The sequence below is a fragment of the Phyllostomus hastatus genome, unplaced genomic scaffold (genome assembly GCF_019186645.2).
Source record: "Phyllostomus hastatus isolate PE091 unplaced genomic scaffold, TTU_PhHast_1.1 phas_scaffold_585, whole genome shotgun sequence".
Taxonomy (NCBI): domain Eukaryota; kingdom Metazoa; phylum Chordata; class Mammalia; order Chiroptera; family Phyllostomidae; genus Phyllostomus; species Phyllostomus hastatus.
In genome coordinates this window covers 26807644-26877443 of record NW_025334037.1, presented here as the reverse complement: position 1 = coordinate 26877443, position 69800 = coordinate 26807644, and the positions used below count along the sequence as shown (strand labels likewise).

Below are 69800 nucleotides of genomic sequence, written 5' to 3'. Positions count from 1 at the left end.
CACTGGCCCTCGGAGGCAGGTTTGATTTTTACCCTAGTTCTAGAGGTGAGGCCCAAGGAGATCAAGGCCCTTGCCCAGGGCGGCCCAGCTGGCAAGTGGAGCCTGTCTGTGCATTAGGGTCTATCTGGCTTGGTGTCTGCAGCCAGCACTGCTTCCACAAGGCAGAACCGCCTCTGGCTCGGGGGAGAGAGGGCAGTCTGAGTGTGACTGTCCCAGGGGATGGCCCCTCCCCCACCCAGGATATGTCATATTCTCAGGGGCAGCCAAGGGTGAAGGGTAAGCGGGGCCTGGGGTGGGGTGGGACCAGAGAGGGTGACGTCACCCCCAACTCTTAGTAATGATTTGGCACAGCCTGCAGCTCCCACCTTGGGAGGGAGAGGATGGAGGAGGGGCAGTGCTGGAGCCAGAAGCTAGGAAGCTGCCAAGTCAGTGATCAGGAGTGGGCCCTGTGCCAGGAGCACCCAGGGGCCAGGCCTCCTGGAGAGAGGCCTCTGGCAGAGGAGAGACATTTTCAGAGACCCGGGAGGGGACTCTAGAAATCAGCGTCCATGTCAGATTGAGCCTGAGTGATTGAAGGCTGTCTGTCTGTCTGTCTGCATAACTAGCAAGGCCAGTGGCCAGCTGTCCCCTGACTGATGCTGGACTGTCTGACGGCCTGTTTCTTTTCTTCGCTGGTTGGTGGACCATGTGATTTACGTGACTGACACTTGGAGGCGGCAGCAGGGATGGCCCAAACCTCTGTCCACTTCTATGGGACCTTTCGCTAACCTCTCACAGGTGACTAATGCCACGCCTTCTGAACAACCACGATCAGGGGGAAGGAAGGGAGGAAATGAACAGCTACAGATGGCCAGGTGCCAGAGGGACAAAGCTGAATCTGACAAGGGCCTGCTTTGAAGGAGCTCACATCCTCGGACGGGGGGGCAGGTTCACACCTGTGATGAGGGAAACCGGTGCCTTGGACGAGCAAGACTGATGGGCTGAAGGTGGAAAGCAACTTCATGCTTGTCTCCTGGCGTCCATTGCTGGTTCATCCTCAGAAGCAAGTTCTTTCCCCGTTCCTGGGTGAGAACTATGGCAGTCCCACACGTGTTCTGACCTCTGGGAGGTGACAGAAATTCTTAGGTCACTTCAAGTTGCAAACACAGAGTCAGGTTAACAACTAAAAGCGTCTAGTCCCAAGTGATAGGCACGGCTCTGAGCTCGGTTTAGAGCCAATACCTCCGCCCTTGCTCGCCTCTGCAGGCGGGGAGCCGGAGAAGGGGCTCAGACCTTCCTTCACCCCCGCGCACGTCCTTGCTCCTTGCCCCCTCCCCTCATCCTGCCATTTGCAGTTCCTGAGGCTGCCAGGGCCTAGAGAAGGAGGGGAGGAAGGAAGAAAAGCCTTTATTCTGTAGTTCTACTGTGAGCTGGCCGCTGCTCCCAGGGCCCTTCACAGAGTAGGACTGCACTGGAGACCCTCAGGCCTCCTCCCCAACCGGCAACATTCCGCCGTATGTCCTACAACACGGCCCATGTGCCTCCTTCATGTGACTGTTCCCCAATCCTTTGGCTTCCCAGGGCCACGAAGACCGTTCATTATTCCCCGAATGTATTAGACCACATGGCCCCGATGACGATGTATATGACGAAGATGGTGATGGCGATGCTCTGTGTCTTGTGAAACCTCTCACAGACGGGGCCTGTGTTTGGACCACAGAACACGTATGTGTGTCCTGTGCTCTGACCAGCACTGGGGTCCTGACCCACCCACCCCCTCTTAGACACGCCTCCTTCCCCTCACCCCTGGCAGGTAGCAGCCCTTTCCTGACCCCATTTGATTCTCCTGGTGAAGCCAACTATGCCCGGGCCACTGTGTGTCTGACCCACGAGAGACACATGCACCTGTCCTCTCCCAGTCCACGGGGCAGCCCCTGGCCAAGCCGCAGTGAGGGGCGGGAGCTCCCACCTTAACCCCCCTGTAAGGATGGAAATCCCAGCACCCCCACATCTCACTCCAGAGAAGTCCTTTTACAATGTCTCCTTCCTCTTCTGTAGCCGCCTGACCCTTTAATACCCTCAACATGGCGTGTCATCAACCAGTTCTCGACCCAGGGTTCCCTGTGGCTCTCCTTCCATCGTGAACCCTTGCATCCCCAATCACGCCCCTTGTCCAGGGTCCCCGAGCTAGTACATGGGGCTTCGCCATACTCAGTTGCCCATGCTGGAACCTGGGAGCTTTTTCTGGCCCCTGCTCTGTAACCCCAGTCAGCCCCTTTGCTCTGCGGAGTCATCCATCTCGGGGTGACCAGCTCATCCCGTTTGCCCAGGACTCTCCAGGTTTGAGCACTGACAGTCCCACAGCCTGGGGAGTCCCTCAGTCCCAGGCAGAGCTGGACTGCTGGTCCCCCACTCAGTCTCCCCTGCAGCACCTGGTCCGAGTCCAGGCGCCTCTGACTCAGACAGCTGGTCTCCCTGTCCCAACGCAGGCCCTCCAACCCATTCTCCACGCAGCCACCGGGGTGATTCTTCAAGGGTGCAGGGATGACCATGTCCCTCTGACACCCCCCATCCTCCCTTGGTCCTCACTCACCTTTTTCTCCCTCCCCTCTCCCCTGTCCCCAGCTCTGCACCCCCTGCCCAGCCAGTTCCTTGGAGGACCATCTCCCACCTCTAGGCCTTAGTGTCCCTCGCCTTCTCTCCCCTCCAGGGCCTGGCTAGTATGGCTCATTTTCACAAAACCCTGGACAGTCAAGGGTGGCTCTGTCTCCTGCACTCAGATCCCTCCTATCTCCCTAAACAGCCTCAACTCTGAGAACAGGAGCAGGTCGGAGCAGGCCTTGTCCTGCCTGCAGCTCTCTTAGGGCTGTCGGTGAGTTTCATCTGACCCCGGATCGCAGGGATGACGTGCATGTGGGCATGCAGAAACCGGCTGCATGCAGGCACCATGCTAGGCCCTCAGGGTACAGTGGTGAAGCATCAGCGCCCCTGTGTGCATTCAGGAGCCCTGGGGTGCCTGTGGGGACACACACACACACACACACACACACACACACACATACACACACATGGGCACAGAGACCCACAGACTCGGGCCTGAACAAAGACCTCAGCTTGCAGTGGCTTTCTGGGGGGCTGGCCTTCATACGGCCCAAGACCGTGGCCCACACCTAACAGTAACATCTCCCTCCCACTGACTTTGCACTTTTTTAAATGCCGGTGGTCTCCTCACCTTCCCCAGGTTCCCAGATACAGTCCACGTGCCTTCCCCGAACTCTAGTCCTGATGTGCACCATATAACGCTCTCCGGCCATCTCTCCTCTGGACCGAGATAGAAATGTGAGGTTGGGGAACCAACCTCCTCTCCCTCTCCCAGCCCGTCAGAGCCAGGGGGGACTCCTCCACTCGAGCCCCCATTGGGCTAGTCACAGGCCGAGGCTTTTCTGAGTGGGCTTCCTTTAGAAAGTGCTGCCCCCCACCCCACTACCCCCCAGGCAGGGCAGATGGAGGACTTCACTCTCCGGTGTTCCCCAAGGACGATGATGCACAGGAGCCCGTGGAGCTGCAGCCATCCTGCTCTGTCTTCCAGGTGTGGCCACTACAGAGGGAGCCGGGGCCCCACCCTTCTGGGCCACCTCCCACCCTCCCCTCTGCACTCCCAGTCCTCCAGGCTGGCCCCAGCGCCATCTCCTTCAGGAAGCCTTCCAGGCTCCCCTGCCCCTGCCTTTTCCCTCAGGCAGCAGGGCACTCCTGACCCCAACCCTCTGGGATATGTTAGTGCTGTATCTGCTCCCCTCTTCTGCTAATTTGGTCTCTGACAGCTTTGCTCTAAGCCAGCATTTCCCAAGCTTCCCATGTATCAGAATCAACAGAAGTGCTTATTGAAGCACAGATTCTCAGAGCCCTCTACCTGCAAGGAACCAGGTCCCCCACGGGTGGGCCCAGGAGTCTAGATTTCTAAGAAGAGGCTCAGTGATTGCCAAACACAGCAAGCATGGGGCGCTGCTAGGGGGACCGCGGCCTAAGTTCTTTTCTGCATCACCTTATTTCATTGTGGCACTCCTTCATATTCATTCATTCACTCACTCACTCACTCATTCATTCACCCATTCACCCACGAAACACACATTGAATGCCTTTAAAGGGTCAGGCATTGGGCTCCAAGCTGGGAGGCAGGGCCAGGAACGAGCCAGAAGCCCTCCCTGCCCTCAAGGAACTTGGAGTTCAGCAGAAGGGACACAAACCCTGCCAGGGTGACAGTGACTGCCAGGAGAGCCCCGATGGGGAGAAGGGTGCCTGCAACCAGGCGCCGACCGAGAGCTTGCTCCCCGTCGGGCAGGGGCTCTGAGCCTGCCCATGTGCTACTCTGTTTGGTCCTTGCAATGCCCCTGCGAGGTTGGGACTGTCCTTGTGTCCATCTTTGAGAGGAAGAACTAAGAGGCTAGCCCATTTGCTGATGATCACGTAGCTCGGGAAGGCAGAGTCTGGATTTGAACCCATGGGCCATGCGTGGTCCCCCAGGAGGTGGTGCTGAAGGAAAGGGCCGTGGGAGGGCACAGCAAAGCCGCCGATATCGTCACGGGCATGGTCAGGGAAGCTCCCTGAAGGTTGACCTGAAGGGGAGCAAGGTTAGGCAGGAGAAGAACAGAGGGAGATTTTTCCAGGGGCCGGAGGAGCAGGACTCATTTCTGAGCCGGATGTCACAGCAGAGGAGTTCCAGGCACCACCAGAGCTCAGAGCTATCGACTTAAGACATCAGGCAAGCTCGCCTGGGGGAGCGACCTGCCCGGCAGCTGCTGCATCTGGCGAGGCACCGGCACCATCCAGGCGTCGGTAAATATCTCCTTCCCCCAGGCAGCCAGCTGCCGTGTGGCTGAGCCAGGGTGGGATTCAAATGCCCTGGGGCCACCCACTCACCAGCTGTGTGACCATGGGTAAGCTATTTAACCTCGCTAACATTAGAAAGTTAGAATGAGGATGATGCTAAGAATTCTCAGATCTTTGTGTTGTTTCGGGGAATAGTTAAGGTAACAGGTACAGAGGGCTGGCCCAAAACATCAGTTTCTAGTGTCTGTGGGATGTGGCTCTGAGAGTTCTCTCCAACCTGAAGACCAGGAGACGGAGCGCCAGAGCTGTGGAGTGACTCGTCTAAGGTTTCTCAGCCCCAGGGCAGGCATTTTGCGGCACCCAGAGGAGGTGTCCCAGAGGAGGGCAGCCACGTGTGGCGTGGTTGTGGGACACATGTTCCCCCCACGGCCTAGACAACCCCCAGGCCTTGTCACCCCTCACCTGGGTACCTCTCCTGCTCTCACGGACACAGCTGCTGGATGGAGCTCCTGGGCCGTGGAAATGCCTCTCGCAGCTAGATTCTGATCGGCCAGGATGGGGCCCGCTGCCCGGCTGGAGGAGGCAGCTTCAGCAGGGGCTGGACTCTGGGAACTTAAAGGAGCTCTGTGGCTGTGACCCCCAGCTCCCACCCCAGGAGTGTGATCACCGCTCTGGGAGGAAGAGACAGCCTGGATGGACCCAAACTCCCCATTCGTGAACAGTTCGGCCAGGGGCCTGGCAGTGGAAGATGGCTGTGGTCCAGCAGCTAGCAGAGGGGGGGCGGGGAGGGTGGGTGGGGGTGAACGGGGGCTGTGACTTGTCAGCCATGGACACTGGGGCGCAGGATGGAGCCGGAGGTTCCCTCTGCCCCTCCAGCCCACGCCGCCCCTCCTCGGCCGGCTGCTGCTGCTGCTCCCGGCATAGCCCGGCACCTGAGCGTCACGGAGGCAGGGAGCTGAGCAGCTCTTGGACTTGGGGAACGCTTTCCACCCACCCACTCCCCTTTCTTTCTCCCTCAGCCTCCCAGCCACTTACCTATCACACACAGAACCCCGGGGGAATTTCAAAATCTCCTTTTAAAAAACCACAGCTGTGGTAACAGAGAAAGAAGAGGCCCTGCCTGAATTCAGCCAAACCTGGAACGGAACTCAGTCCTGACCGCTTACTCGTTGGGTGGCCCCAGGGTGGTCAGTGCACACCTCTGGGGCCTCAGTTTCCCCATTCGTACAGAGGGGATGACCCTAACCACCCTGCTGTTTCCGGCAGGATTGCATTTGCTGAGCGAGGGGCTGGCGCATGAGAGGGATCCAGGAAATGTCACAAAAGAAAAACCACTATGGAAACGGGCACAGGACAAGCCCCCAATAAATATTCTCTGATGAGCTAGGAGGTGGAATATAAAAAATGAAAAGTGATCTCAACATCTGTGCCTTTATCTTTCTTTCTAAAAGCACTTGGGAATTGGAGGCACGGGCTGGGGTGAGATACGGCACGGTTCTCGGGGCAGGGAAGAGGCTGAGAACATTCTTAATGACGTCAGCTCCTGTGCACAGAATACATTACACTCCCTCAAGCTCTTGCTGACATTGAGGCTTGTCTGGGAAGGAGATTTAGAACCGAGTCCACGAAGACAGACTCTGGGTTCCAGTCTGGTCTCCGCCTCGCTCTGGCAGGCAACCTCAGACGAGGCCTGTGTCCCCTCCAAGCCTCGGTTGTGTGTGAGGCGAAGGTCCGAGTACCAGCTCTCAGAGCTGCCAGGAGGGTTAAACGAGGTGACCTCCGTCGAGAGCTCAGACCTGGGGCTGGTGCACAGCAGGCCCTCTGCAGCTGAATGCTGTCGTTATTGCTATCTAAGGTCATCATTGTATCGGCTACTGCCGTGTCATAACTGCTCCCAATTTTAGGGACTTAAAACAACCACCATTTATTTGGCTCACAATTCGGTGTGTCCAAAATATAGGTTGGACCCTGGCTGGTGTAGCTCAGTGGATTGAGCGTGGGTTGCGAACCAAAGCATCGCAGGTTCGATTCCCAGTCAGGGCACATGCCTGGGTTGCAGGCCACGGCCCCCAGCAACTGCACATTGGTGTTTCTTTCTCTCCCTCCCTTCCCTCTCTAAAAATAAATAAATAAATAAAATCTTTAAAAAAATATATATAGGTTGGGCTCAGCTGGGTGGTTCTTGCCTCCCAGCCTTTTGCACGTGGTTGGCCGCAGGTGAGCTGGGTGGCTCTGCTTTCGAGGTGAGCTGGCTACGGGCTGGGGCGATGAGGTGACTGGGCTCTTGCCTCTGACCCTCCAGCAGACGAACCGGGGCTTCGTCCTGTGGAAGAGGCAGGGTTTTGAGACGGAGAGAGAGAGAGAGTGGTAGGGCACAAAACCTCCTGAGGCTCAGGCTCAAAACTGGCCCGCTGTCCCCTCCCCCACATTCTTTTGGCCACAGCAAGCCACAAGGCCAGCGAAGGTTCAGGGGGGAGGTGGCTACACTGTCACCTGGCAGAGGGCATTGGTGTGGGAAGGGGGACCCCTTGACCCTTTCTGCAAACAGCCGACCACAATGCAGCTAATCAGGGCACACGGGGGACAGGAACCGGGTTTCTGCAATTCCCAGAGCCGTGTCCCCACCTCAGCTTCCTGTGGCACCAGCAGCAAAGCTCATCGCTCCCCCGGGGGGCCTCGCTGCTCCGTTCTCCACCCCTGAGCAGGGCCCGGTTGCCACCTTCAAATCCATTTCCCCTTAGGAGACGGGGACCAGACTCCCCACAGAGCCAGCCCCAGGCACCCCACTTGTGGAGTCATGGGAACCTGAGGACCCACCCCCCCCCGGGCCTCCCCTCCAGGGCAGCCCAGCTGTCCACTGAATAATTCATCAAACTCTCCCAGCGAGGCATTCCACTTCCCCTGCCTCCAAGAAAAGGTTCTCCTACCTGCATTGAATCTACAGAAGGCCATGTGCGTTCCCTCTGGGGGTGGGAGGTGCCTGGTCTTCACTTCTGTTCACATTCTGGTTGATTCCTGTGCATCCTCTCTGGGCCAGTCAGCCTCCTGGTGGAGTGGCAGCCCCACAGTGTCCCAGGTAATGACACCAGGTGACAAAGGCCAGTCTGGGGCAGGCTTCTTCCACCTTTGGTGCATTTGCTGGTGGGCGGAGGCAGGGACTTATCATCCGGCCGGACACAGGGTGCATTACCTGGGTCACGCTTGTTCCCTGTGTCACCCCTCTGGACTGTCAGTTCCATGACATCGGTGACTTCAATCACACCCTGAGCCCCCAGGTCCTTCCCCAGAGCCTGGCATGGCGTGCGTGCCCTGCAGTTATGGCACAGATTGATGGCGAAACGTCATACTGGATTGAGCTGAGCCTCCTCGGAGGGGCCCCCCCGCCTCTATCCCTTCTCAGAACCACCGGCCTTCATTCCGATTGGCCTGAGGCCCAGTGGAGAGGGTGCCGGCCACAGAGCCACAGGCCCTGGGGGCCAGTCCCACCTTCTCCACTTTCCATGTGACCATAGACACAGGGTGGTCATGGTCACCACCCTGGTTACCTCAGGTTTGCTGCCTGGGGAAGGGCCTCTCTCCTTCTGTCCTGCCAGGTCCCAGGGCAAGCACACCTCTTGGCCCTTAAGGCCCTGAGTCTCCACTAGGACCAAGAGGATTGATTGGCTGCTGGGATCCAGGGTCGAGGTCACCCTGGAAGCCCCAAACTGGCCTCACCCAGGTGTGCAACGCAGGGGCAGAGGCTGGACCCCTTAGCTCCTGTCAGCTGCCACCGGCTCCCCTTCCCACCCCACAGCTTCCCAGGAGGCTGCCAGGGCCTGTCCAGCCCCCAGCCCTCCATCCTCCGCCCCGCCCCTCCGGCCCCTCTGCACTTCCAGCGGTTCCTGCCGGCCCCCGCCCCGCCCCCACATCCTGCAGGAAGCCCATCTCGGTCCCCAGAGGGTGCTGCTGGAAGCATCTGAGGTAACGGTAGGGGGCAGGGTGAGGGGCTTGGCTCTGGGCCTGACGTTGTCCCCGCCCAGGAGGCAGGTGCTGGGGAAATGACTTCAGAGGGGTCAGCTGGGAGTGGGGGTGAGCGGCACCTTCCCCAGCAGCCAGGAGGCTCCCATTCCTTCCTGCCCCAGTCCCAGCCTCTGGACCTGGCCTGGAGGCACCGACGTTCCCCAGCCCATGTGTTCCCGTCCAGGGTGGGCCCGTGCTGTGGGGTGAGGGGGTCCCACTGAAGCTGGGGAGCCATTCCGGGGACTGGTGGCAGTGGGAAGCAGCTCGTCACCTCATTTAATTCCCACAGTAACACTGGGAGGGAGCACGTGTTGCCCCATTTCACAGATGAGACTAAGAGAGGTGAAGTCGCTCTGCCAGTCACTGTTCTGATTTTATTGGGCTTCGGCTGGGAAGGACTTTGCCGGGAGAATGGCTCACTGTGCGGAGTGCGGCTGGGGGCGCGGGGGCTGAGCGATGAGTGACAAGCGACGAGCGCTTCCACCCTCTATCCTGTTTGTTCACCCGACGTTCATTATTCCGCTTCCTTCCACAGGATGCCCGAGGCCTTGGACGGGCCCCAGGGCTCCCTCAGCAACACTCTGCATGGGCCGTGCTGCCAGCGGTGGGCTTGGGTGCGGGCGTGTGCTGTTTGTGCACATGTGTCTCTTGGATAGGTGTGTACAGATGAGTGTGCAAGGCTCCCTGCATTCACGAGCATACAGGTGACCTGTAGGCTTCACTGCTGTGCTCTCAAGAGCCCAGGACACGGAGTGGCAGATGGTAGTGGGTGTCCACTGGGTATTCGTGGAATGAGTGAGTGAATGAATGAATGAATGAATGAAGGAACGAATGAACAAACCTTGGCCCTCAGGTTCCAAAGACCCTGGGGTGTAGCCAGATATCTGCCCTGAGGCCGCTTGGCAACTTAGGTCTCTGTCCCCCTTCAGGGGAAGGAGGTGGCAGTGTCCTGGCCTGGGAGATGCCCTGGTGGCAGAATACTAGTGTCATGCGTCGCCCCCTCACTGCCGCTGCACTTCAGCCTGGGGGACCTGCTCACCTGGAAGGCCCTGGGGCAGAGCTGGAGGGGCTGTGCTGGGAAACAGGCAGGGGTGAGATCGGTGGCCGGGGTGCTCTGCTAGCACAGGCCTGGAACATTCTAGGTGGCAGACATTTGACCTTTTCTGCCTACTCCTGGCCACCACAGCTTCGTCTGGGAGGAGAAGAGCTGGCGTCCCTCACCCCTGTAAATGGACTGAGCTCTCAGGGGGCTCAAGCCCGCATGTGCACATACGTGCACGCACACTGGACTGACGTTCAGCGGTGTCCACCGATACAGCCGTGCCGATCACTGAAGTGCTTCTCCGCTGATCAACTGCTGGCCCCCTGGGTCAACCCCTAGGTGGCCCCTGCCAATCCACACACAGAAGGCCCCTATTCCACCTCAGGTCTGGCTTTCATTCCCATTGGTCAGCGTCCGTGCCAGACAGCAGCCCCCAATTCTAGCTTCCGGGACTCTTCCTGGGTGCCGACATTGGCTCCCCAAGGGAGCGGAGAGCAAGCTGGTGTCCCCCTATGCTTCCTGCCTGGCCTCAGGGAGCACTACCCAGGGGGGCCCTTGCTTCCTCTGCCTACTGGTTCAGCGGCCAGGCCAGTGCGGGGCTCCTGTGCCTGTCTTCTGAACAGCACGGCCCTCAGCGTGGGTGTAGGTGGGAGGGGTGGCAGCCTGGGGGTGGCCTTTCTCCCACAGCAGATCTGGTAGCGGCTCCGCTGATGCAGCAGCTCGGGGAGGGAGGCAAGAAGGACAGAAGCCCCAGGCAGGCTCCAGACGAATGACCAGCTCTCCGAGCCAGCTCAGGATTTAGAGAAGGCAGACTCTGTTCCCTCCACACGGAGCTGCAGCCTGAAGTGGGGTCCTCTCCAGGAGGGAGGGCTAAGGGGCCCAGCAGGTCAGTGCTTAGTGACCAGATTTTGCCAAAGCTGAGGCCATGGTCTTGCTGGTGGTGAAAACTAGGCTCTCCCACGGGGTCTCGAGGAAAGCACTCCGAAGACCCATGCACCGGAGACTGTGGTGTGGCAAGGTGGCTTATCCATGGGGAAATAGAGGCTGCCCCCCCGGGTTTCCAGTGGAGGCCTCCCCTGTGTCCCATCTCTGTCTGTCCTGCCACGGAAGAAGCCCAACCGTGTCCTCAACAAGGCCAGAACAAGAGCCAGGTCCAGGGTCTCCGCTTCGTGTTAAAGCTCAGTCCTTTGGAGCCCACGCCATCTGCCGTGGGCCCTGGTAGCTGCCAGGCCCACGTGGTAGTGTCCTCCTGGGTGAGAGCATGAGCAAATGAACAGGGTGAGTCAGGGAGAGAGTGAGAGAGTGAGAGAGTGCAAGCACACACTTCTTTGTCTCCCTGGGGTTATATTAGCTTGAGTTTGGGTCAGACCAGGTGTTTTTTTCAAAAGAACCAAGCAACTTCCTAAGCTTTTGTGGGGTTTTTGATGGGCCCACCCCCTAGTTAGACTGACAGGCCTCTATGATTGAACCCTCCCCCTGCGCCCCCCAACAATTCCGTGTGGAAGGGGGGAAGCGAGGGGTGTTAGTCCCCTGGTGGAGCAACCACGCTCCCCTGGGGTGTGAAAGCGTAGCTTCCTGGTGAGCAGGCGGGCTCCTGCTCCCCCGTTCACCAAGCCCAATGTCTCATGCCCTCTGCTCCCCTTTGATTCATACTCACCAACTGCCCTCAGTGACTCTCCCCACACAGCACACCCCTGGGGCTGCCCGGGGAGTCTGGGCAGCGGCAGGCATGGGGCGTCTTCAGAGTCGGGTCCCTGCGGAGCCAGTCCTCGCGCTGGCTCTGTCCGGCTGTTTGGCCCTGGGCCCCGCCAGCCAAGGTGGCCCTGTCAGAGAAGGCAGGCTGGGGGGTTTAGCCTGCCCCCCTTGGTAACCTGCATTTTTGGTCTTCTCAGATGTATCTTGCAAACAGTTTTGAGCCCACCCCCACTTTGGGGCCTGGGGCCACACAGGAAGACGGAGGTAGATTCCAGCCTGGGTCCCCTGCTCCAAATGACAAAGCATTTACAAAAAGCCATCCTAAGACACTCCCTGTACCTTCAGGTGAAGCCGGGAGGGGGTCCCACCATGAGGGCACAGCCCTGCCTGTGAGGATGGGCCACATAGGGCCTTTGATACTGTTCTCTCCTCCCCCCACCCCCCTGAGAGGGAGGTGGCCAAGGCCACGGAACGGACCTACAGCAGATCCCTCTCAGCTGGTCCCATTTAACTTAGAGGTCAGCAGGTGGCCAGGACAGGGTTGTCTCAGGTCTACCTTCTCAGGATGCCCAGCCCACGCCCCAGAGCCCCAGAGCCCCAGACACTAGCGCCTGTCCCACTCAGACTTCATGTTCCATTCTTGGCCAGCTAACACCTGCTACTGTTCTTTGGGGAGGGGCTCTCAGTTTCCCAGACCATCCCAGCACCCCCATTCTTCCCACCTCCCAGGCCTAGGGGACAGGGAGAAGAAACAAATATGGGGGACAAAGAGCCCCCAGTTTCTCTGTGCTTATCTGATTGCTGACCCCACCCTGGGCGTCATCGCCAACTCCAGGGGCGTGATGGCCTGGGCAGGACCCCCTACCTGGTGCACCCAAGCCCCCCTCATGGCTACTTCTACCCAGGTGTCATGTTTGGGGCTCCCACCCACAGGGTGGCTGAAGGGCAATTAGACCGCACCCTCTGACAGCCCAGCCTCTCCTGCGCCCTGCACCCTAGGGCCCTGTGCTCCTAAGTCCATGCCCTCTGCAGACCCTTGCCCTCTGTTCGACTCCCACGTCCTCCACTGCCGTGGTCTCAGCAGAGATGGGAAAGAGGTCTGCTCAGCTGGGGGCACTATGAGGTGGGCCTAGCCGAGGGCAGCCATGACTCGCTCTGGTTCAGGGGTCTTGGGGGCCAGGCACCTTGCTGAGGGCTCTACATCCTCTGCATCCCCTGAGCCTCGCACAACCGTGCCAACACCCCAGTGTTCAGATGAGGAAAGGGAGGCTCCAAGAGGTGAAGGGGTTTGTCAGAGGCCACTTGGCTACAAAACACCAAGCCTCCGGTGGAAGTCAGGTCTCTCTGACCCACAACCTGCGCCCTTCTCAGGGGAGAGGGGACGGGCAGCCGTGCCCCACCCAAACCCAGCGATGTGGAATTGCTGCCCATGCACAGAGGGGCCCCTGAGCGAAGTCAGACCCCCCCCCCCACAGCTCCTAGTCCAGCTGTAGCCCCAGATTCTCCTTGTCTGCCACCAGGTGGCTAGGCTGTGGCTCCCAGCTCCTCTTGCCGATGAACAATGTTGAGGACATTATTTAGCCTCTTGTCTTCATTGTTCTCTCTCTACAGTGGGGATCACGATGAACGTGCACCTTACAGGACTGTAGGGAGCAGATAGGTTAGCTCACGTCAGTGGGCCTAGCACAGAGCAGGTGCCACCTGCGCACCGCTGCGCGGAGAACTGTCGCCCCACTGGTTCACGTGCATGCACTTGGTCTCTCTGGCTCCTCCTTGGCAGGGGCAAAACTGGTGTCCTCAGTGCCAATAACCAGCACGAGGTCAGACCCACAGCAGGCTCTTTCACGTCTTTGCTTCAGTCGTGAGCAGCCCTCCAGGTCTGCGTGTCTGAGGGTGGTCTGGAATTCTGGATGGTCGCCAGCCACATTCGTCCCAGTAGCTAGGCACGAGGAAACCTCAGGGAACGAGAGCTGTGCAACTGACAAAAGTATCTTTTTTGCTTTGACCACCGGGGAGCTCAGAGGTAAAATGATAGACGGGGTGAGCGAAAGTAGGCATGCAGCTGCGAGTGCACGGAACACAGTTTATCCCTGTATTCTTAATTACTTAATTATTATATTGTACAAACAACAGTAGGCCTACTTTTGCCCACCCCTGTCTCGTTGAAACAATAAGAGCTCAAGGATGGCAGCTGCTCTCATCTTGCACTCCAGCCTGACTGATGGGGAGTACGGGGGTGAGAAGGATTCCGAGGCTGCGGGGAGTGCTATCAGCCCTAGGAATGGCCAGGAGGCATCGGGGCCAAGAAGATGAGACGATCGATTAGCGATGTCTGCCGTGGGCGCGACAGGGGAGCGCACACTATGCGCATGGTACGCATTTGCCATCACCAGGCTGGGCACTGCAGCTACGTGCTTATTTCATCCAAGTCCACACTTCCTCATGCAATTTATATTTTCTCTGTTATGTTGTATATTTTATGACCTTCCTTTGTGGAATGAGGTGGGTTATACATCAAATAAGCTGACGGGCTTCACTTGCAGCCCTCAGCCCTCTTTGCATGATGAGTGCTCCAGGGAGGGTCCCTCGCGGCGGCAGAGCTCCCACAGGGCTCAAGGCTCCTTCAGCCGCCAGTGCGGTGCCTGGCCCCTCCCACAGGCCTGAAAGTGAGTTGGCCCTGGATTTCAGCCACAGAAAGCTTCTTGCAAGAAATGAATCAAGAGTCAGATCAAGAGTTAGACTGTCACTAAGGTGTGCCCCCTACATCCTTGCTGAGGACCCTCACCCCCACCTCTCTCTTTGGGGTACGTCTGGCTCCATCTCATCAGGGAGGACTGAGAATCTAAAGTAATGAGATTTATCATCACCTCAGAGGGCGGCTAACAATGCAGATTCCTCGTCCCCAGCTCGAACTGCTGCGCCAGAATTCCTGGGCCCTGGAGTCTGCCTTTTTCACCAGTGTTCCCGCCGGAACGAGAGACCACAAGCCAGGGGTTGGCGAGGCCCCTGGAGACACCAGAACAGCCCTGGGCTCCTGGGCTGGAGCAGCAGCACCACCTGGTGGATTCTTCTGGAACACCTCCCTTCCGTAGCCCTCCATGCCCTGCTGTAGGAAGGCAAGTCCCCATACCCCACCTCTTCCTCCTCCTCCGGAGCCTCAAGAAGTCAGAGAGGAGGACACTGGGGGGAGGGAGGAAAGGTGCGTCCTACTCGGGCTTCTCCCCCGCCTTCCACGCGTAAAGCAGCTGCCCAGGCAGATCACCTCCTCTGGGCTTCCGAGGCTGAGCACGGGGTGTGCGGGGCTCACCCTCTGTGACCAGTAGGAGCTTCCTTTAAAGTCCCACACTGCATCTTTGAAGTCCCTGAGTTCTGCACACCTTACTCCTTCACAGTTCTTTAATGTGAAAGTGATTCCTTCCTTCGTCGAAAACAGATGCTCTAGAAAGAACCCAGTCTTCCCCCGAGGCTTCGTCGTGCACCTGTACCCGGGGCTCAGAGGCAGGAACCTAGAGGTACAATCTATGCTCGTTTCAATATACAGATCAAACTCCAGCCACGTCGGCAGCCAGGCAGGGAGACTGGAATGGGGCGTCACACACTCCTCAGGCACCAGGCTGGAGAGGAGGCCAGAGATGCTGAGAAAGGGTCCCTGCCCTTGGGGACAGCCGTGAGGTGCCTGCCGTTCCTCCCTGCGGACCCAGCCGTTCTGTTCACCCTCTCTCTCCCCTCCGGTCCTCCTGCAGCTCGAGAAGCAGCACCCCCAAGTCAGGCTAGGTTGTTACAAATCGTCTTTAATAGTCAGTCTTCATATCTTGAGTATGCTTTACAGGACCATGCATGGAGCCCCTTCCCACTCCCCTACAAAGCGCAGCCTCACACACCCACTTCCCGGGAGGCAGAGGACAAGGGAAAGCATCCTTCCCGCTTCCCTGGACGGCTCAGGGGCCAGAGGACACAGGGTCAGCTCTGCGCCACACCCCGAGGACTCGCCCGATTCCCTAAGCAGCCCAGAGCCGGGCTAAGCCCTGCTGGGCTGAGCTCATCCGAGTCATGCTCCCAGGACATGGCCCAGGCGGATCTGAGCTGCCTGGGCGGGGCGGGGCCAGGCCTGGGGCAGGGGTGCTGCCCCTAACATCAGGTGAAGCCCACCCTCTCCCACAGCCTTTCATGAAAATGTGAAAGTCAAAGGTCTAAGCATCGTAGTGGAAAAAAAGTTGACCCACGCAGTGGGCAGTCCCCTGACAGCCCAGAGTACCTTATCTACATCCCCCCATTTTTAATACACTCTCCCCCATACAATATATACATCCCCAGAGGCAGGTAGAGACCCAGCCCACCTGTGCAGAGATGCTGCAGGGGTGTTTTCTCCGAGCTGCTCGGAGAACCCCGGTGGGCAGTGAGCGGAGGAGCCACAGAATAGCCGGGCTCAAGGCCGGAGGCGGAAAGGCAGGGAGTGGGGCCCAGGCCCCAGAAGACCCCTCATTTCCAGCCAGCACAGAGCACAGCATGGGCAAGGGGCCTTGGCAGTGAGTTGGAAGGCAGGCCTGGGGGAGCGAGCCAGGGAGACGCCAAGCTCCCCCAGGGAGAGCCCTGAGGTGGGGGGACGGGCAGGGAGGTGGGGACAGCAGCTGCCTCAGTACTTGGGGACCTTGCTGTAGTCTTCGGAATGGATGTGCCGGCACAGGCAGATGGACAGGAGCATCCCCAGGAGCTGTGGAGGGAGAGGGCGAGAGTCAGAGGGGGCGGGGCTGCCCAGTCCCCACGAGACCCCAGCTCAGCACACAGGGACCGAGAGGAGCCTCAGCCACAGCCTCCCCACCAGCCTGTGATTCAGGCGGGGGGTGGGGGGGCCAGAGAGGGTGCATGCTTTGCCACACTGTGACGGGGTCCAGAACTTGGGGTGCTCCAGAATATAGGAGAATAGGCCAGGCTGGGGGAGGGACACATGGAGCAGGGCCATTGAGAGTTATTTTGCCAGCCAGCTTCATACCTGATATGCAAAAATGGTTATTTTGTATATCAATAACAGCAGACTGGTCTTCCAGCCAGAGTGGAGCCGGAAGGCATGCGTAACTTGGACCCATGATGTACCTGGGAGGCAGCTCCCCCTGGTTACAGTGCCCGTGTGAGAGCTTGGAGACGGTTCACTCCACGCCCCGGGGCCATGCCTGCCAGGACTTACTATGGCAGCCCAGAAAGGCAGAAAAATGCGGGAGTACTGGCAGGTGTAGCCGATTGTGGGAGGAGTCGGAAATGGGGTGCGGAGGAGGCTCCAGGCTGGGATTTAAACTTAAGGCAGGCCGCCAGGAGGGACGGGGAACAATGTGAGACCAAGCGGGAAGGAAAGGGGCAAAAGGACTCTTGCTGGTGGGCCACGAGGAGGTGCCACGGGGCTCTGGACTAAGAACTGGAGATGGCCCGGTGACACAGCCGATGGTGCGGGGGACCATGGGAGACCTGCCCAGCCCAGCACAGATGACTGAGAGGAACCGGGAGGAGTGAGCTATAAACTTCTGCTCTTTTTCTCTGGAGGACGGCACTTCTGATCGGCACGTTCTGGGACTGGCCTGACTGGGCAAAGGCGGGAATTAAGGGCTGTGTGTGTTTGTGGGTGTTTTTCAGGGACTTTGGGGTTTGAACAGCGACATTCTGCCATTACCCTAACCCTGTATAACTTTTGAATAAAAAGTTCCTTTCCTCTTTACCAGACTCTGGCCTTGAGAGCCACCATTCCTAAGGGCGGCGGGCAAAGGACCCACAGTGATGGAAGGACCCTGGGGGAGGGGCCTTGATTCGATGACAGTGTCTGGGCCCCCTCCACCCCCCTACGGGTTCCATTCGGTAACAATGGGGCCTCTGGAAGCTGATGGCCTCAGCCTCCGCCAGGACACCCACAGAGCAGGGACAGTCCGGGGGGGACAGAGCACGGAGAGGGCCACGGGGAGGGGACACAGACCTCAATGAAAGCGATGCCCACACACACGCCCAGGATGATGCCCAGGTTGTCCTGCAGCCACGCCTGCACCTTCTGCATGCAGCCCTGCAGGGGAGAACAGAGCCAAGTTGGCCGGAGTCCCGCCACCTCCCCCTGCCCCCAGCACGCAGAACCACCAGGAAGGGCCACTGTCTGCCCAGAGGGCTCTGCGTAAAGAGAGTTTCTTCAGCAGATAAGTTAATGAGTATGTAACAGAGGTCCAAATGGCGAGGGAACAAGTGGGTCAAAAGCAGGAAGAGCAGGTGGACAGAGGGAGCGGGAGCCCAGGGGAGCCGGGGTGGCTGGGGCACCTGAACCTGCGGGGGTCCCCGAGCCCAGCCCCTGGCCCCACAGCCCCCTACATACATCCTGATACACAGGCCAGTCGCCGGGATTGTTGCCACTCTGGGTCATGTTGCCGCTGGGATGCTCGCAGAAGCCGTTACTCATCATGAGGTGGCTGCTGTTGTTGTTGTCGTCCTTGATCTCGCAGGAGCAGGGGTAGGTGACGGTGGTGCGGTTCATGAGCTCAGCGTTTTCCGTCCAGTTGTAGGGGCTGGCCCAGCCACAGCACTTGCCCTGGACCGAGAGGGGACAGGCTGCTCAGGCCCCGTGCCCACGCAGGCAGGCTGCCCCTCCTGGCAGAGGTGGGGCCTCCCCGGAAGGAGGCTCAGAGCTGCCACTTGCAGGCCTCCCTGGTCCCAGCCACACTGCTGGGATCCGAGTTTAGGTCTCACTGAGGCTTCCGTGAGCCACAAAGGGCTTAAAGGGGCTTCAGGAAATACGTACCACAAACTACTAAACAGTCGGAAGGAAACATCAGGACCAGCAAAAACATAAAGCAAAACAGGAGAAAAGTTCAAGTTGAAAGGCAGAACACAGGTGTGGGGACAAATAGGAGGGCAGATAACCTCTGGTTAAGAGCGTGGGGTCTGGAGTCAGGATACTGGGTTCAAATCCCAGCTCTGCCCCCTAGCAGCCGCTCAGCTTTGGTCAAAGTACTGACCTCAGTTTCCTTATCTGCAAAATGGGGTAACAAGATTTCTATCTCCCAAGGGCTGTTACAGGGACCAAATGGCTGAGGCAGGTGGAGCACCCAGCACAGGCCTGGAGAGCGTAGTAATTGCTCGGGAAAGGCTGGGTCCACTTTCAGGGGCTAAGAGTGTGCTGCCGCTGTGGTTTGCCTCTGAGCTTCCTGGGTGCCCAAGTGAAAAGGGGGACATAGTCCATTCCACCTTTGTAGGGGAGGAAATGCTCTTGTTCTAGAGGGGACGAAAGACTTTCTGAGCTCCGTGTGCTACAAGGGGACTCCATGGGGCTCAAGAAGGGGACCCCGAGAGGCTTCAGATCACATCTGGGCTGGAGTTCCCGACAGGATTGAGATCTCAGGGCTGGCCCTGGGCTGGGAACGGCCCGGCTAGGCAGAACAGAGTGGGGGCAAGGCTCCTTTCAAACCTTGGCCCTGCCCCATGCGTGGGCAAGCCGCTGCCCTTCTCTGAGCTCGTTTGCTCGTCTGGAGAATGGGATGGCAATAACCAGGACACCAGGATCCCTGGGAGGATCAAATGAGCTGCAAGGGAAAGCTGTGGGCCAGTGTGCCCAGCGAGCGGTCAGTTCCCCACCCGCTTCCTATCCATCTCCTCGAGGAGTCTCGGACAAGCAGCCCAGTGGCCAGCAGGGGGCGTGCCAAGCATGCTCGGCGTTCTCAGGCTCCACGTTGTATTTTTTATGTAGCAGTTGCCGGGCTGCCTCCTCTCCGGCAGAAAGATTGGCATGGCAGAGCCACACCAGCCAGGGCTACAGTCTGCTTTCTTAACCACCACCCCAAGCAGCATCCAACAGACATCAGAATCATCTAGAGGACTTGCCGGCTGCAGGAACCCCCCCCCCCCAGCAGCCAACCACCTCCCGTGGTGGGACGCTCATCTCCCCAGGGACCCGCTTCTCCCCAGGGCTCCTTGAGAGGTGGCACTTGCTCATTCTGGGGCATCTCGACTCCCTCGAATGTTAGCAAAGTGTCTCAGCAGTTGTGCGTCAACCTAAAGGTGTGATGAGAAGACCTTCCTGGGTGCGCCGAGCCTCTGGCCGGCACAGGCCCTCCTGCCTGGCCTCACCTGGTCCTCACGGAAAATCTGCGAGGCTTGTTGGACAGGAAACATCGCCCTCCCCTTCCCGTGGCCCAGAAAACAGGTGTGCCAGTGCCTCCTGGACAAAGTCCCCCTTCAGTCTCCAAACTCTCCTGCGGCCAGCCAGGGCCAGCAGGTCCTGAGTGACTTGTACCCAGTGTCCCCATTGGAGGAGGCTGCAGCCCAGAGGAGGCGGGGCCTGGCCTAGGACACACAGCACCTGGGGCCATGAACGAGGGGGCAGTCGGGACCGAATCAGTGTGTGTGGCGACTGGGTCACCACCAAGGCAGGCTGGGAACCCTGTGGCTGGCCATTCATCCACTCAGCCAGTCGGTCACTCAGTTACCCTGCCAGTCGTTCATCCTCCCGGTCATTCCGTCAGTACGCCCGTCTGTCTGTCAGTCGGCCATCCACTGTCGGCCAGTTGGCGGTCTCCGGCTCCCCCACTCTAGCTGAGGTGGAGCACGCACACGCTAAAGCACACAAACCCGGCGTGCTGAGGCTGTACCTCCATCCCGGCAGGACCAGCGCCTGGACGGGGTTTGAATAGAATGTTTCTACCCCCCTACCCCCTGGAGGTTTCCACGGGCTCCTCCCTAGAGGTAGTCTCCACTCACACCTGGCACCCAGTTTCTTAACCTCCAGGGCAGAGCTGCCAACACTCGCCCACCTGGCTTGAGACGGGAGGGCTGAGAGCTGCAACCCCCCGCCCCGCCCCGCCACCCTGCCATTGCAGGAAGCCCTGCGAGCCAGGGCACAGCCTCGAAGCCCCGGGGCCCCTGAGAAGCAGCTGTGGTGGGGACTGAGGTGTCAGGATGAGAGGGCACCTCAGTGCCCCCTGTACCCCTCAGATGCACACTCACACACGAGCTCGCTAACACACCCTGCCGGGCACATACAGGCACGTGGACCCCAGACCCCGACGCACAGACACAAACAGGCCCGGACCTCACGCTGCCCCGTCCCCACCCCTACCTGAGCCTGCACGTAGTCCCAGCCCTGCTGCAGCCTGTCCTTCTCGCCGTCCTTGTAGTCCCGGATGAGCTTGATCACGATGCTGCCCATCTCCTGCTTCACCTGCAGAGAGGAGAGCAAGGATGGAGGTCAGATTCTGGAATCCCATGCCCCACCTGTGGTCACAGCTACTCAGACTGCCTCTCCCCACCCTAACGTCCCGGCCTGGGGCCATGCTCACAGCGTAAGAGCATTTCATTGTCCACCCCAGTCACTTTCCTGACACTGCCTACCGGTCACCACGCAGAGCCCAGTGCAGCCAGGGCCAACCACGCCTGGCCCGCAGCCTGTTCGGCACCCAGCAGCCGCATGACCCTTTAAAGGTGAACCCTCCCGTGCCATGGCTGAAAGCCTCCCAGTGGCTTCCTGCGCTCGCGGGAGAAATGCCAGCACCCTCTCAGCAGCCCGCAGTGCTCTTCCCGGACCTCGCTGCTTCTGCTCTTGCCTCCTCTGCTTCTGTTACACGGGTCTCCGTGCCGCCTTTGCGCGAGGCTCGCTCCTGCCCCGGGGCCTTTGCACTTGCTGTTTCTTCTGCCTGGAAGCTCTTCCCCTCAATGTCAACACAACTCACTCCTTCACTTCCTTCAGGTCCCTGCTCAAATGCCGCCTCCTCCGCAAGGCCTTCTGGGACCACCCCTCAGAATACCATCCCTTCCCTAACCCCTCCCCAACCCCTCCCAGGCCCTCCTTAGCCTACAAAGAATGTCCTGCATTTTTTTCTTTCTTTTTTTCCTCCCTCACCTCAGGACATGTTTATTGACTTCAGAGAGAGGGGAAGGGAGGGAGAAAAACATCGATGTGAGAGAGACAGACATTGATCGGTTGCCTCTTGCACAGGCCCTGACCGAGGACCAGCTATGTTTTCAGCCTGGGAATTGAACCTGCGACCTTTTGGTTTATGGGAAGATGCTCCAACCAACGGAGCCACACCGGCCGGGGCACGTGTTTTCTTCATGGGATGGTCATTGCGTGCCCATTTGTTTCCAGGACTGGGCAGGTGTGCGGCATCCACGGCCAGGAATGTGCATCACCACCGCTACTCCCCACGCACCCAGCAGTCCTCAAGCACCCTCCGGGTTAAACCCACACGCCTGCCCCTGGGCCCCACAAAATCCACATCCTGACTGTGCTGCTTGCCACTGCCACCGTGCTCAGGCTTTCCGGGGCCCGCCCTGAGGAAGACAGACACGCCCTGCTTTTCACTAACCCCACAGAGAAAACTCTGATTTACAAATTTACAAATAAGGCGGATGAGGGGTTCAGGGATCAAAAGGACCCAGTGACCAAGGCCTTTCCCTGGGGCCCTGAACAGAGGAGCTCGCAGCAGCAGCAGCAGCAGCAGCAGCAGCAGCAGCTCCTCAGGAACGAGTCAGCTATGCAAAGGGAGGCGAAACTAGCCCAGAGAGCTGAGGGCAGGGCCTTCCGCTCAGGTGGGAGGGGGCCCCAGAGCCAGCCTGGTCCGGCCGCACCCAGCCTCTCCCGTGGACTTTGCCCGAGGCCCTTCTCCGCACACACGCATGCACCGGCTGGCCGTGGAACCCACTGTGGGGGGCCTGAGAGGGGCAGGGGCATGGAGGGGATGGCTGCACACCTGCCCCTCAGTTCCTGAGAAAAGGGGATTAGGGAGAGGGGACAGGTGCTTCCAGGCAGGGGCTTTCGGAGCCTGGTTCAGAACCCTGGGTGCGGGACTTCCGCCAGCTCCCCACGGGCAGCCCCGAATGCTGGGTTCAGAGCAACCACTTCCTCCAGATGGACCTGAGGCCTGGCTCCCGGCCCCTCCCATCACGAACCTGGGGAAACTGGACCCCAGGACCTCCCTCTGCCCTTTCCTCTCCATAAAACTCTTTGCATGTTGCTTATGTTTACTTACCCAGAGCTCTCTACGATGTACAAAGCTTTCCTGTCAGTAACTAATCACAGCAATAGGAGTGGCTAACATTTATCAAATGCTTGCTCTGCACCCGGTGCTATGCTAAGTATTTTAATGTTATCTCACTTTAATCCTCAGAGCAGACCTATGGTCTGGGTACTGACCTCGTTCCCTAATTTTACAGATGCAGAAAACAAGGCTCAGAGAGGTTCATTAACTTGCTCAAGGTCACACAGCCCAAGAGCAGAAAAGCTGAGGTTTGGACTCAGGCCCATCTGATTCTAAACCCCGTTTTTACCCATTCCACTCTACTGGCATTCTAACCACACGGCCACACCTTGAAGTAGGTCAGAGCACTTTCAAGAGGGGCCCAGAGAAGCCCAGTGGTTTGCCTGTGTCCCACGGCTGGGGCTGCCGGCCTGCGGACCTTGTGTCTTTGTGCCCCGACCATCCCCACCTCTGCCCCGATGATTTCTGAGGCAAGAAAAGAAGGGGGTTGCCCAGAAATATTTGCTTGGAAAACCACCCTTCCCACATCCTCCTCACTGGCCTTCCCCTCCGACCGGGCTCTATTTACACCCCAGTGTGGTGGCCACAGCAGCCCCAACTTCCCTGTTTCAGGCCCTCCTGAAATAAGAAGGGGTGGAAACTGTGCTTTCCACCGAGATGGGGTGGTTTCCATGGGAACCCCGGCTTGTCCTCCAGCCCTGAATGTGGCTGAGGGCCACAGCTGAGCCGCAGGGACCACGGCTGCAGGGGCTGGTTCAGCTTGGAGCTGGTGTCTTGGGATCCCAATGCCCACGTGTATGTCGCCCAGACAACCGGGCTGTTCCTGAGACGAGGAGGAGCAGGGAGACGGTAAGACGATGCTCGCCATCTCACTTCGCCCCTGCAGGGGCTGCCTCCATGGTTCCTGACCGGCCTGCACCTGCCCTCCCTTCTTCCTGAAATAACAGTTCCTGTCCTGAGGGGTCAGCACCCTCAGCCCACCCATGTGGCTGGAAGTCCTGCCCCCACCTCCCTTCCTTGTGGCCACAGGCAGGGAAAGACCCAGGCTGCCACTTGGATGCCTTTCATGTCCTGGGAACAGCGAGGGGTTTAGGGGTGAGTCCATGTCCTGGGGTCACACGCGTGGGTCCTGGGCCCTCTCTTTCAGCTAATCTGATGGGAGGAGGGCCTGAGCTGCTGGCAACCACCTTGGGCTCCACTGTGGGTGGCGCACCTGAGAGGGAGCCACAGAGGAGAGCAGGCTGGGGATGGAGAGGGGACAGGGTCCTGCTGACAGCCTGCGGGCACCTGCGCCCAGCTGGGCCTGCAGCCAGCAGCTACCTTCCGGGGGATCGCTGCTGCAGGAGGTCAAGGGCCCTGCCCGGGAAAGAACTTCACAGTTTACAGCCCAGGGCAAGAGGAGAGAGCAGGGCCCTTGCTCAGAAATGACCAAGAATTTCAAAACAGCAGCAGCAGAGCATCACGCCGAGGGCAGGACCCTTGTGAGTGTGGGACCCCTACACTTAGGCCACACGCCTAAGAAGCCAGCCCCAGCCCCGCCCAACACCATCCTCCCGTTTCCCAAGAGAAAAGGGAGGCCGCCCGGAGTCAGAACAGCTTCCCAAGATCACACAGCCGGCAGTCGGCAGAGGGGACCATACACTGACGTGTGCAGCCCCAGGACCCCGAGACCTCAACCTCAACAAGCCGCTCACTGGGTCCACCTGCCGGGAGACCCCACCGTCCCCCGGGATGACTCCCCCCGCCTTTCCCTGCCAATCTGTGCTTTTATTTCACCTTGAAGTGTGGCTTTTCACAGAGAGGTTAAATATAATCTAAATATAAGAATCCTTCTCATACTTCTCCAGGCTCTGCTTAAATGCTACCTTTGAGGGGGAACTCAGCACCTCACACAACAGCACTCTACAGCGGGGGGCTGTCGGCACCAGCGCTTCGTTTTCATGGAGCCCTGATGATTTCCGCTGTCAGTGTGAGTTCTCACCCCCACCCCTCTCCCCCACCCCCAGTCCCAGCTGGGGCCAGACAGCACCGGCCAAGCCACTGTCTCCAGGACAAAGATGGCTCAGACGTCTGAGACCGACCGTGTCTCCCTTTACGCTCTCCTTTCCGGGGGAAGTTTCTGGGCCCCTTTGGCTATCCGCTGAGACGGTGTCCAGACCTCTTTCCACCCTCTTTACTCTAACGAGTCAAGTCCCCTTAGAACGAGGTGCCCCAGATGCAATGCAGTGGGCCACGTCTCCCCGTCCTCTCCCTGGGGTTCCCACGGCCGTGTTGCCAATGCTCTGAGGCTTCTCCCAGCATCCTGACAGGAAACGAGGCCCCTTAGCAGTGGTGCATGTGGTGGGGCGGCAGGTCCACTCTCGGTGACCACCTGAGTCTTTCCTGAAAGTCCGCTGTGACCCAGACAACCAGACACCCCAGGTTCTGCGGGGGGCCACGTCATGTCCTCCCCCACTTACCCCCACCCCCCAGTCACCTGGTAAGCTCCCGAGGGCAGGGCCCGTCCTGGCACCCAGCAGGTGCTCACGAGTCTTTGTCCCATTTTTTTCCACGATCCCTTTCCAGAAGGACAGGCCGGACACAGCCTTCTGTCTTCCCAACAGGGAAGAGAAAGTCCACCTCTCCCCGTCCTGACTCTAGCTGCCTTTTTCCGCTCCACCAGCAGACACCTCACAGACCCGCATTGTCCTCAAGGAACCTGTTTTGCTACCTGTACCTTAGGACGCCTGCACAGTGCCTATTTTGGGTTTCTCAGGTGGGAGAGGGAAGGAGGAGGGAGTCACAGCTGCCCTGACCCCTCGTTCTTCGGAGCACACAGACACTGTCACCACCCCCGACCCCCAGCTCCCGCCCAGGCCGTGCGAGCCCACTTCCCTCCAGGCTCTTAGCCCCCTTCTGCTGAGCCCCTGACGCAACCCCTCGGAGCCGCAGCACCCCACCTGTGCAGGTCGTTGGGGGCGGGGGCGGGTAGCAGAACAGACCGCACAAGTGCAGCAGGCCCCGGACCCAGCACATGGTAGGAAGCATGGTCAGTCTGCTTGCTTCCTCCTGACCCGCTCCTCCCCTCCCCTCCCCTGCCTGCAGAGAACCAGTCAGAACCCCAGACTGGCAGAACTCAGAATGGCCCAGGAGGTCACCTCCTCAGGTGAGGCTGGGTAACTTGTCCAGGGACACACAGTAATCGGGGCAGAGCCCACTCTAGAACACGGGGCCCCTGAGTACCAGGTCAGCCCTTTGCCCACTGAACGAAAGTTGGATAAACAGGTGAAGAAGCAGCCAGGGGACCTGAGCTGCACACTTCCTGGTTCCCACAGCCCTTGCTAACCCTGGTATTGATACCGACAGCAGCGGCAGCAGCTGCCACGTACTGGGCCCCCGCCGGGCATGAACGAGGTCAATGACGGTGACAATAACAATAGCCCTCGCAAAGATGCCAGCAAACATCTGCTCCGGGCCAGCACCGCACTGCACCCTTCCCACGGGTTGGTGCCCTTCATCTTCGCCACGTCGCTGGGGCACCCGGGGACCCAAGTGCTCCAGCACCGAGAAGTGTCCCAGTTTCACAAAGGGATCAGGGCCTGTGTCACAGTCCCGAGTTTCTCCCACTCACATCCCTGAGGGGCACCTGAGCGCAGGACACAAGGGCACAAATAGCCTCACTTCCGTTCAGGTCCATTTTGCCACCAAATGAGTTATAAATGGTTTTGTGTTTTGTTTTGTTTTGTTTTGTTTTGTTTTGTTTTGTTTTGGCGGGGGGCATTTCAAAGTGGTTTCAGGTTTCCAAATTGCAGACAAGGAACAGTGGACCTGCGTGGTCACGGCAGTCGGCACACGAGGCCCGGAGAGGGTGGGCGACGGGCCAAGGGTCTCGGCGCAGGGGCTCCCACACGGGCACTTGGGTTCCGGGCCCAGGCACTGGCCACCACTCTGCATTCTATAAACACCAGGCAGCTGGCGCTCCTGAGCTGAGCAGGGGGGGTGGGGGGGGAGGCCACCCGCCTGGCCCAAGGACCCACCCCCCCCACCCCGCCCCTGTTGCTGCCTTGGAAACAGCAGCGGCTCCAAGTGCCGGGCAGGGGAGACAGGTGGCAGCCTGGAGACCGGTTCCCGGGGAGCCTGGGGCTCCGTCCCTCCCACCTGCCCAGGGGGCCTGGAAGCAGCGGGAGAGACGGGTCCACTGCCTTGCAAGGGCCATCCTTTCCCTTCAGGCGCACACACGCCCCGCCTCCCCAGCTGGGCCTCATCTGCAGGAATAAACACCATCAAGGGCATGTTTAGTCTCCCACTGGGATTCACAATGTGCCGGGAAAGAAAAAATAAATCGTTCATTCCAACTTGGGCGATAGGGTGGCGCCAGAATTTCCGCAGAAAAGCCAGAAAACTTCCCTCTGCCTTCCAGAGGAGGAGGTGGGCCAAGGTGAGGGGGCCTGGGGCCAGGGAGAGTGAGGGCCCGAGCCTGGGGCCCCCGGTGAGCGAGGCACAGAAGGGTGCAGGGGGTACAAGGGACAGAGTCTAGACTGGAGTCAGGAGAGGTGACCCTCCACACAAGCCCTGCTCTGGACCTGCAGGACACCTCGGGGAGGCTCTGGTCATCGGCCAAGCAGAGACTGTGCCACCTGGGGGAGGCCTGGGCCTGGAGCAGGAGGGACACCTCCACTCTGACGCCTCTGCCCTGTGTGTGACTGTGGCTGAAAGCCACTTCGCTTTTCTGGGCCTCAGTTTCTTAGAGCGGAAAATGCTCGTAAAAGTGAAACGTGTTGAGTCCCAACATCGGCTGCTGGCACGCAGCTAGTGCCCACAGATGGGCACCGTCTTTGTCACTCTGAGATGGGGAAACATGCAGTGGTGGCGAGGTGGACTGCCCGGCCCCGCTGCAGAGTGGACCCATGCTCAGTCACAGGAGCCAGCCCGCCGGAGCCCTGCTCCTGCCCACCCCAATGAGAATGTGCAGCTGGCTGAGTCCCAGGAAAGCCCCAGGTGCTCGCCTCACAACCCTTTCCCTGGAAAAGGAGTTTCCCTGCCCAAAGCATCTTCTTCCTGTGCAGTAGCCAAGTATGCTTCCTTTCATCTACTGAAACTGTATTTCCCCTCTTGCGTTGGCTGCCAGGAAGTTCAGGTTCAAGTTAGCCCTCGGCTACAGGAGCATCGTATCCCGTGGCTTCAGGAACAGTGGTCTTCCTCTCTCTCAGTGTGCATTCTGATCACTCTCATTTTGAGTTTAGCCGCCCTGTGCCTACATCGGAAGTCAGGTCCAACTCCCCTGGGAAACCGGCTGCGTGTGGATTGTAAGTAAGTACAGCAGATTCAGGTAGGGGCCACAGTGAACATTTCACCAGCAGGAGCTCAAAAGCCAGGCTGCTGGGGCTCGTATCTCAGCTCTGCCATTTACTAGCTGTGTGACCTCTGGCCAAGTTGCTTAACCTCTCTGTGCCTCAGCTTCCACATCTGACAAGGTGGGTGCTCACATCCATGATCTGAGAATTTCTATGAAGTCCAAATACTCAGTCAGCACGTGTGCAACGTTTCGTTCCAGACTGGTTCTGATTGCAAGTTGTTGAGGGTGTAATGCTTTCTCAGCTTCCTTCTCAGAGGGATCTGAGGCAACGTGACCTTCACGAGGTAAAACACAGGAGCCCTGCCCCCAGCTGCCGGCTTTGCCACCTGCTCAGTGGACAAGAACCGCAGCCCTGGAGGAGGGCAGGCCCTGCCCCCAGGCTCAGCTGGGCCACGGCTGAGCACCGACTGGAGTCAAGTGCCTGAGCTCTCACCTGACCTGGGCGTTGACCTGCTGGGTGCCCACCCCCATCACCTATGGGACAGGGATTCTCACCCATCTTGGGAGAGTGTGGTGAGGATCGGCAAAAGAATGAATGTAAAGCGGCCAGCACTGTACCCAGCCTATGATGTGTGCTGAACCGATACAGGGATGGTGGAGGTTATAGTTATTATTATCGTTGCTGTTTTGCTACTAATCCCTCTGAGCGTCCTTTTTCCTGTCCGACAACAATGCCTACCGTACAGAGCTGTTGTGAGGATGAGACGATGCGCCCATAGCTCTGTGCCCATAGCAGATGTTCCATAAACCCCTGTGATCATCACAATAGACTGGCTCACCCAGCGGCCATTCCTGGTTCCCTGTGCCTCTGTCTTCAGAGCCTAAAAGCTAGACACTTTCTCAGACACCAGTAAAGCCAGGGGTAGCTTTGTAACCCAACCTGGGGGACATTTGTAGGGGGCTTGCTCTTCTGATGAAAGAAATGGCCATGGCTGGCACTGCCCCAGTCCCTTTCTCCTGGCCACAGCAGCACAGGATGGTGCTGTGGCAGCCACCTTGGGACCATGAGGTGAGAGGTATGATGTAGAGAAGCCATTATGGTGAGGATGCTGAAGAGACAGCTAGAACCACCGTCTCTAAGCTTCCAAACTTGACTTCTGATTGTGTCCACAAGTGTCCTTAGGTTTTAAGCCACAGTAAGTCTAATGTTCTTCTATTCCTCAAAGCTGGGCACCTTCCCTGAGACACAGCACTAATGCTTTTACTGACAGTTTCTTCCCAGGGCCTCATGCGTGGGTGCCTGGCATGGGTGGAACGCCTGCTGAGGTGCCTCAACAATAACAAGAACAGCAGAGATTTCCTGAGTTCTTACCCTGCCAAGCACTGGGCTATGTTTCACTAACATAGTCTCCCTCAACCCTAGCAGCAACCCAAGGGGTTCAATGTCACCGTTGTCCCCAGTTGACAGAGGGTGACACAGGCAGGGAGAGGCAAGCAGCTTGCACACAGCAGCCACACGGCAGCCACACGGCTGGCCAGTGGGGCAGAGCAGCGTCCAGGCCCTAGAGAAACTCTGCCCACAGATACTGCCTTCCCCTCTACCGCCCCCCATTTAACCACAGAGCGGTGTCCCCCGCCTGCTGGGTTTGTCTGTGACAACTGCGGCTTCTTGTCTATCCCCCGCCCCCAGGCCAATCCCCCAGGCGACGGCCAGTGTAGGTTGGGGCCGGGGAGGGGGGGTGCTTACCTTGCCCATGTTGAAATAGAAGAGGACACCAGCAGCCACCTGGGCGATGAGGACCAGCAGGAGGAAGACAAAGTACTGGGAACACAGAGCGGGCAGAGTCAGCCGGGAGCCGCCCACACCAGGCCCCACTCCCCTCGGGGGCTCCCCACCCAGTCCGGGCCAGGCCGGGGCTCAGGGGCTGGGCAGGCAGCGGGGACGGCGACTCACCAGCCCCAGCAGGCAGCGGACCTCCTTCACGGCGCCGACGCAGCCCAGGAGGCCCATGAACATGGTGACGGCCCCCACGCTGATGAAGACGTAGGCCCCCACGTTGAACACGCTGGAGGACGACTCTGGGAGGACAGAAGGAAGGGTGTTCGACCTGGCCTGGCCGGCTCCCACTCATGAAGCACAAAACCAGGGGCGGGGCCCGAAGGCCCAGGACTGCTCCCAGATGTCCTCCTTGGAGTTGGGGTGCTGGGTCAGTGCCCCCACCTCTCAGCAAGGAACCTGCTTCTCACCCTCTCTGGAAGCTGCCTGGATGTGCCTCCCTCAGTCTGTGCTAGACCCCGTCCCTGCTGAACCTGACCCCCTCGGCCCTGACCAGGATCGGAAAGACTGCATCGTGCTAGCTTATCGGGCTCATGGCCACGCCCTACCAGAAAGCGAGCTCCAGGAGGGCAGGGCTTGGGGCTGCCCCTGCCGAACCCCCAGCTCCCACCTAGCAGTGGCTGGCACAGCAAAAGGGTGCATGAATAGCTGCTGAGTGAACGAGCCACAGGCCTGCCTTCCTCCTCGTCCACACGGCCAACGCCAGCCTCTCTTGCCCACGCAATGTGCCTCGGGGGCTGCCCACACACTGTCTCCAACTCTGACGGAACTCAGCGCAGCCATTCCTTAGATGAGGAAACTGAGGCCCAGAGAGGTGCACCGCACAGGCCAGAGCTGGGATGGGGAAATACGCAGGCCTCCGACGCCATGCTCCCTCCTCTAATGTGCGGGGCCGTGTCCTGGCCTGGGGTCACCAGGTGCCAGGCACTGTGGCAGCTGCTGGGGATACAGAAGTTGGACTGATGAGGTCCCCACACCAAGGAGCTGACGTCATGTGAGGTGTGGACAAAACGTAAACAGCACACCCTCCTGGCTGTGTAGAGGGCCATGGAGGCGTTGAAGCTGGCTCACGCAGAGAACTGTTAACGCAGGGAGTGGCTGGGGTGTTGGGAAGGCTGGTCTGGGCAGGTGACATTTGAGCTGAGGTGAGAACAGAGAGGTCAGTCAGGTGAAGACCCGAGGGAAAAGCATCCCAGGCCGTGGGAACGGCAGGTGCAAAGACCTGAGGAAGAAGTAGGCTCAATGTATGTGAAGAAAGGAAAGGAGGTGAGAACGAACAGACCAGTGTGACAGGTGACACGCTCGAGGCACAGAGGAGGGTCCTGATGGCAAGAGACCATCTGCAGGGCTGGTGGCAGACAGAGCCCACCCTGGTGGGGGCGGATCGGAGGCTCTGCAGGGGCGCTTGGCCAGCATTTCCCCAGAAGCCCAGCAGAACACACAGGGCAGAGCTCGGGGCCCCTGCAGCCTGCTGGCCTGGGCACACTCTACGCCGAGGCTGGGACACTCCAGGAGGGCCAGGGCTGGGGGCTGCGGGCTCATGCTGTGACAGCCCCGCACTCCTGGCAGGCAGCCCAGGAGGGAGGCCCTCGGAGGCTGGAGAGCAGCCTGGAGCACGCCAGCGATGGGGGCAGCTTCTTGGGGATGCAGATTCTTGGGCCCATCATGAGGAAACCACCCAGAATCTGCATTTTCAGCGTGTTTCCGCAGTGACTTGGGTGCAGTCGGGGCTGGCAGGAATGATTGTCAGGAGGAAGAATGACCGCCTGCTGCCAGGGGGCCTGGGAGAGGCCACTGAGGGGGTGTTGGCACCCTTGACGCCTAACTACAAAGCTAGAGTGTGGGTGGAGCAGGGCCTGACCCAGCTCCCCTTTCTGGTGGCAGACAGAATGTTCTAGAGCTCAGGAAGGGCCCTGGCCCGCCCACCACTCTCAGGGTGCCAGGGTAGGGCTGCCTCTGCCCTGCTCCTCACAGCAGCTCCCAGGAATCTGGGCTGAGTCCCTCTGAGTCAGGGTGGGGCTTCCTTTTTATTCCTGGCCCTCCCTGCCCTGGCTCTCAGCGATCGGCATGGGCAGCAGGGGCCGCCAAATTTTACTTTTCCCGAACTTCCTGGGTTTGAGTTCTGACAGCGCTCCCGGTGACCGCGCTGCAACAAAGGGGCTGGCACTGCCTGGAGACCCGCCGCATGCCAGCCCTGGCTAGGCCCTCGACCCTGACTGTCCCACAGCAGCCCCAAGGGTGGGGGTTCACACACCGATTTGTCTCTAGGGGGCCTGATGGCCAGCAGGTGAGGTCCGGGCCTGAGACCCCAGCCCCTTCCCCTGGGAGGCTAGCCGAGCTGTGGGGGCTGGTTTCTTAGAACCTTTTGTGGGTGCCAGGCCCTGTCGCCCGCCAGGGTCTCAGGCCATCCCCAGTCTGAGCAACTGACTTAGGAAGGGACCAGAGGACATTCCAGGGTGACCCATCTGCTATGTGCAGCAGAGACATCTCGATCCTATTGGGTCTGGCAGGCTCCGGTGAGGGGGGGGGGTGGGGAGCGGCCCAAACCGGAAGGGGCCGGAGACCACAACATGTGAGTGCTGCCCCCAGCGCGGCTGCTGGCCGCCTCTGAGCCGGGCAGGCCCTTCCCCGGCCTCTGTGTCCTTCTCCGTGAAAAGGAACAAAGTCCTGCTTCTTAAAGATATTGTAAGGATAGATGGTATTATAAATGTTACTATTTAACAATTTTAATACTTATTATAACAATTATTATGAACATTATTTAACCATCACTATGTAGGGTTTACTCTTCACTAGGAGTTGTTCTAAACTCTTTTTGGGTAATAATTCATTTAATTACTCACAATAACCTTATGAGGCGCATTCTCTCATCGCCACTTTGCAGACAGAGAGGCGCAGAGAGGTGAAGGCGCTGGCTTGGGATCACGGAGCTAACAGGCCGCAGAGCCAGGATTCGAACCACGACAACCTGTACCCAGCACCTGCCCTCTGAGCCACTGTGCTTGTGTCTGCACACCCTGCAACCCCGTGGTGCGCCACAGAGCCCTGCAGGGCAGGGGCTCAGGGGCCCCGCCCCCTGGTTCCCATCCCAGCTCTCCACCTGCTGGCTGTGTGCCCTCCGATGAGCTACTTCCCCTTCCCGTGCTTCAGTTTCCTCCACTGTAAAACGTGGAGCCCCGGCCGGTGTGGCTCTGCTGGTGGGAGCATTGCCCTGGAAACCGACAGGCTCTGGTTTCGATGCCCAGTCAGGGCATGTGCCTGGGTTGCAGGCTCAGTCCCAGTTAGGGCACTTGGGAGAGGCAACCGATCTATGTTTCTCTCTCATATCGATATTTCTCTCTCTTTCTCTCTGAAATCAATAAGCATGTCCTTGGGCGGGGATTGAAAACAGGACAGTGATGCAGCGAGGATTCAATTAGGCTAAGAGCAGAGCTGTGTCGTGCAGCCCGGCACACAGTAGGTCGGGAGCCCCAGGTTCCCAGACCTGACCCTTACTTGCTATGTGACTCTCAGCAAGTCTTTTTTCCCCTTGCCAAGCCTCAGTTTACCCAACGGTACAGTGACTGGGCTAGGAGATCAGCTTGGTGCTTCTGAGCCCTGGCCGCCTGGGAAACACCTGGGGAGCTTTGTAGAAACCACGGTGCTCCGGGCCCCCGCCCACACCGAGGGTCAGATCCCCTGGGGTGGGGCCGGGCCCTGTGTCTTTAAAAACACCCAGGGTACATGGTACATGCGGGAGGCCTCTGAAGTCTGGCCAGCTCAAGATTCTCGGACCTGAACAGGGGAGAGGCTGGGGGAGGGAGGAGTAGCAGGCGGTCCCTGGAGCCCTGGGGTGGGGTGCAGAGGGCAGAAATGCCATGGGCGGGCTTGGCCTCCAGACTTTGCCCGGTGGCACAGTGCCCATTGGGTGTGGGCCATGGCCCAGGAAGTAGGGAGCCTGGGCCTAGTCAGGGTCACAATAGGATGGGGCAAGTGTGGGCACCCGGCAGAGACAGGAAACCAGGACCCTGGCCCTAGAATGGGGGTGGCATCTGCTGCCCCCCAAGAAGAGGAAAGGCTGACAGCCGCAGGCCGAGTCTGATGTAGGTGGGGGGTGAGTCATCCTTGCTTCCATTACCCTCTGAGGGGAGAAGGCCTAGCCCCCTGGGACCGCAGTGACAGGTGTGACCCCACTGCAGCCGGTTCTGTTTTATTCAAATCAAGCAGCTGTCATGGGCCCGAGTCCAAACCTGCTACCTCCGGCAGCTGCTGGAAGGGGAAGTGAGCCAAGGACGACACGCTCACTGATGGGAGTGGCATCACCGTGCTACTTGGGGCCGCGTGCTAGGCCTCCTCCCACCAAAGGGCATCCATGAGAGGTCAGTGCAGCAAGCCTGGTAGGCTTCCTGGAGGAGACTGGGAGTAGACTCAGAGTGGCTCTTATCATCTTGGGTTTCTTTCCACCTGCTTCCAAACAGCGAGAGAAGGGGCTCCCATGTTGTGGCTCTCTCACCATGTGCAGCATTTAGGACCAAAGCTCTCATGGTTCAAGTCCCACACCTACCACTCAGAAGCTGTGTGAATTTGAGCAAGGAGCGGAGGCTCTACGGACCTCATTTCTTCCTTGGAAGGCAGGAATAGAACCGTTCCTACCTCGCAGAGCTGTTGTGGGATTAAGATGACCGATGTATGCAAAACGCTTAGCCCCCTGAGCTCGAACAATAGAAGCTGTGTCTGGTGACTTCCTCCTCAGTGCATGTGCCCAACACCCCTAGACAGTGCAGGCACACAGTAGGCACTTCACCAACACCCCGCAATCTGGCATTCCTGGCTCTTTCCTACATCTCTCTCAACTGGGAAAGGGAGGGACCATTGCCCACATTTTGCTGAACAGGCTAATGGACAGTGTAAGAGGCGTTCTCAAGGTCGGGCTGAGGGAAGGGGCCAGGATGGGAGAACAAGCCTCCCTGTCCCCCAGGGTTCTCCAGACAGCAGACGCTTTGTTTCAGGAGGGGGAGAAAATTCCTTCCAGAACCCCCTGCAGAGGTCAGCCGCAGGACCTGGGCAGGGCCCTGGAGCCAGCTGGGAAAGTGACCGGCGGCACTGGGGCTGCTGCACCGGTGGGGGCAGCGCGGCCTGTGTGGCCTGGCTCGCCCCTCCAGAGCCAGCGGGGGCGGGGGAAGCAGAGGGCTCCTTACGCAGGACAAAGATGAAACTGCTCTTGTCGGCCAGGATCCACACCCCGAAGCCCAGGATCACGCCGCCCAGGATCTAGAAGGAGAACGGGGCATTAGTTGGGCAGTGAGAACAGGTGGGGCGGGAGAGCGCCCTGCCCAGCTGAACCTACAGCTCCGGCCATGGGGGTACCAAGGAGCCACCACCATCCTTGCCCAAGCCAGGGATGTCCAAGTGGCCTCAGGTCCCGCACTCCAAGTCCCAGTGTACCCCAGCAATCCAGACAGCAGGACCACCGTAGAGAGCCCCTTCTGTCCCCCGTCTCCCCACCCTGCGACCCTGTGTGGTCAGACCAAGCCCACTGGCTCTGTGGGGCACAGCCTTCTGCCAGGGATACCCCGTAATCATCTCCTGGTCCTTTTCCATGCTCGGGGCTCATCCCCTCCACTTCAGCCCAGCCCGGGCGCTGAGAGTGTCCCAAATAAGCCAGGCTCTGAGAAGTATCCCTGTGGACTTGCACATCAAAACCCAACGTGTTCTTCAGAGCTTGGCTCCAAGGCTGCCTTCCGCCGGAGCATTCCTGACTCTCCCGGGCAGATTGAAGGGCCTCTCCTCTGTGGCAGCCCCTGGGGGACCCTTTTTAACAGGCATTCCACTGGGTTTCACTACCAGGTGTGGCTCTCTGGTTAGGCTCCCGGAGGGCAGGGCAAGGTTGCATGCAGCTTGTATCCAGCACCAGGGGCTGAGGGCAGGGGAAATAAATGAGTTCACGAACCTAACTGTAAACGCAGGAGTGGAAAGGCGAAGGAGTAGGGGGTGGCTGCCAGAGGCCCAGACCCAGGCATTCCCTGCCTCTTCCCTCCTCCTCCGGGGCCAGGCCCACAGCCTGAGCCCACCTTTCCAGATGGAGCCCCAGCCTTGAACCACCATGCCACCAAAGCAGCTAAGGTGGGGGAACAAAACGACAGGTTCCCCTGGGTGGCAAGTGCTGCGTCACCCCGAATGGCTGGCCCTCACCTGGGGCCTGGCCTGGGCCCACTTGGAGATAACCCACCTTGAGGGTCCCAGTGTGTCACTGCCCACCTTTACCACCAGCCTTGGGCCCCCTCCTCAGCCATCATCCTGTAGCCTCAGGTGCAAGACCAGCAGCCACTGAGAAAGCCCTCAGCCCAGGGTCCGCCCAGGGTCCACCCAGGGTCTTGACCAGCCCGGCTCTACCTCATTAAGACCAGAGCTGGGACCCTGAGGGAGGGGAGCAATGCTTTTGCTTTGGGTGTTAAAAATTAAGGAGGTGCCAAAGACTCAGTAACCAAGACAAATAACAGCTTATAGCAATTATTTTTTTTAAATTACTGGAAAAATCCAGGATGGACAAAATATTTTAAACATCTACATAAAAACAGGCTCGCCCCGGCTGGCATAGCTCAGTGGATTGAGTGCGGGCTGCGAACCTAAGCATCGCAGGTTTGATTCCCAGTCAGGGCACATGCCTGGGTTGCAGGCCATGACCCCCAGCAACCGCACACTGATGTTTCTCTCTCTCTTTCTCCCTCCCTTCCCTCTCTAAAAATAAATAAATAAAATCTTTTAAAAAATCTTTTAAAAAAACAGGCTCACTATTACTGATTTTTCCTCTTGACAAGCAGCAGACACCCCATGGGGCACCGCACAGGGCTGTTTGTGGCCCTGCATTGAGCACCTCGCCGGCCTCACCCTGGCCTGGCCCCTTAAAGACAATGGCAGGGGATGACCATGGATGCAAAGGCACAAAGGCACGAGGACCACCCCCCTCCGTCCCCAGCCTTCCAGCAGCTCACCCGTCCGCCCTCTCTCCTTGGTGGGTGGACCCTGTTATTATCCTCCTTTTATAGCTGGGGAAACTGAGGCCCTGACCTTGCTCAAGGTCACTCAATACATCCACCAGGGGCTCAAAGCCAGGTCTGACTGTTAAGCTGGGTCAGAGGGTGGCAGCTCAGCTGCAGGGATACTTGGGGTCTGACTTGGGTTTTAGCCTTAGAAAGCCAGGCTCAGGGGAGAGGAAGGCTACTGAGACCCTGGGGAGGGGGAGGGTGTACCCCCATGTGGGGGTGCCTCAGACTGCACAGCTTGCTGGGAGGAAGGGGGGCTTTGGGAACCTGGCAGTTAGGTTCCCAAAGACTCCAGAACCCCGGCCCAACCCACCCCAAACATCACAGCACAGTGGGGCAGGGCCAGCGGTCAGGCCCATGGTCTGGCCCTGCTACCACAGACCCACTCACCTATCAGCACTCACGGGGCAGGGTGGGTCAGGGCTGGGGGGGACTGCCCTTCCTGGGAGAGGGAATGAGAGGCAGGGCAGAAAATCCCCTCCGGGCAAATATAATCCCAAAGAGAGTAAAATTCCCAGACTGCTCGGCTGAGCTCCTTGGCGGGCCTGGAGAAGCCCAGAGGTAAGTCCCCGGCCTGGCCCTTTCAGTTTCCCCAAGTGTCTGCTGCCTGCAGCCTCGCGGTCGGGTGTGGCCAGGCCAGCCACCAGGTCAGGAGACAGCCAGGAGGAGGAGGCTGGGCCTGGTGGCTGACCAGAATGGGGGAGACACCGTGGTACCCCCTTTCTCTGTGAGCAAGACTGGGGCTCCGGGACACACCCCACGACGTCAACCACGCCTGCCCTGCCAGCATCTGCCGCCAGGGCTCAGCCAGGAGCCGGGACCCTGACTGCCTGCCTTCTTCCCCCAGAACAGTGGCTCCGGTGGCCTCAAGGCTCCTCTGCGCATGAGAAAAGCCGATGTGGCAACTTGGTGAGGAGTCTGGGGTCAGGAGGGTGTGTGGACAAAAACGTGTACATGTACACGTGTGCATGTGTGAGCACGCTCGCTCGGCAGCCAGAGTGATTTTTCCAAACCACGAGCCCGATCACAGAAGCGCTTCCCACTGTGCGGCAAACAGCTCAGAGTCGCTCTGGGGAGCCTGTGCCCCAACAGACACCCCAGACAGACGCCCCCTGCCCCTCCCCCTGGGGACCGATGTTCTGCTGCTCAGACCCCCTCTCCCCAGACCCGAGGAACTCCGGGAAGCCTCTGCTGACTGCTCTGACGAGTGCAAGTGCCTTAGTATCTGCTGTGCTCGGGGCTGGTCCTTCGCTCCCAGCACCTACCCCGACCGCGATTTTATCACCCGCTAGAGCAGCTGGTCAGAGGCCATCGCCGGGCAGACATAAGCCCCATGAGTGCAGAACCCGCCGCTCTGCTGCCGGCCAGTGTGCGCCTGGCGCCGCCAGGGAGTCTGAACACACAGAGGTGTCAAACACACATTTGGTGCGTGAGTGAACCGCACACACACTGTCACCTCTAACTCTCCTTTCCCTCTTGTCCTCCTGCAATAGATGCTTCCCACCCCCACCACACTCCCCCCATCCTGAGGGGCCATCCAGAGCCCCAGCACACAGGGAGTTAACACCTGATTCCCACCAGCCTCCTCCTGGAGCAGCTGGGAGGGAGCCAAGCCCCCACGAGCAGCCCCCAGAGCTCTGGCCGGAGAGAAACTTTTCCAGTCTCTGGGCAGCCTCGTAGAACAGGAAAGGACACCTCAGCCAAAACCATCAACCCTGCTCCCTCTCTCCAGGAAGTCTCTGCCCCTCCTCCCTCCCACTGCACGGGTGCAGGGGGGGTGTCTACAGCCCTGAACCCCGAGCCCTGGCACCATCGGGCTATGGCCAGACCCTCTCTCGTCTCTAGAGCCCCGAGGGATGGAGCCGCAGCGTTCATTCCCCACCCCTGGCCCCCACTGGCCCTTGCAGCCGGGCCTCAGCCTGGGAGCCTCCTGCCTGCCAGGGAAAGCTTGGCTCTGGCTGCTGGGGCAGCTGCTTCACAGCGACCCGGGCCAGCCAGGAGGGACCTGAGTGCCAAGCCAGGGAAGCCCAGGTGCCCAGGCCCTGCCCGGGGTGGCGTCCAGGCCTGGCTGCCATCAGTGGAGGGCAGAGCCACAGCAGGGCCTCAGCATGGTCCTCGGGGAGGGAGGTGGGGCTGGAGGCAAGGTGGGCGAGAGCCCAGCAGGCGGCACCAGGGCTGTCCATGTGTGTGCGTGTACATACACGTGTGTGCTCGCATATACCTGGAACTCACTTGTAAGGATCTGCATGTTGGATTATAGTTATGAGAAGGGATTTAGGATGATTCTTTATTTTCTAAACTTTCCACAATCCTATGAAACTTGTAAAACAATTTTTTCCCACAAGTAATTCATGTCTGTTGTAGAAAATGTGAAAAATGAAGAGGCAGAGAGAACAAACCCCAAGTTTCCTGGAAGCCCGACATTAACGTCCAGAGGTATTGTTTTTCTCTTGAAAATATTCATGTATGTGTGCAATGTCTGAGAGTAAAATTGGATCCTAATGAACATCTTCCTGTAGAACGTGTTTTTTTAACAGCACAGGGTGCGCCAACGCGGAGAGGCCGCAGCCCCAGCTTTGTGGGCTGCCGTCACCCCTGCCCCTTCACACACACAGCCTCACACGTGCACACTCACACACGCCCTCTCACACGCTCACACAACCCCTCATACACGCCCGCCCCCCCATCCTGGCGGCTCCAGAGCAGCAGGAGTCAGGCGGTGCCAGGCCGGAGAGGAGATTCAAGGCCCCGGGAAAACCAGCTCCAGATGTGCGTGGAGCCTCCATCTGGGCGTCCCCTGGCTCGAGGACCTGGTGACGCCCGCCGGGGAGGGTCTGGGGAAGGGAACTGTGTCTCCACTCTGGCCCAGGGCCCAGCCTCCTCATGCCCACCCTCTGGGGAGCTCCGGACACGCTCTCCGCCATGGAGGTGGGAGTGATGGGGCGGGGGGGCATCTGAGACCAGAGCTGTAACAGGGAGGTTCTCAGAGGACCAGAGGGAGGTGGGGGGCAGGACAAGGCAAGAAAGACTCCGGAGACTCCCGTCCAACAATTCCCCGAAGACAAGAATTGAGGAGGTGCCCCGAGGGCTTTTCTTCCCCCCACACCTGGCGCCCTGGACAGCTGGCCTCAGCACCCCCGGAGAGGGGAAGGCTGGGCAAGGGTCCAGCGCTCAGCCAGGGAGCCAGCCAGGTGCGCCAGCAATCTCTTCACCAGCCTGGCCCGGTCCCACTCAGAATGGCCTGCCTTCAGCCCCCACCGACCACGCCCCACCCCCGTCCCCAGGCCTGGCTTCTCCGGAGGGTCTCAGGCTGGCATGCATCAGGGACCGGAGTCTCTGTGGGAGGCAGTCAAGCGGCGCCGGCCATACTTACCAGGAAGAGCAAGCTGAAGAGGAAGAGAAAGTACTTGGTGACTTTGATGCAGGCTGACCCCATCCTGCCGGCCCTGGAGTTCCCTGTGAGGAGAGAAGGCAGGTAGGTCAAGGTCAGTGCAGGGTGGGACTGGGCAGGGAGGGGGAGGAGAGAGAACCAAGGCCCATGGGCACCCACCATCTGCTCGCCCCAAATCCTCCTAGCTCACCCTCACAACAGCCCCAAAGGCAGGTACTAATGTTAAATCACGCTTGACAGCTCCTTGAGGCCCAGAGAGGTTGGATGACTGGCCCACAGCCACACAGCTGGGGAGTGGTCCTAGGAATACTCTGGGCTGCTTGATGCTTGGCAGTTAGGGTCTGGGCCAGCCACTCTGTGGGGCCCAGGCGTGGGGCAAAATTGTATAGGAGAGCCTCAGGGTCTCTCCTATACAGCCCAGGTGGGCTCCCAGAAGTCAGGAGACCAGGACGCTGGTAAGTGACAGCTGGAGACCCGGAGGCCAGTCCTGCAGCTTGGTCCGCACATCTGGGGCCACACCTGGGGCGTGGGGGCTGCCTTGGGGAGAAGGAGAGTTCCGGCCTCTCAGAAAACGGACCAAGCACTCCGCCTACCTTGTTACAGAGGGAAGGAACGTGTGTTGTGAAACATCCAACAAATACAGAAAAACACAAATTCAACAGAAATTCTTATCTCCCCCCAGAGATAAAAACTGCCATCCTCTGAGTGAGTGGCTGCGCCTCCAGCGTGTGGGAGCACAACAAACGGTTCAAACAAGGCTGGGCCCGCGCCGCACACTGAGCTGCCGACTGCTTCTCCCATTCCACAGCACACCCTGTCTGCGCGTGGGGGAGTGCCCTCCCGCCTCACAACCCTCCGCGCTGCACAGGGCCCCTGGTACTGCGCTGTAACTCTTATTAACGTGGCGGGGGCGGGGGTGGGGCAGTCAGAGACTCTCCCAGAAAACTCAGGAATAGGTAACTTTTTGAAAACAACTTCTGGGGGTTCACACACCCCATGCAGCCCATTCGGGAACCCCCCAGGGACTCCCAGTTAAAGTCCCAGATGGAGATAGCAAAGCGTCAACACTGAAGATTGAACACCCAGGTTGTTTACAACTTTGCAGTCACCCTGGGTGACACAGCCCATGCTGTGTCCCTTTACTCAGAGGACCCCAGGCAAGGGCAGGACCCGGGGCGGAAGAGGGAAGCTGGAAGCAGAAAGCCGGCTGCCTGTGCGCCCTCCCCGAGGCCAGACACCCCGGGAGAGACAACAGCCAGCTCTCAGGCCCTGTGGGGCAAGGGGACCAGCGCCAGGCCGCTCGGGCCAGGACAGCTGGCCAGGGACAGCTGCAAGGGTAGAGCCAGGCCCCGAGGGCGGGGGTGGGGATGGGGAAGCAGGCAGCAGACCAGGTCTTGTTCCCCCTGCTCTGTGGAGCGGGGAGAGTGGGGGAGGCCCCAGAGCAGAGAGCATGGAGGCCCTCTCTCTGCCCCTCGCAGAGGGGGAGCCAGTCCTAAGTCATGGGAATCTCCCCTGTCTGCACAGAGGCCTCTGGCCCTTCTCTGGACATTCTAACAATCTTCCCACATCCTCGCCAGTGGGAGCTCGGCTTTGACTTTATGCACCTCCAGTGATGGGGAAGGGGGTTTAGGGGGAGGGCTTACCACCTCCCAAGGGGTTCAGTTCAGTTATCTAATATCCCTGTTAGAGAAAGTTTTCTTTAGCTGCCTTTGTATGGGTCAGGTTTGGGCACATGAAGCAAAGACACCCAAAAAAGAAAAAAAAAAGCAGCCTGGTTGGTAGTGAGCGCCTCATCACAAGAGGCATGGAAGCAAAGCCTGAATAAAGACTTATGGAGGAAGTTCATTCAAGTGCTACATGGGGAAATGACGCTCTTCTAAGTCCCCAGGGTCCAAGATCTAGGTCTGAGAAATGCAGGGGCAGCGGTGACTCAGGAACCCTGAAAGACCAGCCTCAGCAACTCTGCCTGGGACCTCCCCCAGACCCTGAGGCTACCCTCACCCCCAAGTCAGGAGACCCAGAGGTCTGAGAGGAAGGCCCGATGGGTGGGGGGGCGGAGCTGGTCCACGTACAGGAGACTACTGTTTTCCTCTCTCCCCTCCCCACACGGCACCAGAGGCCCCTCATAAACTCACAGGGGGCAAACAGCCAGAGAGGAAAGATCCCCCCACGGACAGAGGCGTGCTTTTCTTTCCTACCAGGGACCTGCTTGCCTGTCTGGGGTTCTTCCCAGTAAAGGGCAGGGAGGGGAAGGGGTGGGGGTGTGGATGCCAGCCCCAGGGGCAGACACAGGCCCAACCCAACAGCCTATAGATAAGTCACCACTTCACCAGAAGCACTCTTCACCAACCGCATCATAGCCCAGGGGCGCAGAGGCCCCAACGAGCCAGCCAGTGGTAGTGCCAGTTGGTTCTTGTGAAACTGGAGGAGTGGAGAAACAGCCCTGCAGCAACTGCGGCAGGCCCAGGGAGTCTGCGGCGTTCGTACACTTCCGGCTCCCAGGTCCTGCTCCTGGGCCAGGTCTGCAGCGCAGCCTCGCAGGGCTGGGGGTGTTCAGAAGGGGCAGCCTTCAGACCAGAGTGAGACCCGGGCCTGCCGAGTAAAGGGGGCGGGGCTGCCTGTGGGCAGCCATTGGCGCCAGGCCAGTCAACCCCTTTCCTCCTCGCAGCCTGCCCAGAAGGTGCGGAGGGTACGCCTGCCCTGCGGAGGGGTGGGGCAGGCTCAGGCAGGTGCAGCTGACTTGCCCAAGTCACACGGCTCGTGAAGCAGCCCAAGGTCCAGGGCGCAAGATCTCTCCACTGTGAGACGCTGTGTGCCAGGCACTGGCTGTTGACTGTATCTGGGGATGGCTGGGGTTCTGTTCACCAAGTGGATGGTGAGGGCCCAGGTGACAGCTCAAAGGAGCTCTGGTCTAGTGGGCTGGCGGGCATCCCCGACGCTCCGACCCCCGGGTCTACTTCTCGGTCTCTTGGTCACTCACACAATTTATACCAGGCATTGGGCAAAGCCTTTCAACATACTGTGAGCAAACAAAGGCCCAGAGGGCTAAAGGAGCTGGTTCAGCCACCAGTATGTGGACAGGCCAGGGACAGAATCCAGGCTGCTGACCCCTTGAGTTGCCCCCTTTCTCCAGGGGGAAGCTGGAAGAGGAGTCGGGCAGCCCCATGACTGGCAGGCAGCTTGGCCAATCGGGACAGGTCCAGAGACCACCTGGGAATCGCCCGAGGGAGGGAAAGGTACTAAGAACCAGAGCCTGGGGTGGGTGGCTCCCAGGCTTGTGGGCCAGGACCCTGGACACGAAGTCTTTCTGCCCTGCGAGTACAGCCATCTCCCCCTCACAGCCACAGGGAGCAGGGGATGAGCGACAGTCCCCACACCTGGCAGATGGGCGGTTCCACAAAGGGGTGTCAGTGAAGGCTGGGAACACGCCCAGGTCAGCCTCCGATGGGCTGTGGTGTCAAATTTGGGGAGTCCTCCACCCCCACCAAAGAGGAGAGCCCAAAGTTGGAACCAGAGGGCGTGGGGTCACATTCCGGCTCTGCCTGCCCGTGCTGACGGGACGAGCCTCGGTCTCCTCACTCACGAGATGGGGATGAGGGCCCGGGCAGCACGGCAGTGGCCAGCTAGGCCTGTGGGTCAAACCCAACCCACCACCTATTTTTTGTATGGCTTGTGAGCTGGGAACAAATTTTATGCTTTTAAAGATTTTTATTTATTTATTCTTAGAGAGAGGGGAAGAGAAGGAGAAAGAGAAGGAGAGGAACAAATTGTGTGAAAGAAACATCAATCGGTTGTCTCTCGCACACCCCCAACCAGGGAGCTGGCCCGCAACCCAGGCACATGCCCTGACTGGGAATCGAACTGGTGACCTTTCCATTCACAGGCCAGCGCTCAATCCACTCAACCACACCAACTAGGGCAAATTTTACATTTTTAAAGTTGGAAAAGAATTTTAAAAAAGAATATTTTGTAACACATGAAATTCAAATTTCCAAGTCCGTAAATAAATTCGGGTTGGCACCCAGCCACACCCCCTGGTTTGGGTCCTGCCTGCAGCTGCTTGGCGTTGCCAGGTAGAGCGGGGCAGTTGTGGCAGACCGTTGGCCCACAGAGCCCTCAACGTTTACTGCCTGGCCCCTTGCGGAAAAGGCTTGTCATTTCCTGGTGTAGGGGGTCGAATGGTGGTGCACAGGCTCCCCAGAGCAGGGTTCAAATCCTGGCTCTGCCAGAGCATGGCCACAGGGAAGGGACTTCCGGAGCCTTGTTCTCCTCACCTGTAGAATGGGGGCTCCCAGCTGAACCCCCTGTTATGAAGACACAGTGAGGTCAGCACCTGGCCGTCAGAGCTGGGATACGCATCTTTATTAGGAATTGGGGAAGAAGTGAGGGTGAGCATTGCATTTGCAGATGAAGTGAAACAGAGGCCGTCTCCCAGGGTTACACTTGCTCGTACATACTCTCTGCAAACCCTGGAGGCTCTGCCCCTGCTTTCCTGCAAGGGTGTCCTGACAGCCGCAAAACAAGCGCATTTTATTTGGAGAATGCCAGAACAGCCACCGACAGCCGCGTGAGCAGTGGGAAGAAGGTGCTGATTTTGTTATGCTTCGTAGCAGGTAAATTGACCATTTCTACGCATCTATAATTTAAATGGACCAAATATATAATTTTATGCCAAATTAGTTTGTACAGTGTCATTAACTCCTCCTCATCCTTCAGTGTTCATCTCGGACTCCCACCTCCTCCAGCAAACCTCCTGCTCCAGCCGGGCTCCTCAGGACCGCCCCGCCACCCCATCCCTGAGAACACACGTGTCGGGGAGGGGCGCTCCCAATCTGCTTTCTTCCGACAGCACTGCACACTGGAGCGGCTCCCAGCACAGGCTCTGGTCTGGCATTGGGCTGCCTGGCTGTAAATGTGATCCTATCACCTTCCAGCTGTGTGACTTTGGACAAAGAAATTAACCTCTCTGAGCCTCACTTTAGTCATCTGTGAAATGAGGAAAATGAAATCTCTTTTGGCAGATTTGCTCTGAGATTGAATCAGATGATGTGGGTAAAGTACCTGGCACGGGGTAGGCTTTCAATAAATGGAGACTCCCATTCCAACTCCTAATGCTGTGCAGTGATTTTCTACTCACTTGTCCATCTCCCCAGTGGGTCGTGAGACCTCGGGGGGAAAGACTGTGTATTATTCATGAGAACAAAGTAGGATCCCAGAAAATGTTGCCACCGGGGCTGTGGGTGGACAGAGGGATGGGAGGATGGCAGGATGGAGGGGGCATGGAGGGTGGGGTGGAGGAGGGGTGGAGAGGCGAATGGGAGGGGCAGGACTTCCCCACAGAACACTAGGACTTTCCACACTCGGCCACCTGCAGGGGGTCTGAGCTCCACCACCCCTGGGTCGCTGAGACTCTGTTTTCAGGCCTCTCGTGCCCTCACCTAAGGGGTGGGGTGGGGGTTGTGTAGGGTTCGCACCCGGAGCCAGCTCTGAAGGCCAGGACCCACGGCCAGGGTCCCCTAGCCTTCCCCAGAGCCCCTGGTCACAGGGAAGGAGTGTCTTCGAGGGAACCCCTTCTGTCCAGCCCTCCCGTGGGTTTGCACCTGTGGCCCAGGAGGCTGGGTTTGTCCCTCAGCTGAGGAAGGGGGAGGAGCCTTCCAGCCCAGCCTTGGAACCTGGATGTCCCCATACAGCCCTGTGGACACGGAGTGGCTCCTGCAGCATTTACTGTACCTGGAAGCCCAGAGTCAGAGGTGCAGGTTGTGTACCTGCTCTGACAGGTCACTCAGGAGGAAACAGAGCGCAGGTGACCGCTCCTACCCTCTCACCCCACCCCACCCCACCTCCTCACCTGTCAAACAGCAGGACCCGAGCAGCCTGTTCCGGAGCGGTTCCTCAGAATAGGAGTCCTAGGAGATGCTCTGTTAAGAACAATAAAATTTGCTGTCACCAAGTCTGTGAAGCAACAGTTCTCCCCAAGAGTCACTGTACATTCGGCTATTAAGGACCAAGCACCTGACTTAAAACCATCGTTCACCTCACAGCCCTTCACACCATGTGGAGCACAGCTTAGGAAACCCTCTCGAGGTCTCTTAGGGCCCAGGCTCCAGGGTTCTAAGCGCTGCAGGATTCCAAGGTGGGGAGGGGACCACCTTGACCCACCAGTGGCTCAGCCTGAACACCTAGGAGCTCCCAGCTGGGTCTCTCTGTGCCTCGGCGCCCTCATCCCACCCACAGCCCAACCCAGCACCCCTCCCGGCCCCTGGCCTCACCTCCCACCTGCACCAGTGCAGGTCCCCAGCTGGGCACAGGTCCCCCTCCCGCCCTCGCTGTTACCCACACCTCGGGAAGGGCTTTGAAAAATGCAAACTGGATCTTGAAACTCCCCAACTCTGCAACCCTGCGATGGCGATACAGCCGAGATGTCTGCTATAAAATTCACGCTCTCCCGGGGCCCTCGGGGCCCTGCCCCTCCCCCCTCCTCAGGCACACACTCATTCCGCAGGACACAAAGGCTGCTCTTTCCTGTTGTTCCAGTAGAGCAGGCCCTTGCCCACCAGGCTTCCCACCTGCGCTTCTTTCAAGATCACTCCTCCCCGAGTCCATGAGGCCCCGGGCTGGCTCCCCGCTCCTGGAAGGCTGAGCTCCCCCTCCAGAGGCTTTTCCCTGAACACCTGATCTACTCAGCAGGCCTCACCTCCAGCTACACATTAGAGTCAAAATATGCCGATGCCCAGCGCCCGCCCCCACAATTCCTGACCCGCAAGTCATCACAATCTTGGGGGAACTCCCCCCACTGCCCCGTGACTTGAAGGAGCAGAAGCTTTGACACCTGGGCCTGTCTCGTGCACCGCTCACTGCATTTATCTCTCTGGTTTATGGCTGTGTCTGCAGCCCCTGCCTCAGCAGGCTCCTTGCGGGGAGGGGCGGTGTCTGTCTCGTTCGCCCCATGTCCCGGAGCCTAGAGCAGTGCCTAGTCCTTAGCAAATCCTCACCCGCGCTTGCAGGAAACAGGAAAGGAAAACGGGGGCAGTCTGGAGAGGGGAGGAAAGGTTTCTTAGAGAGGACAAACCAACTTTTATCGTGCCACTGGGGAAGAGGCGGCTTCCCCCAAGGCTGGATTTCAATCTCCTTTGGGGCAGAAAAGCCAATGCAAGCTGTGGACTGTCTCCCAAGAACAATGCACACAGCGGCAGGCAGGGGCTGTCGCCTGGTCAGGGGGTCACCACGCCCGGAGAGCCAGGAGGTTCCTACTTCCCCGTCTCCTGTTTGTTGGGAGTAGTGGCCCCTGATCCTGGCCGCACTCTGGAATTCCCCTGGGAGCTCTAAACCTGCTGGTGCCTGCGCCCTCCTCCCAGGGGTGCTGATTTAACTGGCCCAGGGTACAGTCTGAGCTTCAGGGCTTTTTAAAAAAGATTTTATTACTTATTTTTAGAGAGAGGGGAAGGGAGGAAAAAAGAGAAGGAAAGAAACATCGCTGTGTGAGAGAAACATTGATCAGTTGCCTCTCTCATGACTCCAACCAGGGACCTGGCTGGCAACCCAGGCACATGACCTGACTGGGAATTGAACCGGCGGCCTTTCAGTTCACAGGCTGGTGCTCATGCACCAAGTGACACCGGCCAGGGCCATCAGGACTGTTTAAAGCTCTCCTGGGGACTCTAATGGGGCCCCGTCCCTCTGCTGGGAGTGGGGTACAGGCAGGCCTGGGGTACCTGGAACAGCAGGGCCTGGCCAGGGAGAGTTTCCACGAAGCTCTTGGCAACTCCGCTCCACCCTGACTTCCTGGAGGCACATGCCCAGAGCAGCGTCTGCTCTGAAGGGGAAGAAGCCCTCTGAGATCCATGCGTTTTTCAGAGGGGCCGAGAGAGCAGGCGCCCGCAGGTCACAGTGAAATCGGGGCTGAGCACACAGTGGAGGACTCGGAGATTTGGAGTCCAGAGATCCTCTCTCTCTACCTCCTCCTGCCCTGTCCCAGGTCCCCAGGCCTTCAGCACAGGGAGGTATTAGAACTGAGCTCAGAGCCACTCAGCGACCCCTGCTTTCCTCCCCTGGGTTCGCCACATATCGGCCACAAAACCTCGGGCGACGCTGCAGAGCTACCTCCTTGTCAGCGAATGGGACACTATTCATGATGCAGGGTGACCTGAGATCGGGCTAGCAGCACCCAGTAGGGCTTAGCCTGAGCCGGCACCCTAGCCCACTCCTCCTACCCTCCATGCCTGAAAGGCCAAATCTGCCGCGTCTCACCAGCTGTGTGGCCTTGGGCGATCACGTCGCCACTGCGCCTCAGCTTTCCCACCTGTAAAACGAACTTAATAATGGGTGATGGTGAGATGTACATGAGTTAGTATCTGTAAAGCACCTGGCACCAGGTAAATGTCAAATAAATGCTGCCAGTTACGATGATGATGATTACTATCCTGAAGCTGTCAGTTTCCTGTCCAGAGCCCTCTGAGGGGCCCTGATCCAGCCTGCAGATATGTGCCCAGGCTGGAGGGCTCCCTGCCAGAGGGCGACGACCGCTGCCCTGGGGCAAGGGGCCAGGGCTACCACAAATAGGGCGGGGCCGAGCTGCCTGAGGAAGGAGGGGCCTCTGTGTCCAAGCCTCTGGACTGTGCCCAGGGGCCGCCGGAGGCCTGGAGGTGCAGCCAGTCTGGTGAGTGAGACAGCTGACCCCACGGCAGCTCAGCCTGCTTGCTTGGGTGCAAAGTGGAGCGAAAGCCTGGCATGGCCACGGTGCTCTGGAAGCCACCAGCCCTCGGGCACTCCGCCTGCAAGCTGGTCCTCGGCGACCCAGCTCTCCCGTCCTCCGGACTTTGTCCCAGTCGCCCCTGAGAAGAGGCTGGTCACAGGTGGCTGTGTTTGTTTTCACATGTGACAGGTGATGTGTTTCCTGCAAACACAGCCAAGTCCAGGGGCTGGCTTTTTGAACTCTTCTCTTATTTCCCAGTTTCTGGTCTTACCTTTCCAGTGTTGTTGTTAAAACAAACAAGAAAGACAAAAGTGCAAAGCTGTTACTCTGGGCAACAGGAAAATCACAAGACCAGAAGCATGATTGGGATCTCCAGGTTCCTTCGAGACCTGGGTTCAAATCCCAGCCCTGCTTCCCAGCAGCTGTGCTGCGGCCTCGAGCAAGGGAGGCACCGCTGAGCCTCTCTGAGCCGACAGCTCCTCTGGAACTCAGAAACACCAGCAGGCCCCGTCCCCCAGGGTTCCTGGAAGATCTAAGTAAGGTGCATTATTTGGGGCACTGTCGGCTGCTCAACTCAAGGGGGCAAATGCCACCGCCCGCACCATCATGGCTTGGAGGAAACTCGTCCAGATCAGACCCTCCCAGGAATCATGGGGTTTCAGAGCCCCAAGGCCCCCTTTTGTCTCGAGGATGTGGAACCCAAGGCCCGATGAGGAACAGCTCCTGCCCGGTGACTGATTCCACCAGCCAGGGTAACAGGCCCTCACTCCCCAGAGGGTAACCCTCTGGAGCTGGAACGGACCCCTGGCATTTGGGGCAAGGAGGCCAGGGGGACGCAGGTAGTGGCCCCCCCTGGCCAGACTGTGGTGGAGGAGGGACAGCACGTTATAGTTTGTATCATGCCGTGCCCACTGCCCCTCAGTTAATTTCTCTAAAACCCCACCCTTGAGATATCATCCCCATTTAACAGAGGAAAAAACTGAGACTCAGAGGCTTGCCCACGGTCACATAAGTAAGTGGCTAAGCCTTGACTGAAACTGAGGTCTGATCTGAGGCCAGAATTCCTTCCCCCTCACCTGCTTGCTGCCTGGGGCAATGAGGTAGATGGTGGGGCTGCCCACCCCACCCTTCCGACCTCCCTTTGCCAGCCTGACCCTCTGTCCTCCCCCCAGCTCCGAGGCACAACTCTTGGCTTCCTGTCAGGAAGGAAAAGGTCAGCCCCACCAAACCTGGCAAGGGTGTTCCTTCACTGTGGCTGATGAGTCTGACAGATGTGGCCTTCCCAGCAGGCTTTGCTCTGAAACCTAAGCAATGAGCCTGGAGAGCCTTCAACAGTATCAGGGAGGGGGCCACTCTGATGGAGGATGCAGCGTGGGGAACAACAGACACCTGCAGCCTTCCAGCCCCGCCCCCCAGCCTCCCCACCTGGCCCCCATGCAGCCAAAGACTCAAGCTGAGGCACAGCCATAGCCTCTGGCCTCTCCTTCTCCATGGCTCCCCTTCCTGACTGTGTTTGGCCTAATTTAATTTCTCACTTAATCCCCGTGCGGACCCTGCTCCCCCCGACACTGTGTTCTAAGGCTCACGCACTCAGATTCACAGTGCCAGAAAAGCCTTTGACATCGCCCACCACAGTGCCCATTGCTTGGATGAAGAGAAGGTGGCCCAGAGGGGTCCGTGAATCCCCACCCTTCTGGGGACAGTGTGCATTCCGTGTGCACGGCCGGGGCCGAGAGGGGATTGGTTGGAGCCATCAGGGCTTCCCGACCTGACTCACACCGCGAAGCGCACAGAGAAGGATCTGTATTGGTTCAGCACATGAGAGACGAACAGGATTGCGCCTGGTCTCAGCTCAGCGGCCCAGGGCTCTGTCCCAAGGGCTAAGGAGATATCTCAACACATCTGTAACCCATTTGGGCGTGTCTGCTGGGAGGCCCTAATTCGGAGGGAAATTTAGGAAGACGAGAGGCTGTTCAGGAGTCCCAGATTCCAGGGGCCCTCATTAGAGGACCCAGATTCCCAGGTGGCCTCCCAAAGCCATCCGCCTTTCAAGGACCCCTCCCCCCACCACAGACCCCAGAGGGAAGCGGAACAATGACCCAGGTCGCGGTAGGGACTTGGAATTGAGAGAGACATAATCCCAATACCATGTTGTCGAGCTGTGTGACCTTGGACAAGGTGCCCACCCACTCTGAGCATCATCTGTAAAACGGGGAGACCACGGCTCGTCCAGGGGGACGGCAGAATCAGCTTGCCATGCCCCAGAATGTGAGCGTGACGAAGAGAGAAGACTCTGGGAGGAGGTCATGTCAGAGACAGTCCCCTCCTCGCGCGTCAGGAGGAGAGTATGCATAAAGGCTGTCCCCCGAGAGCCTCGGGCTCCTATGAACGGCCCCGGAGAGCTCACCCCTGGCCAAGAACTTGAACTGCCAGTTGAGCAGGGCGGGGGGCTGGAGAATAAAATGAGCACACAGGAAAGCCCCCCGTGGCAGCGCGTCTCGCTCATCTCATTCTCATTTAACCCGCACTGCCCTTCCAGGTGGGGGGCATGGCTTCCTGGTCCCCGCTTCAGAAGCAGGACCTCTGGGGCCCAAGGAGACGGTGGCACTTGTCCTGGTCACATGGAGAACAGCGGCCCCGCTGAGGTTTGCGCTCCAGACCCTCTGACACCGAAGCCGAAGGTCCGCCCCCCCACTTTGCAATACTGTTTCCTGCCGCAGAAGGCCCGAGGGGCCGCCGTCCTGGGGGTAGCCAAGTGGCCATCCTCTGCTCGGCCTTTTCGCCCCAAGCCACTGCCCCACTGCAGTTCGCTGGATCCCCACTCCGGCGGGCTCCGGGCTGGACATGGGCAGGGGACGAATGAGACCCATCTCCGCCCCCGGGAAGTGCTCAGTCCGGAGGAGCACAGCCCTGAAGACGAGCAATCGCACACCAACGCACATCATAAAGCAAGCACGGCGGGTCCACCCAGCCTCCAGCTCTCCTTTTAAGGGACACAACAGGCTCTCGAGAACATAGTGTCCAGTATTTAACAACGAAAGTATTTAATAACAACATTCCTGCAGTTACTACTTGCCAGAGAGCGTGCTGCGTGCTTCATGTGGCTCAGTGTACCCTTGCAATGCCCCTCTGAGGCCAGCACTGCTTTCCCCCTTTTACAGTGGAAGACACTGGGACACAAGGCCCAAGGTCACAGCCAATGGAGCTGCAGGTCAAGCCCCAACAGTCTACCCCAGAGGCCCTGAGCTTTACTGTCGTGCTACGTTGCCTGCAGGAGCAGTTATACATGGTAGGTGACTAGGATAACCTAGCCAAGGCCCAGGTACGTGAACTGGGTTTCGTGGGCCAGGCTCGCTACTGAACTGAAGTCAGCCTCTGGCTGCACTAGGCCCCAGGGGCCAGCCTGCACACCAAGAGACTGGCCAGCTGGAGCAAGTGGCTAACAAAGTGGTAACATCTGGACCACAGCTGGGGTTCCTAAGAGACTGACGCTGGGTGCTGGGGTGGACCCTCAGTGGGGTGATTAGGAAGGAGGGGAACGATAATTAGGGACCCCATATGGCAGCAGGCAGGCAACTCAGTTGCAACATACCCTCCCCAGGCACTGGGCTTGGGGGAGAGATGGCTGCTGAGATGCCACCTCCTCTAAGCAGCCTTCCCAGAATATTCTCTTGCACAGACCCTCACAGAGCACTATCTGACAGCCCTAATCGCCTCAGCATGAGGAGCTAGGGTGGGCATCAGATGGATGTGGGCTCAAACCGTGGCTCTGCCTACCCCGTCACATAACTTTTCGGAGCCTCAGTTCCTCCATCTGTAAAATGGGCTAATACTCCCTACTTCCTTGGACTGTAGTTCTCAGCAGCTCCCTGGCCTGAGAGCCGCTGTGGTTTTAGGGACACTTGATGGAGGGAGTGGGAGGGAGGGAGGGGAAGGGGGAGCGTGAGCGAGACACAGTGAAGACACGGCGTGGGCGGCACATACAGCCATGGGCACTCTTTCTCCCGTGTGTCCTTGGGTAGAAACACAGGAAAGACAGGCGACTCTAACTCTGAGAGCTCGAAGGTGGGCGGAGGGTAGCCTTCCTGGTGGAGACCCACATAAGGAGAGGGCAGGGCCGGGCTCTCGGGGGCTCAGCCTCCTGTCCCTCGGTGCTTCCCTCTCACCTGTCTCTGTCTCCGCCAGCGCCTTCCTCTGAGCCTGTCCCTCTGCCCTGTCTCTCCCTGTGTCCGAGACCACCTGTTAAGTCTCCTTCTCATGTCCCAAGAGCCTCTGAGCATCCGGAGTGTCCAGGGCAACCTCACCCAGCACACGGACCTCGGCTCCAGCCCAGCCAGCCCTCCGCAGGGTGGGCACGTGGCTCCAGGGAGGAGTGGCCCTGAGGACCCCGTGTCCAGTCACCTGCAGGGCCCCGGACTTCTGAGGATGGGATGAAGGGCTGAGCTGTCCACATGGTTCGTAGATCCCGAACCCCAAGGCCCAGGCCGGGTGACGGCACTTCACCAGACACCTGGGGGTTGGGCCGGAAAGGGGTGACAGCCCACCACAGCCTGTCGGGGCTCCCCGCCCAGGGGGAGGGAGCCCTGGGCCTCTCAGGCCCTCTGGGATTGCTGAGGAGCCAGGCCAGGGCCGCTCTATCCACCCAGCTCCACCTGGACTCAGCCCAGGTAGCCTCGGGCCTCAGCGCCTGCCAGACCCTCCAGAGATGCCCTCGCTTAACAGGGTAGCCGAGGGGGGTAACAAGAGAGAGAAGGGAGGGTGGGGAGGAGCCAGTGCCAGAAGCAGGGACAAAGAGGTGGGGAAAGAGAGATGGGGATGGTGGGAGAGAGGGACGGAGAGACAGACACGGGGAGCAGGGAGTCTGCTGCGTACCCGGGGCCCCAGCCTGCCAACCTCGGGCCCCCTCTGGTCTCCGTGCACATCCCCAGGGGAGCCTGAGGCAAAACCTGCTCAGCAGTGCAGCCCTGCTGACCCGGGCAAAGCCTACCCTGGGAGCCGGCCCGATCGACCACCCAAATGCCCAGCCCCACCCTCTTCTGTAGCCAAGAGAAGTGGTCTCCTGGAGGGACCAGGACCCTCTGGCTGTTACCCACACCACCCTCTCCCCACCAGCCACCAGCAGTGGCCCAGCCACTGCCCAGCCCATTCCTCCCGGCCTTGGCCTCCCCCGGTTTCTGTGAGCGCTGGGCGGTGCCTCGGCCGGAACTCCCCACCGCCCCCCTCACTGAGATTCCTGAGGAGCCTGGGTCTCCAGCGCTAGCAGGCCCTGCGGGAGTTGGAGCAGGGACAGGGGCTTGACTTCGCCAGCAGGGCCCGGTCAACATGGGCGTGAGGTCCCAAGCGGCCGCATCGAATCCCCTCCCTCCACTGGAGCTGCAGGGCCCTGGGGAGGAAAGAAGAAAGCGACCAAGCCCAGCAGGCCCTACCCTGTCATCAGCCCCTTCCCTAAACCTCGCCATTCCTACCTGTGCAACTTGGATGGTCCCTACGCAGCCCCTAACGCAGGGTGAGCATCTAGGATCCCCCCACCCTGGAGACCTAGGTCTCTGCCTGCCTCCCCCTCTCTCAACCCACTTCCCACTCTGGACTGGAGGGGCGTGCCCCCGGAAGACCACAGTCAGCCAAGAATGTGAGCACCCACTGCAAGCTGGGGGCATGGCGGGGAGGTCAGGAGTCCCAGCTGTGGGCCTCGGATGTCTCCCGACGCCCAAGCTCCATTGGCCCGAGACCCCCATCATCACTCTGGACCAGGGCACTCAGCCGTGGAGTTTGGGGTGGAAAGCCCCTGGGGCAAGGAGTTTCAGCCGCAGGCCCCTCCCTCTCTGGGAGAGCAACCGTCCACTCCTAGGGCACTGCCAGGTGTGAGGATTGAGGTGCACAAGCGAGGAGCACAGTCACTCTGGCACAACGGAGGGAAGCAGGGTGACTATTATCGCTGCGGGAGGTTCTGGGCTGCAGAGAGTTGGCAGGAGGGGTTACAGAGACAGAGAGAAAACAGAGAGGGAAAGGAAACGTGTTCGGTGCTACAGGAAGTGGTCTGGCATGAGGTTCCTGAGGCCAGGCATGTGGTTTCAAGAGCTCTCAGCACAGGGTCCTTGCAGTGACAGACCTTGCTCTCAAAGGGCTGGGCAGGGCCCTGTCTGCACAGGAGAAAGCTCAGAGAGGGGCGGCTTCCCCTTGGGAGAGGCCCAGCACCCGGGCCGAGGGCCAAGAGCACGGCAGCCTGGTGAGCCTCCAGGTATCCAGGGTGAAAGGAGACTCTTTGCAACAGGAAAACAACTGTGTAAATGAACCACTACTGACCGGACTCGAGGCTCCAGGGAGGGGGCGCTCAGAGCTTTGGGTCACCTGGATTCCCACCCGTTCTCATCCAGCTCTACTGGCGAGCCCTGTGTGACCCCCGAGAACACAGGAGACATACGAGCCTCTGCCACTGATCTGGAAACTGAGGCCCAGGGAGGCACTGTGCCCAAGGTCACGGTTTGGAGCTGGGCTGAGCCTGCTGGGAGCCGATTCTGTCCTTCTGCCCAATCTTTCCCCCATTGTCGGCCTAGAACACCCCTAGCTGGAGCAGACAGAGTTGAGGCTTAGACCGAGGCCCAGCCAGACACCCCACTCGAGGGGGCTGGGTGGGTGGAGGTGGAATGAAGCCTGAGCTGATTGCGGGGAAGGGGAGGGATCGGCATTTCCTGAGTGCCTGGAATCCACCAGATGTCCGAGGTAGGTGTTTTGCATGCTTTACCTCATGCAAGCCTCCCAAGGGGTCAGTGTGGAATATGGCTTTTTTATTTTCAGGACAAGGAAGCCAGGAGTCCAAGAAGATAAGTGGCTTGCTCAGGGTCACAAAGTCTGGGGGTCACAGGTCTGAGGCCAACCCTGAAGTCATCAGCTGCCCCCAGCCCAGGCAGAGCCAGGACCCTGAGCTCTGCCAGTCTGGGAGACCCCTCAGGGGTCTTGAACCCACAGCAGCGGCCCCAGCCCTTGCTCGCACGGCCTCACTGCGGAGTGAACTAACCCAGTTAGCCAGTTTGCCCAGTGCACAGACTCGAGACAGCTGAGTTGGCTGGCCAGAGCACCAAGGCTGTCCCGAGGGAAGAAGTGGCTGGAGCTGGGCCTGGAAGAATGAGGAAGATGCGGGCAGGTCAGGAGACGGGGAGGAGGTGAGGGCATTCAGGCAGAACCACAGGGCTGGGGCACCGAGGTCTGAGAGCCTGGAGAATTCTGTGCTGTGCATTTGGTACAGTTCCCAGGGGAAGCCAGGGGCCGAGGTGGGGGACAGGGGGAGTGGGGCTAGATTCCTCCTCTCCCCACCTCCAGGGGTCCCAAATGCCCAGGCCTGGGTAGGGGCTGGTAGCAGAGGCAGCCTAGACCAGCCTATCTTGTGTCCCCAGGTTCCTGGCCTAGAGCAAGGATCTCAGGCCACCCTTTCCTGGAGATCTGGGCCCCTTGCACCCAAGACCCACACCCCCAACCCAACTAAAGGCCTTGGGATTCATAATCTCAGGCTGGGAATAGAGAGGAACCCAGAATTCTCCCTCCTTACTTAGGAGGCAGGGTGGGGTGAGGGACCAAGCTTGGGATGGGGAGCAGAGACAGCATGCGTTTAAGTCCGGGCTCCAGTCCCTCCTTAGCTGTAGGATCTTGGGCATCACACTCACATCCTCTGTCACCAACTGGAAAATGGGCTTAATGATCATTCCCTCCCCGCCCACCTCACACGGCGCTGGGAGGCTCGCACGACTAAGTGTGTGAGAAAGCGCCCACTGCTAAAAGCCGTAAAGCACAAGGTGTCATCAGGAGAAATGAGGACTTGGATGCCTCAAGCACGGGAGTGACTTGCCCAAGGTCACAAGGCCAGGTGGCCGCAGAGCTTGACTTTAACTGGGTCTCCTGATGGCTAGGCCGGGACCCTCCCACCGAGAGACTCCAAAACCCCAGAGAAGCTGTGCCTGTGGGGCTGACCCTCTGTGTGCGGGTGGTGGGTGGGGCGCAGGCTCCTGCCCCCACATCCCAGCTCCTTCAGGCCGAGGCTCACTACTGCTCCGGACCAGAGGACCCAGCCTCGGACTCTGGGAGGGAAAGCCCAGCCCTGCCCCTGTTAGCCGTGACCTTGGGCAAGTCGTTTCAGCTCCGGGACCTCCAGTTTCCTCATCAGTAAATGGCGACTCAAAGTCACCTCTGCTTGGGGATCTGGTGGGAGGCTGACCCGGCATTGTGGCTGCACAGCGCCCAGGGCAGGGTCCGGCACACCTCAGGTGTTCTGCACATGAGGGCCCGCTCCTCACCCTCGGCTGCGCCTGCCAGGCATCTTCCCGGCTCAGCAGGAGGAAGTCTCCCTTCCCCGGAAAACCTGCCCAGAACAATAACTGAGAACAGAGACTGGCTGGAGGACCTGGATCCTGGAAGAAGATCATGTTACTGAATGCCTAGTGCGAGTGGGGGAAGGTAAAAAGTAGAGCAAGACTCTGGCTCAGAGACGGTGTGTGTGTGGGGGGGGGGGGGGTTCCTGCCTTCCCAGCCCCCTCACTTGGGGTCCCCTGGGGCAGCACAGTGTTCAAGCAAGGTACCTCTGCTCCCCCACTGGACCTGCATGGGGGAAGCGCAGAGTGAGCGAGGGGAGGGCAGGGAGAGGAGACAAGGCCAGGGTTCCGGTGTCAGTGTTCCTGCTGGCTTGTGGGGCACACCCTTGGACATATCAGGTCACCTGCCAGAGCCTCGGTTTTCCTTCTGTAAAACTGGAATGGCGATCATCATCTTAGCCCCTGCACGTGAATACATGCATAGCACACACAGGAGGCTTTACCAAGCAGGGCAAAGCCCAATTGCCAGCAGCGCCAGGAGCTGAAATCCACCACACAGCCTCCACCCCGCCCCGTTCCACAACTCTGCTGGCTCTCAGAGTGTGGTCCCCAGACCAGCAGCAGCAGCATCTCCTGAGAGCACGTTAGCGACGCACGTTCTTGGGCTGCGCCCGCCCAGACCAACACAATCAGAAACTCTGGGGCTTGTAGCTTCAACAAACCCTCCAGGAGACTGACATATGTCAAAGTTTGAGAAGCACTGCACCACCCCATGACCCGCCTCCTACTCCAGAGAAACTGCCTCCCACAGACTCGTCTCCCCATTCCTTGGCTCCCAGCTGGGGAAGAAGGAGTCACTATGGAGAGAGGTCATTAAATAGTAAAGAGATCCCATAATTAGTTAATGACACCACTGGCTCCTGGAGGGGAGGGTCAAAAGTCAGACCACGGTTGAAAAGAGAAAGCGCTCCTGTATGTCTTCCTCTTTCTGTCTCTTTCTCTCTCTCTCTCTCTCTCACACACACACACACACACACACACACACACCCCCGAGAGCCTGCCCCCTTCCTTCTGTGGGTCTGCTAACTAGCACTGAGGGGCACTGTCTGTCCCTCTTCCCAGGGGGGCTGGAACTAAATGTGGGGGTACATTCTGGTGGGTGTCAGGGAAAGGGCTTGTCTGAGAACCTGGCCCTCAGACTTTGAGTTTAAAACCACCTGACTTGAAAGCCGATTCTAGGAATTCACTCCATGGAGAACTGAGCACAAAGTATATGTCTGGATAAGGTGATCACTGTAGCAATGTGGATACTAATAAAAAATTCAAACTGGCCTACATGTGCCACAGCAGGGGGACACTTAACCAGGTCACAGTAGATCCATGTGGCACAACGCTATGGACAGAGAGGCGTGTTGTAAGAATCCTGAACAACGTGGAAAACTCCTCCCTTACAACATTAGCTGAAACACAGCAGCACAGGAAATGGTTCATACGTCTGATCTCAATCACGTGCTTGTGTTCACACTACTTATCTCTGAGCGGTTATTTCCTTCTTTCACCTGTTCTTTACCCAGCAAAGTTTTCCACAAAAACTACTTCTTCAATAATTAGTAAGTTATTCTTTGAGTGCTCATTTGGCTCAGGTGGAGATGCGGTTCTTTACAAAAAGTTGACAGAAACATCTGTTTCCTACATTAAAGCCACCGGCCCGGGGTGGTCCTGGCCCCAAGGGAGACTTGGTCCTCTCGGTGAGTATCCACATTCCGCATGGCTCCAGCGAGCACGATCAGGACGAGTGGCCATGGAGCAAGGCTGGGTTTGCTCAAATTCTATACCATATTTTTTAAGAGTTAGATCTGTCCAGAGAAGAAAGACAGTGAGCTCTCCAAGCCTTGAGGTATGTAAGCAAATGCTGGATATTTTCCATGGGATCAGACTGGGTAGGCGGCTTGACTCAATGAACTACAGAGTCCCTCACAAAACCACGAGCCTGTGAATCTGGTCACAAGCACCCAATGCTTGGCCCTCAACTCTGAGCCAAGAACACTCAGGTGGACACTGGGCTAGCACAACCTGCCCAAGAACCAAGCCCACAGAAGCCTAAGGCCCTCCTGACTCCCTGAGCTCCCAACAACCCTAGAAATCTCCTTCATGCCAAATCAGGGACTCCACTCTTTGTCATTTCCCCAAAAGAGTGACAGGAGCAACCACTTCTCATCAGCCTTTTCGGCCTCTGGCTTGTACGGAGGACGCATTCTGAGCTGGGCCCACCACTAAGCATCTTAAGTACACTAATGATCCCATTTAATCCTCATGCAAGCCCAAGAGAGAGCTACCATTATCACTCTCCATTTCACTGGTAAGGAAACCAAGGCTTTGAGAAGTTGCAAAACTTGCCCAAGGGTGAGCAAAGAGTTGGCAGGAAGAGCCGGCCCATACCTAACTCCGGCCAACATCAAGTCCCAAGAAGCTGGAAGAAGCCCAAGCTATAAGTACAACCTCGGTTGTCCTGTATGTGCTGCTTGCTCCATGGCTCCCTCACACCCGGGGCGGGGGGCAGGGGGCGGATTTCTGATATGAACAGAGTTTGAGAGGCATGACTCTTCCTTTCCATACAGTCTCCTGGCCAGAACAAAACAAAACACCTCTGCTGGATCCCGCCGGGACACAGAGAAAGGGAACTGAGAGGCTTTTGGGGGAAAAAAGTAGATGACACATCCTTCCTGCTCCAGTTACATGTCTGCTGCAAGGTCAGGCAGGCCACAGGTCAGGGAGGTCAGTGCCCACATGACCAACAGTAACCCAAGGCCTTATCACTCACTCGACACAGAACCTCATACAAAACAAGACTCCTCACCCAATGAGTTTCTATTTCCGTTATATAGGAGGCTGTCTCATCAGATCCCATTGCACAACGTTCTGATATTCCATTTCCTAAGACAGTGAGTGGGAGAGTGATTTTCCAACCGTAGTAGAATGACTCATTGTTATCATTATCAGCAAGGACAAATTAACACTCATTGAGTGCCTATTGCATACCCATCTTTCAAAGTGCCTTATGTTTATGAGGGGGAACACATATTCCCCTCTCCACTTGTTTCCTTGAAGAGGGACCTCTACTGGGAGAACACCTGTGGCCTCGCTCCGCCCCCTTCACACCCCGACCAACAGTGGCTTATCTGATTGGCTCGTCTGGGAGACACACACTGGGCATGCTCAGCAGGAGCCCAACTCTGGCAGAGCCAAGCTGCCAGCAGGAGCATTCCATCCGGCCTCCTCTCTGCTGCTACCACCTGCTTCTACTGTGAGGCTGGCACCTGTCCAGCATCGCCTGTGACCAGACGGGTAACTCTGCCGGTGCCAGGGAATATGGTTAGCAAGCCCTCAAGACCCCAGATCTAAAGCCACGTTTTCCGGCTGTCCTCAGTGATGACGCTAATGTTTGGCACTCCATCTTTGTCAATTGTTTTCTTTCCACTTGCTTCCAAATTCAGGAGGAAAAAGGGGGTTCTCTCTAAAACCTCAACATGTTTTAAGCTCCTTTAACCCTCACAGCACCCCCCTAAATTATTGTTATTTGCCCTAACTTTGACATGAGGGAAATTAACCCCGTCTATATTGACAACTGTTGAAAAACTGGTTGAAAAGTTTTCCAAACACCAGGCGCACGCAGGGTGTGTCCACCACCGTGGAAGTGGGTGACACTCCCATCTCTATCAGGCTCTTGTCTGTCTCCCAGGATCTGAGGCTGGTGGCCAAAGCCACTCCTTCCATGGACATTCCCTCAGTCTTGAGGCTTGACAAATGGATATTCATTTCAAACCAACACCCCACCCCCTTTGGGGAAAAATATGCTTTATTAACAACAACAAAAAGCTCAGTATGATCCCAAGTTCATATAATACATTTTTGTTTAAATATGTACAGTAAGTTTTTTGATAGCTTTATTGTATGGCTGTTCTTTCTTAAGCGTGAAAAGAATATGGGTTACTAGATAAGAATCCGAAAATAGGGGAAAGTGAAAAAAACAAAGGTTTGTAATCTGATCTACATAATCTCACTGTTATATGAAGATTTAAATGGATTCATCTACTTTCTTGCTTTGTTGAGGACAGTCTGGGGAGGGGCAGCTCTGCCATTTGGTGTCTGCAGTGTCTCCGTGGCAGCCAGGGCCTGCCCACCTGCCGTGGCTGTCTCCATGCAGGAGAATGGGCCAAGCACCCAGAGGTCCTTTCCATGAATACAGCCCTGCAGATACCCACGGTGACAGTGCACGTGCCTCGCTCACCAACACCAAGTGCAGCCAGTGCAGGATCATAGTTACAGTTTTGCAGCTCAAGAAGCATTGTAACCTGTCAGACGTTGCCTGGCAAGTAAAAGATGAGCTGGGATAGAAACCCAGGTCTCTGGATCCCCAGGCTCAAGCTAGTCACCAAGTTCTTCTGCTCCCAAAGGCTTAAATCTGGCTTCCTATTAGTAATTGCAACAGTATCAAAACCAGCTCACACATGTATACTCTGTGCCAGGTACACTTCACAAATGCTTTGTATACGTTGATTCACATCATTCTCAAACAACTCTGGGTGGTAAGTGCTATTATCATCTCCGTCTTAGATGCTGAAATTGACGCCCAGGGAGCTTAAAACACTTTCGGAAGGTCACACCCAGCAGGTCAACGGCAGAGGTGGGAATTTTTTACAGGCAGTTTGGTTCCAGAGTCCGTGACATTGCCCGTGGTTCCTTCCTCGCTCTTCTGGGCCAAGCTCAGCTGGTCCCCAGGCCAGTTCTGGAACACTTGCTGCCTGAAGAGCAAGAAAACCAGCCTAGAGGGCCGCCTCCCCGAAAAAGGTCGCTCTGCAACTTCAGAGCCGAGCCAGGGTCTGGAGCCAGGCTTCCCAAAGCCCAGCCTCCGGCACTCTGTCTGCTTCTCTGCATTGGCTGTGTGAGCCTAGGTCTAGAATTCTCAACAACTTCCATCCCAGATCCCCCTTCAACATATCAGGAAAAATCAGGAGTGGAACCCAAAGAAGGGGCAGAAGCTCCCACTTCAGGGAAAGAAGATGGGTGAAAGTGGAAGTGCTTCCCACTCGGTGGTCTGGAGGGATGATAATACCAGGTGGACTTCCTGGAAGAATGGGCCTTCCATTCCCCCAGCTCTGAGCTTGTGTCCTCGCAGGGCAGTAGCACCTTCCTCAAATAACTGCTGACTTAAAGTTGCCTTTTCTGGCTGAGTCAGAGTTCACTGAGGACCGGAGTGACCCCTCAGCTGGAGGAAGTTCAGTTGTTCCCCTCTCGGGAAGGGAACAAGGGAAGCTGAAGCTCCGGCTGAAGCAATCCTAGACCAGCGGACTGTTCCCACCTCCCTGGACCCAGGATCCAGGAGCCGGGGAGGCAGGCCCGAAGGGCAAGGCAGGGACACCCGGACCCTGCTTCCAGGCTTTGCCTTTGCCAAGGAGTCACCAAGGATCTGGCACCGAGCTAGGTCCTGCTGAGCTGCCCCAAGGGGAATCACTTATTCATCCAACTATTATTTCCTGAGTGCCTGCTGTGTGCCCGGCCCGGAGCCAGAAGTCAGGATACAGAGACAGACAGGGCAGTCCCGGCCTGGGGACAGTTCACAGAGACACTCAGTATGCCGCAGAACAGCTGTGAAGAGGAAAGTACTCGGTGTACGTAAGCACAGAATAAGGGGCTGGAGAAAGTCTGCCATTGACGTTCAGACCTACTTCCCCTCAGGAAGCTTAGAATCATGCTGGGGAGACCCAGCCACCCCCAGGAAGAGCTGGGGAGCACCGCACAGTTGGAAATGACTAGCGTCTTAGGGTATGCACACACTCATGTTGGAGAGGCACGGAGAGCCCAGGCAGAAGTACCTACTAGGGAATGTTCTAGGAGGCCTGCGAAGCACCCTGGTACAAGCTTTGAAAGACAGGCCAGAGGCAGAAAAGAACAACGGCTCTGACTTACGGAGCATTCACTGTGTGCTAGGTATAAAACTGCTAAGCTTCACGTATGCATTTTTGTTTTATCTCACGTCCCCCTGTGAGATACGGTAGTTACCATTATTATCCTCAGCTTTCAGATTCGGAAACAGGCTCAGAAAGGGTCACAGCTCAGAAGGTGCAGGGCCAAGATTCCCGCTCCTGGTCCAACTCCACCACCACACTGCACCACGTCCCTACTTGCATACAGATGGCAGGTAGGTGTGCGTGCCTCTGGCAGAGGACAGGCCAGGGTGAAGAGGTGGGACCCATTATCGCATGTTTGAGAGGAGTTGCCCACTTCTGGTCAGTATTGAGAGCCTGGTTATAGAACTCCCTGAGAGCCTGGAAGGAGATAGGCCATTGGCAGAGCAGGGGAGGGAAGCCCAGCGAGGAGAAGAAACTTATGGAAGGTCACATGGCCTGTCAACACAGGAGTTGGAAGGAACTTCAAGAGCCAGAATACAGGCCTCTCCCCTCCCGTCAGCGGCTTCACCATGTCAGCACAGAGTGAGTCAGCTGCGACAGGAAAATCGTGGTGTAGGGGGAACCCCGGGGGTGAGTCAGGAACCAGCCAGCCCCCAGACACCAACTGGATCTGTGTCTGGTTCCTCCTCACAGGCAGCAGCAAGGGCAAAGGGAAGAGGGAAGCAGCAGGTACAGCGCCACTTATGTTTACCTCTGGACTTCCCTCCTGGCCTCTCGGATCCAGGCTTGGAGGCAGGGAAGCAGTGTTTTCAGGGAAGCTCCTGCTGAGATTAAACCAGCCCTGCACGCTAGTCCCCGCCTGGTCCCACACGGGGTCCCAGACTCTTCCCTCCCTCCTGCCTCTCCCAGGGCCAGTTCCTGATAGTTTGATGTTCTTTATTAAATCATAACCACCACCCCCCAGCTTCCCATGGGGTGGAGGAAGTGGGTATAACAGTTTGGATCAAGGGGTCAAGGCCAAGCCCAAAGCAGGAGGTGCCAGCTGGCCCCAGAGGCTCCAAACCCAAAGGAATGCTCAAGGCTTGGGTCTGCTCAGCCCTGTGCCAGGAGGGACTGCCTGGTCCTGGGGGGGGGGCAAATGGGGGTTGGGCCTCAGGGTCAAGGGTGGAGGGGAAACGGGGTGGGGAGGTAGAAGCTTCCACTCAGTGGCTTAAAACTCTGAGGTCTCAAGAGAGAGGGGACTGTCCCATATGGCAGAAACTTCACAGGAACTGGGGAACCAAAATCCACCCCCACACATGGGAAATTTGTGCCCCACGAGCTAACCTCTAGCCTGGGTCCTCCCTCGGCTGGGGCTGGAAGGGGAGAGCCACAAGCATCTCTCCCCAGCCACCCGCTGCCAGACCCGCTGCTGACTGGCCGAGCTCCGCCGCTTGGCCCAGATGTCATGGGAAACCATGGGGCCTCCTTGGGTGACGCCCTCTCTATCACTCTGCAGCACTCATCACCCTCCCTGGCACCCCCGCCCACCCAATCTAGCACCTTCCTCAGCCCCTGCTGTGCACCATGGCCTAGCTGGGGTAGGGAACAGAAAGGAACGTAGGGCGTGCACTGGGGCACTTTCTCCTCTACCATGTCAGTCTGAGTCTCTCCCACCCTTTTCACGGCCGCTTTCTATCCCCCAGCTGTAGATACCCCCAAAGCCCACAGGCCCCTTCTTCCCCATCACCACTGCCATCAATTCATTAGCCCTTGACCACTGGGTCACCCACTCCAGCATATCTAAAGTGCTACTCTGGCCCTGGCTGGTGTGGGTCAGTGGATTGAGTGCTGGCCTGTGAACCAAAAGGTTGCCAGTTCGATTCCCAGTCAGGGCACACTCCTGGGTTGTGGGCCAGGTCCCCAGCTGGGGGCATGCCAGAGGCAACCCATCGATGTATCTCTTGCATATCAATGTTTCTTTCCCTCTCTCCCTTCCTTCCCTTCTCTCTAAAAATAAATAAATACAGTCTTAAAAAAATAAAATGCCACTCTGTGTCACTGACCTGCTCAAAAACCTTCAGTAGCTATTACTTTCTACAAAACAATCCAAATAGCTCACCTTGGCATTCAAGGCCCTAGATGAGTTGATCCAACCTACCATTCCCCCTTCAAATCCTTGCACAGTCCCAACACTTCAGCTGGACTGAATGACCTGGAAATGTCTTTAAATCTCCCTGAACACACTGACCTCCTTGCCTTTGCCTGTACAGTTTCATCTGCACCACACGCTGCCTTCCCTGGGGCTGCTGGAACCCTCCCAATCCTTAGGGCCCACCCAAACTCTGTCGTCCCAAGAAGCTTTCCTGAAGACCTCTCTAATCCTTTCTTCATTCATCTCCTATCAGAGTCAAGGGTATCCTTGTCTTAGCTCCTTCCCAGACAGCAAGCAACTAAGGACGGGATCAATGTGTCATCGTTTGTCACCCTCACGTGGGGGATAGAGTGGTGGGGAGGACTTTCCAGTGATGCTTACTAAGCCCTGTTTGAAATGAACACCTTCCCCACAGGCACCACCTACTGACCTCTCCCTCCCCACCACACCACACTCCTCTTACGTCACTAACATGCTGAAGAGGGGAGTCTGTGGCCCCAAGCTGATCCAAGACCATCCAGGACTTGGGGACCCAGGCAGAAAGTCCCACTCAAGTCTCACCAACTCTAAGAAGTTCCCTCACTCCCTACCCTGCTTTCTCCAATGTCTCACTTCTTTTAAGCAGCCCCCCCATTCTCTCTCTCTCTCTCTCTCTTTCTACTCTACTTAGTGCAGCCTTCAGTCAGACTTTGTCCCGTTGTACTTTCCAGCCGGTTCCAAAGTATAGAGCTCATTTCCCCAGGAGCAGGGAGCCGGCACCAGTATACCCAGTCTCCTCCAGTGCCCAGCCCTGATCAAACAGATAACAGGTGCCCACTGTTCCTCCTCTCCACCCCAAGCCAAGTGGGCAATAGAAGAGCTGGACTGCAGTCACCAGACAGGACAGATCCACGGAATCTCATCTGGTCCGGAGCCCGCATCTGAGTTATCCTCTCCGTCAGGGGTTTGGTGGGGATGGGGAGCCCTCACTGGCAGCAACTCAAAATGAGGGCAGAGACCAGGTCTGACTAGTTCACCTCTCAAACAACACCCAGTATATAATGGGTGCTCAGGACACATTTTTGTGTTTATTTAATTGGATACCCACCAAGCTCAAGCAATAGTACGGAACGCTCAGCCACTCTTTGGTCCAGATGACAATCTAAACCTCAATCTTGAAATGGACAAACTGATGCTGGTGGCAGACGGCAATTTCTGGCTCTTGCGGGGTCAGGAGGTGATGTACCCCATCTCCGACCCTCCAAAAGCAGGCTTATTCCCAGGCAGCAAGCCAGCCCACCACCTGCTCATCCACATCAGAGCAGCTGGCACGTGGTGAGGCCTCACTACGTGCCTGGAGCCTTGCTAAGTACTGTACACCCATTATTCTATTAAGTCCTCACTACTGACAATGGCACTGTCATTATCCCCATTTTACAGATGAGAAAACTGAAGCTTAGTGGATGAGTGAAACCCAAGTCAGTTTGGTCCCAAAGCCCAAGCCCTTGACCACTGGTCTGGGCTGCCCAGTGACCATGGTCCTGGCACAGAGCACCCACAACCACGGACGACAAAAACCTCTAGACCCAAGAACTAACCCTGGCATGCAGCAAGAGCCCCAGGCCTTGGGCTTGACTCTAGGACCAATGTCTGGCTGGGATTTCCCTTCTCTTCCGTCCACATTCACCAGATGAGAACTTGTCCCTGCTTTCTGCCCTGGATCTCTCAGGCCAACTCACCTGGAAAAGCCCTTGGAGGGGTACAAAAGCCCCTTTGAGTTTCTGACCCAAAGTCATACTGGGCTCTCAGAGTTGGGGAAAGGGAGACTGAAATCTCCCAGACTTAGGCCCCATTCTTCCTGGGCTTGTGGGTTCAAGCCCCATCCAAGTAACTAGTGTGACCTGTATAGCAATCCGCTTCATGTTTACAGAAACTTGGCTTTGCTCAGTGCGACTCTGCAAGCAGAGAAACCGCGGTCTGGGCACGGCGATCTGAATACCTGTGGCTGAACTGCATTGGTTCTCACCTGCCAGCCCTCACCTTCCCGGATTTTAACAAGAAAGGGCAACGAGACCGTGAAGTTCATCTGGTTCAAACGCCTTTTACTGGAACTCGAGAGGTCCAGAGCCCAGGGCAGGGATGAACCCGGGGTCACACAGCTGGTACATGGCGGAGCTGGAGAACTGGGGTTCAGAACTCCGGAACTTAAGCTCCTTCTCACCCACCAGCTGCGTTCCTGGCCCGACCTGTCACTTGCTCCGAGAAAGCTGCCCAAGCGCGCTCTGGAAGTGGTGGCGAAAACTAACTTTGCTACTGGTTGTCTGATCGACCTCCCCCACCCCCTGTCCCTTCTCACCTGCTGGTTCTGGTTTTTGCTCGGCGCTGCAAGGCTGGCGTCGCCCTCTCGCACTCCAGCCAGCGTCCAAGTGCGCAGCGCTGGGCTCAGCCACTTGGCCCCTCCCGGCGGTCCTCAGAGAAAGCAACGGCTTGGGCCAAGCCCCGCCCCCGCCTGAGAACACGCCCTGAACACGCCCCCTGGTTCCAGACGCGAGTCCGCTAGCCCCGCCCCAGGGCGCTGCAGGAATGTAGCCTGGCAACAAGCCCGACCAGGCTCCGCCCACCACTGCCACCCTACTGTAACCCAGCCAGACCCGCCTCGGGCCCTCCTGGGGGTGGAGCCACGCCCCTTGCCCCGCCCCACTTATGGCCGCCAGTCTATCCTGCCAGCCCCGCCCCTTGGCCCACCGGGGATGAGGTTCGTCCCTGGGCCCTCCTCCTCAGTCCTGTTCTCCGTGTCCCTCCAGCTCTCGGCGATGCCAAGATAAAGCTTAACCTCGGCCTGGAGTGGTTTCGCGCTCGAGCCCTACCGGGTGGGAAGCCCCACTCACAATGCTACCTAACGGTCCCGCCTCTCCTCGGCCTTGCCGCCGCCTCCATCCCATTCTCCTCCCCGCGGACCCCGGCCCCAGGCCCATCTAGGATGAGGCCACGCCCCAGGCACGCCCCTTCCCCGCCTCAGCTCCTACCTAATCCGGTCCTGCCCTGCCAACCCAAACTGCACGCGGGCCGGCAGGCGGAGGGGCCCCCACGCTGGCATTCCAGGGAGGGTGTATCGGGGTCCAACCGGTGCACAGCGTGGGAGCCGGTTTGCGTTCCAAGTCCGAACCTCTATCAGGAGGAGGCTTGGGCCCAAGCGCTTTTTGAAAATACTAACAGTACCGCTGATTAAACTCTTGCCAGAGGCCCGGCTCTATGCCAAGCACTGTAAAAAACTACTGGCTCCTGAACTTGCACAACTCTATGCACATGTTGCACCCATTTTACCCAAGAGTAACCTGAGGCTGAGAGAAGAGAAGTCGTGGCCTCTGAGTCTCACACTGGAGGTGTGAGCGGAATCTTGTCCCAAGCCCTGAATCACAGGCTTGATGCTGCCCCAGCTTGCCTGGGCTGGCTGGCCCCTGCAGAAGTGGCCTGAGCCAGCCAGCACTGGAGCAGTGCCCAGTAGGCTGCCTGAGGTGAAGGAGGAGGTGTGGGTTGATGAGGAGGGCGGCAGGAGGGATTGCTGGTCTGAGCCCTCAGAAGCTGGCTTTCTTCCTAGAGAAGGAACCACCCAGAATTAAGATGGGCTGCAAGAGATCTCCAGATGACAGTGGGGCCCCCACCTGCATTCCACCCCTCTGCATTCCCAGACTCAGAGACCAGCTTCAGGCAGGTTACCAGGCAGGTTACTGACCAGGGCCATTTACCTGTGCAGTTGACAAAGCTCTTTCATTCCCATTATCTCATTGGCATCTCCCAAGGACGTCATTCTGCATGGGTGGAGCAGGTTGGGAACTGGATCCCAGGCCAGCACGGTCCTTCCCAAAGCATGGTCCTTGGACCTGCAACAGCAGCGGCACCTGGGAACTTGGTAAGGAATGTGTGTTTGGGGGCTCCTCCTAGACCTACTGAATGAGAAACTGTGGGGAAGGAGCCTAGCAACTTGTTTTAGCAAGGCCTCCGGGAGATTCTGAATCCCATCAAGTCTGAGAAGAAGTTTGGGTGGTTTGACAATCACACAGACCAGGGAGCCTCCTGGGAGCCTTGTGGTCCGAGGCAGGCAGGGTAAGAATCGTCCAAACCTGTAAAGAATTTTTTTGAGTTTACTTGAGCCCAAACTGATGACTATTACTGGGGAGCAAGATCTCAAATGCTTTGGAGGACAGTTTTGCCATTTCTTTTCTGCACTTGAAATTCCGAGGGAAGTAAGGAAGGTTACATGAAGGTGGCATGAAAGCAGGGTGGGGATTGGATTACAGGATGGTTGAGATCAAGAGGGTGATTATGATTATTCCCAAGATGTGTTAACCTAGATGCACGAGAACAATGCACAGGGCTTGCTTCCGACCGATGTGAACTTTCACTAAAAGCATCGTGGGCCCCGGGGGTGACTGCCCACCGCAACCTACCCAGTTAGGGATTTATGATCAACCACCCTGTGAGGTGACTTTCTGTAGAGCCCCTCTTTCATCCACAGACCTTCACTTTTCTTCGATAAGCCCTTAAACAGGTAATAATAATACCAATCTTGAGTGTCTGTGGAGGATCAAATCTGATATTTTGAATGAACCATTCGCCCACTCTTGGACACTTAGCATGTTCAAGAAGTGTTTTTTTTTCCAGTAAAGAGTTTTCTTCAGAGAGTCTGCACACAAATTGTTCTTCCCATGGAGGGACGCCATCTAT

At 58.1% G+C, this 69800-nt stretch overlaps 1 protein-coding gene across 1 annotated transcript; it reads right to left on the bottom strand.

Moving 5' to 3' along the window:
• Positions 1-15313: 15313 nt before the first annotated feature.
• CD82 (CD82 molecule) lies at positions 15314-67577 on the bottom strand. The gene is made up of 10 exons (XM_045825767.1): positions 67432-67577; positions 45910-45979; positions 40044-40126; positions 34826-34898; positions 29766-29890; positions 29559-29633; positions 20619-20720; positions 17883-18095; positions 17499-17582; positions 15314-16253 (listed from the first exon to the last, which is right to left on the bottom strand). Exons 3-10 carry the CDS (start codon positions 40104-40106, stop codon positions 16176-16178), a joined length of 813 nt encoding a protein of 270 aa, XP_045681723.1. The 5' UTR covers positions 40107-40126; positions 45910-45979; positions 67432-67577; the 3' UTR covers positions 15314-16175.
• Positions 67578-69800: the final 2223 nt, after the last annotated feature.

What these genes read in the sequence shown, in the direction of transcription:
- CD82 (XM_045825767.1), bottom strand. Translation starts at nt 40,106, where the DNA reads ATGGGGTCAGCCTGCATCAAAGTCACCAAGTACTTTCTCTTCCTCTTC. An exon ending in CAGTTTCATCTTTGTCCTGC is followed by an intron (nt 29,891 to 34,825) that starts GTAAGGAGCCCT and finishes CTGTCCTCCCAG; the next exon opens with AGTCGTCCTCCAGCGTGTTC. An exon ending in GGGACTACGTGCAGGCTCAG is followed by an intron (nt 18,096 to 20,618) that starts GTAGGGGTGGGG and finishes CTCTCGGTCCAG; the next exon opens with GGCAAGTGCTGTGGCTGGGC.